Genomic DNA, 70,979 nt, shown 5'->3' on the forward strand with positions numbered 1-70,979 from the left:
TCTACATATAGCTGTCCAGTTTTCCCAGCACCATTTATTGATCTGGCACCTTTCTTTATCTCTTCCAAGAGTCAGAGCAGAAATGACCATATCCAAAGCTCTGTCTCCAAACAGAGAGATCAGTCTGATCTTCACTGAGCTTTTCAGGCCACACTGTCTCTGTTTTTGTCCATGCTGCTAAAACCCGCAGTGTCCTAGGGTGTGTGCCACACTGCAGTACTCACAGCCTTCACTTCCATTCTGGGCACGTCTCTGCCCTTTGTGCTAAAACCACAAGCTGCCCCCAGTTCACACACACACTTCGAAAGCTCCAGGTTTCAGTCTAAGGGGCTTCCCTAAAGTCCTTTCTCTGCTGCTACTGGGGTCTGCGAATCTGTGCACGGTCCCCAGTGTGGGAGGCTTTTGTGAGTTCCTGTGTTATTTCACCTTCCCGGCTCAGGCACTTATGGCAGCTCCCTCCCTTCCATTTATCTTCTGATATCTGCCCACGGAGTCACGGCTCCCCCCTTTATAGTTCAAGACCAACCACTGGAGATAATTATGTTTGTGGAGATCCAGATATATCTTCTTATATCTCAGGCTGATTTTGTGGGTGTTCAGAAAGGTCTGGTAGATACCTAGCTCAATTTAGGGTACCGGTTGAAATGGAGTCCCCTACTCCTCCGCCATCTTTTTCCTCTCCTCTCACAACCCATCTTCTCGATTTTTTAAAAAAAAATCTAAAAGGCACCTGCACGAGTCATAAGTGCATAGCTCAATAAAAGTTCAGAAAGATATCACCTTTCTGTTCTCAGTACCTAGTTCATTAAACAGAATATTGTCAAACCCCTTAAAGTTTTTTGGGTCATGACTGCCCTGGTATGGAACATCATAGGTCACTTTAGCCTGTTTTGCATTTTTTTAATTGTGTTATGTTAGTCACCATACAGTACATCACTAGTTTTTTTTTTAAGATTTTATTTATTTATTTGACAGAGATCACAAGCAGGCAGAGAGGCAGGCAGAGAGAGTGAGGAGGAAGCAGGCTCCCTGTCAAGCAGAGAGCCAGATGCGGGACTCAATCCCAGGACCTCAAGATCATGACCTGAGTCGAAGGCAGAGGCTTAACCCACTGAGCCACCCAAGCACCCACATCACTGGTTTTTGATGTAATATTCCATGATTCATTGTGTGTAACACCCAGTGCTCCATGCAATCCATGCCCTCCTTAATACCCATCACCAGGTTCACCCATTCCCCACCCCTCTCCCTTCTAAAACCCACAGTTTGTTTCAAGAGTCCATAGTCTCTCATGGTTCATCTCCCACTCCAATTTCTCCCCCTTCATTTTTTCCTTCTCCTAATGTCCTCCATGCTATTCCTTATGTTCCACAAATAAGTGAAACCATATGATAATTGGCTTTATCTGCTTGACTTATTTCACTTAGCATAATCTCCTCCAGTCCCACCCATGTTGATGCAAAAGTTGGGTATTCATCCTTTCTGATGACTGAGTAATAGTCCATTGTATATATGGACCACATCTTCTTTATCCATTTGTCTGTTGAAGGGCATTTTGGCTCTTTCCCCGTTTTGGCTATCCTGGACATTGCTGCTATGAACGTTGGGGTGCATTTGGCCCTTCTTTTCATTGCATCTGTATATTTGGGGTAAATGCCCAGTAATGCAATTGCAGGGTCATAGGGAAGCTCTATTTCTAATTTTTTGAGGAAACTCCACACTGTTTTCCAAAGTGGCTGCACCAACTTGCATTCCCACCAACAGTGTGAGAGGGTTCCACTTTCTCCACATCCTCTCCAACACATGTTGTTTCCTGTCTTGCTAATCTTGGCCATTCCAACTGGTCTAAGGTGGCATCTCAATGTGGTTTTGATTTGAATTCCCCTGATGGCTAATGATGATGAACATTGCTTCATGTGACTGTTAGTCATTTGTATGTCTTCTTTGGAGAAGTGTCTGTTCATGTCTTCTGCCCATTTTTTCACTTATCTGGTTTTTTTTTTTTTTTTTTTTTTTTTTTTTTTTTTTTGGTGTTGAGTTTGAAAAGGAAGTAATGGAGCATTAACTCTTTCCTGTTTAGCTTTTGTCATTTCCTATGCTGTTTGTGAATTTATTGCTGCATGCAGATATTGATCATTCATTGGCAGTGGTATATAGGGTCTACGGTGCCACATAGATCAATGGAACAGAACAGAGAGCCCAGAAATAAACCCTTAGCTCTATGGTCAACTAATCTTTGACAAAGCAGGAAAGAATGTGCAATGGAAAAAAGTCTCTTCAACAAATGATGTTGGGAAAATTGGACAGACACTTGCAGAAGAATGAAACTGGACCATTTCCTTACACCACACACGAAAATAGACTCAAAATGGATGAAAGACCTCAATGTGAGACAGGTATCCATCAAAATCCTTGAGGAGAACACAGGCAGCAACCTCTTTGACCTCAGCCGCAGCAACTTCTTCCTAGAAACATCACCAAAGGCAAGGGAAGCAAGGGCAAAAATGAACTATTGGGACTTCATTAAGATCCAAAGCTTTTGCACAGTAAAGGAAACAGTCAACAAAACCAAAAGACAACTGACAGAATTGGAGAAGATATTCACAAATGACATATCAGATAAAGGCCTTGTATCAAAAATCTATAAAGAACTTATCAAACTCAACACCCAAAGAACAAATAATCCAGTCAAGAAATGGGCAGAAGACATGAACAGACATTTCTGCAAAGAAGACATCCAGATGGCCAACAGACACATGGAAAAGTGCTCCATATCACTTGGCATCAGGGAAATACAAACCAAAACCACAATCAGATGCCATCTCACAGTCAGAATGGCTAAAATTAACAAGTCAGGAAATGACAGATATTGGTGAGGATGTGGAGAAAGCAGAACCTTCCATGCTGTTGGTGGGAATGCAAGCTGGTGCAACCACTCTGGAAAACAGCATGGAGGTTCCTCAAAAAGTTGAAAATAGAGCTACCCTACAACCCAGCAATTGCACTGCTGGGTGTTTACCCTAAAGATACAAATGTAGTGATCCGAAGGGGCATGTGCACCTGAACGTTTATAGCAGCAATGTCCACAATAGCCAAACTATGGAAAGAACCTAGATGTCCATCAACAGATGAATGTTTAAAGAAGGTGTGGTATATATACTCTGTAGCCATCAAAAGAAATGAAATCTTGCCATTTGGAACAAGGAGGATGGAACTAGAAGATATTATGTTGAGTGAAATAAGTCGATCAGAGAAAGACAATTATCATATGATCTCTCTGATATAAGGAATTTGAGAGGTAGGGTGGGGCTCTGCGGGGTAGGGAGGGGAAAAATGAAACAAGATGGGATCAGGAGGGAAACAAACCATAAGAGACTCTTAATCTCACAAAGCAAACTGAGGGTTGCTGTGGGGAAGGGCTTAGGGAGAGGGTGGTTGGGTTATGGACATTGGGGAGGGTATGTGCTAGGGTGAGTGCTGTGAAATGTGTAAGCCTGATGATTCACAGAGTTGTACCCCTGGGGCAAATATTACAATATATGTTAATAAAATTAATTAATTAAAAAAGATTTTAAAAAAAAGAGTGCAGTGCCAAACAGGTCTGAAAAATGTTTGTAGGAAGTTTCATACCCACCAGTCATGTGGGAGATTTTCAGATTTTCCACATCTTTGCCAACAGGTTTGATTTTTTTAAAAGATTTTATTTATTTATTTAACCGACAGAGAGCACAAGTAGGCAGAGAGGCAGGCAGGGGGGTGGGGGGGAAGCAGGCTCCCTGCTGAAGCAGAGAGCCTGATGCAGGACTCAATCTCAGGATCCTGGGATCACAACCAGAGCTGAAGGCAGCGGCTTAACCCACTGAGCCACCCAGGCGCCCAACAGGTTTGATTTTATTTTTATTTTTGACTTCTGGTTGGTGTGTGATGGTACCAAGTCGTCATTTTATTTTCATTTCCTGAATTACTATGGAAGTTGAACATCCTTTCAGATATTTATTGGACATTGGGTGACCTTTTTTGAAATATATATTAGCTTAATTTGTCCATGTTTACTATTGCATTGTCTTTAGTGATTTGTAGTGATTGTGTATATGTGTTGGACATTTTTCTTTTGTTGATGTTTTTCATCCTCTCTGTGTGCCTGCCTTGTGCCTGTTCTGATGAGGAAAAAGGCTTAATATTAATACAACTATTCCCTCCTTTATACATAATGTTTATTATTCTGTCCAAGAAATACTTTCCTATTCTGAGGCTACAATGATATTCTTGTCCTTTGTTTTTTCTTTTTAAATCTTATTTTATTTTTTCAGTGCTCCAAGATTCATTGTTTATGCACCCCACCCAGTGTTCCATGCAATACATGCCCTTCTTAATACCCACCACCAGGCCCTCCAACCCCCCACACCCCTCCCCTCCAAAACCCTCAGTTTGTTTCTCAGAGTCCACAGTCTCTCGTGGTTTGTCTCCCCCTCTGACTTCCCCCAACTCACTTCTCCTCTCCGTTACCCAGTGTCCTCTATGTTATTCCTTATGCTCCACAAGTAAGTGAAACCATATGATAATTGACTCTCTCTGCTTGCTTACTTCACCCAGCATTATCTCCTCCAGTCCAGTCTATGTTGATACAAAAGTTGGGTATTCATCCTTTCTGATGGTGGCATAATACTCCATTGTATATATGGACCATATCTTCTTTATCCAAGGGAATTTTGGCTCTTTCCACAGTTTGGCGACTGTGGCCATTGCTGCTATGAACATCTGGGTGCATATGGCCCTTCTGTTTACTATGTCTGTATCTTTGGGGTAAATACCCAGTAGTGCAATTGCAGGGTCATAGGGTAGCTCTATTTTTAATTTCTTAAGGAATATCCACACTGTTCTTCAAAGTGGCTGCACCTACTTGCATTCCCACCAACAGTGTAAGAGGGTTCCCCTTCCTTCACATCCTCTCCAGCACACATTGTTTACTGTCTTGTTAATTTTGGCCATTGTAACTGGTGTAAGGTGGTATCTCAATGTGGTTTTGATTTGAATCTCCCTGATGACTAGTGATGATGAACATTTTTTCATGTGTCTGTTAGCCATTTGTATGTCTTCATTGGAGAAGTGTCTGCTCATGTCTTCTGCCTATTTTTTGACGTGTTTTTGTGTGTTGAGTTTGAGGAGTTCTTTATAGAACCTGGATATCAGCCCTTTGTCTGTAGTGTCATTTGCGAATATCTTCTCCCATTCTGTGGGTTGCCTCTTTGTTTTGTTGACTATTTCCTTTGCTGTGTAGAGGCTTTTGATCTTGATGAAGTCCCAAAAGTTCATTTTCACTTGTTTCCTTTGCCTTTGGAGACATGTCTTGAAAGAAGTTGCCGATGTCGAAGAGGTTACTGCCTATGTTTTCCTCTATGATTTTGATAGATTCCTGCCTCACATTGAGGTCTTTTATCCATTTCGAGTTTATCTTTGTGTATAGTGTAAGAGAATGGTCGAGTTTCATTCTTTGTTTTATTTTAAGAACATTATATCACTTTAAAATTTAGATCAGCGGTCTTTCCAGAATTGAATTGTTATATATGGATAGTGAATTTTTTTTCTGATAAGCTAACAAATTTAAATTCGTTCAGAATATGGGATGTTATATGTGGAACTGAAGGGAAGAGATGTGAACCAGAAGCTCTTGCTGCCTGCTGGGCATGAATAAGAATACCTTTTGTCTCTATCCCTGGAGTCTCATGTCTTCTCCCAGCATCCATGCAACTGATAGGCTAACTTACTGGTTTGTAAATGGGCTAACATCTTACACCCTTTACCTTTCTTGACAGTCTTGGCAGTGAGGGTGGGATAGCAATTGAACCTTGCAAGCACTGACCTTTGGGAGTTGCCATAGTAGCAGAGAGAAGCTAAGTTGATGTGGTCTTTGGGGCCTCCCTCAGGCTGTGTGGAGTGATATAAGAAAATTACATAGGCTGGGTAGCTTATACCCAAATTCATATCTCAGACTCACCCCACCCCACTAGTGGCAAATGAAAGACTCTGTGTCCCAGTAACACTTCTCTACCTGCACCTCCCCCTGACTGGGAAGATCCTGGCTGTCCTACAACTAAGGGAAGGAAAAACAAATAATTAACTTACAGAGATTACAGTCCTGCAAGACATGAGTCTCCCTCAGTTTACAAATGTCTTACATGAAATTTACAAGAAAAAAGCATTCTTACCAATAACCTAACTTCCAGAAGGCAGTGTCTTAATATTAGAGCTTTGCTAGAGGGAAAAAACAACCTTAATTTGACAAACAGCGAGTCCTCCAATATCTTATAGGTCCTCTTTAGTGTATGGAATTTCTCTTGAAAACCTCATGCTTTAATAAAATCACCTTTTTGCACCAATGATGTCTCAAGAATTCCTTCTTAGCCATCGGCTTCAGACCTCACCAACATTCAAAAACTACATCAACTGTCTGGCCTGATATTCCAAGTTTAGAATGAGTCAACATGGACTCAATTGTAACAGTGTAGGAAGGGCCCCCGAAGTCCTGTGTCCCATGGAAAGGCCATATTCAGGAACAAAGGCTGGTCTTTCTAGCAGCAGCTCAGCTTGACAGGAATAAGTGGTGCCTATCCCGTCACAGGAAATTTTAAGCTCCACGCTGTAGCCAAAGCCACTGGCACTAGGAACCCTCAGTCCTCTGAGAGTGCCCTAAATGCATGGCACTGACACTGATGGTTTAGGTCAGCTGAAACCTAATGGTGTCCCTGGAGCCACTGGGTCCAATTAGTCTCAGTGCCCGCTCTGCAGAACAGAAATCAGAAGCAGGTCCTTCCTTCATTGGTCACATCTCAGAGACGTGGGCTGCTGCCAAGGGCCTAGCTATTCATTATGTTATTTGAAAACTATAGACTGGCAGATTAAGGACCCCCTCCATCCACTTCCTTTTTGGGCGGTGAACTGTGGAAACCAATTGCAGTGCTGAAATACTTGTCTGGGTCACTTATTTAGACGCCTATAGTAAGGGTCTGTTCTTCAGGGATTACTAGAATCGAGCTGCTGATTGAGCCATTTTCTGACGCAGAGATTCTCTGCAGGGCACACTTGTGACACCCCACCGCCCTCCCCAGCATTATTGAGGTATACTTGAGAAATAAAATCGTATGATATTCAAAACGTACCCTTTTTTAAAAAATTTTTTATTTCTTTTCAGCGTAATAGTATTCATTGTTATTGCACCACACCCAGTGCTCCATGCAAACCGTGCCCTCCCTAATACCCACCACCTGGTTCCCCCAACCTCCCACCTCCCGCCCCATCAAAACCCTCAGGTTGTTTTTCAGAGTCCATAGTCTCTCATGGTTCACATCCCCTTCCAATTTCCCTCAACTCCCTTCTCCACTCCATCTCCCCCTGTCCTCCATGTTATTTGTTATGTTCCACAAATAAGTGAAACCATATGATAATTGACTCTCTCTGCTTGACTTATTTCACTCAGCATCATCTCTTCCAGTCCCGTCCATGTTGCTCCAAAGTTGGGTATTCGTCCTTTCTGATGGAGGCATAATACTCCATAGTGTATATGGACCACATCTTCCTTATCCATTCGTCCGTTGAAGGGCATCTTGGTTCTTTCCACAGTTTGGCGACTGTGGCCATGGCTGCTATGAACACTGGGGTACAGATGGCCCTTCTTTTCACTACATCTGTATCTTTGGGGTAAATACCCAGTAGTGCGATTGCAGGGTCATAGGGAAGCTCTATTTTTAATTTCTTGAGGAATCTCCACACTGTTCTCCAAAGTGGCTACACCAACTTGCATTCCCACCAACAGTGTGAGAGGGTTCCCCTTTTTCCACATCCTCTCCAACACACGTTGTTTCCTGTCTTGCTAATTTTGGCCATTCTAACTGTACCTTAGCTATGAAGACGCATAGTCTCAGTGAGCTGGTAGGGTGGTGGGGAGATCTTGGGCACATGGAGATCAAGAATTGAAATATGCAATGCCACCACCATCCTCTTTTTATGGGGAGCAGTTTCCTAAGTGGAGTGGGGAGGGGTGTTTAAAAAAGAAACATGGGTTTGAAGTTCAGACGTGTCCAGGAGTCCTAGCTCAGCCTTGCCTCTCAAGAGGTTTGATGAAGGGGGAAGAAGCACCCCAAGGCTTCCCTCCCCCATTCCCCAAATCGCTCTGTTAAGGTGGTTCTCAGAGGTTGGTGGGGGCTTTGATGAGTGAGGCGTGGAACATACATTAGTCAGAGGTAACACTGCTTCCGCTCTGTATGAGGAGACAGACTCCAACGCATGGTCACAGTGCCAGCCCTAGGGATGGACTTTCAGAGACAGAGACAGACAGACACGCAGGGTTGCGCTGTGGTGGTGGTCGTCGTTGTATGTGGTTCTGGGGGCTGGAGGACCAAGGCTGAAGAGAAGCAGTGAAGGGGAGACATTTTATGCAGAGATCTGAGCATTAAATAGAAACTGCCCTCCAAGTAAAGGGATGGTTTGGATAAATGCTGTTTGACGGGAAAACGCATGACGTCATGAGAGGGCGCTAATTTTCCAGGACCGCTGAAATGTAAAACGGGGAGTACAAGATGTGCTTAAAGCCGGCTTAGGAACCAGATCTACAGATCTACAGGGACCTTGAATATCATCAGCCTGAGGGGTTTGCGTTTCATCCAGAGAGTAAGGCAAGTCACCACTCTTCTTTAGGCTGCGGCATAATGAGGCAAAAACCAAAGACTCACTCGCGTCTCCTCCCTCACAAAGTGGCCCTTAACACGGCCGCCAACCACCAGAGCCACTAGCTTGGGAGCCAAAACTTGCAGGCCTTCGGGGTCCCCACATGACGTCATGCAAACCTGGCGACGCATGCGCAGAAACTTTGTGCCGGACTCGCCAGAGGACAGGTTTTGCCTCCTTTGAATCCCTCCACATATTGGCTAGGAACAACTGCTCGTCTCGCTCGTTGTTAGCGGCGACGTAGGCGGGCACAATCTTGGTCGCTAAGATACCGCATACTTCCGTTTCCTTCCGCTCTCTGCTGTACGGAAGCAGCCCGACCTCAGCGCCTTCGACCAATGGCAAATGGACATTGGGCGGGGCTTCGTTTGCCCGGACCAACGAAATGCGGGGTTGGCCCGGCGGAGCGCGGCCAATGACCGTGGGGCAGCCCCTGTAAAGTGGCTCGGGCGCCCCCACGCTCGTCTTTCGTCCTCCTCCCAGCCCTACCCCTCCCTGCCCCCGTTTCTGCACGGCGCCGGCCGCAGTCTGACAGGGACGGGACGGAGCCAAGATGGCGGCCGCCGACGGCGACGACTCGCTGTACCCCATTGCGGTGTTGATAGACGAGCTTCGCAACGAGGATGTTCAGGTCCGGAGGCCCCGGGGGTCTTGGGGAATACGGGAAGGGGTAATGGGGGCACGGACGGCCCTCGCGGAGAAGGCTCAGTGTTCGCTGGGAGTGGCGGAAGGGGGCGGCGGCCAATCAGCGCCCAGTTCTCACGTCTCCAGGTCCCAAGACTGGATGAGACGGCGCCCGGGATTGGGCATTAGCCCCCCGAGGGCGGGAGGCAGGCCACCCTGGAGGGGTCCCGGGCCTGCCTAGTGCGCGTGGCGGCCCGGGCCCTGGGAAGCGGCGACGGGGGAGGGGGTTCGGCCACTTGGGGCAGAGGAAAGGGCTCGGTGGTTGGCGGCGGCCCCGAATGGCCCCTTGGGGATGGGGGCGCGAGGCTCGCTCCGAGTGGGGGAGGGGCCCCGGGTTTGTCCTAGGAAGGTTTTCTCCTTCCTATGTTTCGGCGGCTGGGCCTCAGCACTATGGGGTGAACTTATAAATGGGGTCTGAGAGATGACGCTGCCTTTCCGATTCCTGCTCTCCCTCCCTCTTCAGTTTTGATGTAGATTCCCGAAGGGGAGGGGCGGCGAAAACACTCCGATTGCCAAGGGGGCAACTAGCCAAATTCAAGCGCAGATTTACGCGGAAATTCTCCCCCGCTTCTGATCCTGCCGAACGGCGGGTGGGCAGTTTATTCAACAGGTTAACACATTTCTGGTGAGTGGGATGGGGGCACGGCCAAGCCGTGCTGGCGAGTGATTGAGAAGACTAAGGACTCCCCGGTTTGCCCATCCCAGCTCCACCTCCCACCCGCCGTGCGACCTTGTGCAAATTACTTCACGGCTCTGGGCCTGTTTTCCCTGAAATGTGGGCTAATAATAGTTCAGGCCTCAGTGGGTGGTTGTGATGGGCTGGATGAGTTAGGACTACAAGTGAAATAGAGCGGTGCTTCGTTGTTGTTAAGGGCCCAGTAAATGTTAGCGGCAATTACTGGGAGTAGTAATTGAAGAGGCCCCATTCTCCCTTTATAGGGGCCTCAATTTTTGTTCATAAAATTGAGCGGATGGCGCTGGGCCCAGCCTCTGAAGTTCGAGGTACAGCACAAGTTGTGGAGTCAGGCTGCTGTTGTACTCCTGGCTCTTCCACTTCTTGCTAATTGACATGGGCAAGTCGGTTAACCTCCTTAGTCCTTGCTTTCGTCTTCTCTCAAATGGAGGTAATTATCTAGTTCATAGGGCTCTTGTGTGAATTCATTTGTTCAGTAAACACTTGCCACATATCATTTATGGTGCTGAGGATATAATGGTGACACCAGTTGTTATACAGGAAGCAGATGTGAAACAGCTGAATACATTATTAACAGGTGTGAGATGTGGGAAGGCAACAGCAGGGTATTGTGATGGTGAATCAGTGTTGGGTCTCAGCTCTGAGTAGGGCATTATTTTAGGCACAGGTATACAAGAGGGAACAAGGTGACAAAAACTAGTGGCCTCATGGAGCTTTATGTTATAGTGTGGGGAGACAGAGAAGAAGACAGTTGAAGCATGTACTATGTAAGATGGCAGTAAGTGCTTTGGAGAAAAATGAAGCAGGGATGTGGAGGACAGGGGAGAGTTACAAGTTTAGAGAGAATGTCTAGGCAAGGCCTTCAAGGGAACATTTGAGCAGAGATGCAAAATGAGGAGCAGGCCCTCATAGGTATCTGGTGAATAACATTCCAGGTAAAGGAAGCCAGTGCAAAGGTTCTGTGGCAGCACTGTGCAACACATGTCCTGCGAACTGCAGGAAGCCAGTATGACTAGAGCCAAAAGAATGAGCTGTCGGTGTTGGGAGATGAAGGTGAAGGGGGCTATGACTCAGAAGGATCTTGTGAGCAGTGACTTAAACCAGGGGTTGCCAGATCATCGAGCACGGTTCAAGAAAGAGTTCTTGAGGTGTTTACGATGCAGCTTAACAAGTTTATTTAAATAGCATGGGGACCTGTGGACAGAGGAAGCTGTACTTTTGCTCTATGAAGCCAGTGGTTTTATGCTTAGTGCTCAAGGAGCAGGGGATGTGCAGGGAATATTAGATCATAAATGTTTTTTTTCGAATTTCTACTCGTAAAACTACTTTCACAAGGTTTCTGTGGTGCTTATCATTTCGCTTGGTATTAACTATTGGTGAGATGTATAGGTAGTCATGAGACCCTTTAAGAACATAGCAAACAGCTAATTTCTGGTCCTTTTTGAAACTATGCAGGCTGTAGGTAAGCCTTCTGGGCTAAAGGTTAACATTTTCTGCTTCTTTCCCTCATCACAGGGATTGGCATATGGCCAGGGGTGGCCTTTGCCTTTCTGTTTTTTAGTAAAGTATTATTGAAAACACGACCCTTCAATTTACATATTATCCACGCTGCTTTTGTGACACAACAGCAGGGTAGAATTGAGTAGTTGCCACAGAGACAAATATTTGAGGCTTTTATTTTAAAGGCTAAAATATTTACTACCTAGTTCTTTACAGTAAGGAGAGTGTCCGCCTTAGACTTAAACACCTCTGTATTAAACCCCACCCTCTCTTCCCCAGCCTGCCCCCACCTGCTGCCCCTAGAGTAGCCCGTTACCAGGTCCGCAGAGACCTTGGCTGACATGTGCTCTTCAGTGTAGTAGCCACTCTGTGGCTCTTGAACACATCAGATGTGGCTGGATTGAGTTGAGATGTACTCGTAAGTAAATACATACCAGATTTCAGAGACATGCTATGGAGAGTGTTAAACATCACGGTGAAGCTTTTCGTCTTGATTACCCATTGAAATGATAAAAACTTTGGGTTAAATAAAATATATTAATTTTGTATGCTTAGTATTTTTTTTTAATGTTACCAGAAAATATAAACTTACCTGTATGGCTTGTATTTATTGTCTGCATTCTGTTTCTTTCCTTTTTGTCTGCATTATATATCTGTCGGTGTGTGCTGACTTTAGGTCATGCTGTATTCATATATAGAAAAAGAAAGCCAGTGGGTTTTTATTTTTTTAAACACTAAATATTTTGTTCTACAACTTGCACTTTTCCCTTAGTATTTCTTCCTTATCTTTTCATGCTGGTACATACAGATCTGTGTTTAAAAGGAGTTTGAACGTTTTCCCAAGAATCAGAGACAAAAATCTCAGAGACATCCATGCCCATGTGAATGGGCTTTCTGAGGGCCGGGCTCGGCTCTGAGCCTTGGCTCTGATTCATCTCTCAGGATTCAGCGGCTCAGTACAGGCCTCAGAATAGAGGAGTGCAGAAAGGATTGAATGAATAATGATAATGGTGGATATCTGTTGGGCGCTTGCTCTAAGCTAACTGCTACCAAGGGCAGTGCATTTATGACCTTCCTGAATTCTCATCGCCACCCTCTGAAGTAGGTCCCGTGTCTTCCTGAGCGGGAAACTGAAGCGCAGCCTAGTATGTAGCTTGGTCAAATTCATGCGGCTGAGAAGTGGAGGACCCAGGAAAGGGTCCCAAAGGACGTGTAAGACCTAAGGAGACAACGGAATTTGGGGTGGACAGAAACTTGCTGACTATGTTCATATGCCAGATATTTTCATTGGTCTTTAATGAGACAATCTAGGATACTAGAGTGAACATGGGATTGGGCACCCTCTAGTCTTGATTGATTTGCTCAGCAAATAATTGTTCAGCACCCCTATGCACCAGACTGTTTTAAGTGCTAGAATACAGCAGGGAGTAGAACAGCAAAGCTGCTCATTCATGGGGCTTGTCTAGTCGAGGAGGCAGACAGTAGATCGAGAGTGTGATGTCAGTGGCAGTAATTGCTTACTATAAAAATAAGGTAGGTTAATAAAAAATAATAATAAATAAGGCAGGCCCCAGGGTCTAGAGCAAGCCCAGGGCTGCTTTTTATTTTATTTATTTATTTATAGATTTTATTTATTTGAGGGAGCGGGAGAAGCAGACTCCCCTCCGAACCCGTTGTGGGGCTCAGTTCCAGGACCCTTAGATATGACCTGAGCCAAAGTCAGCTGCTTAACCAGCTGAGCCCCGCCAGACACTCCTCAGGGCTGCTTTTTAGATAGGGCAGTCAAGGAGGTGATAGTGGAGGAAGTGAGGGTCACTGGGGAAGTGATATTGAGCAAGGACTTGAATGAAATGAGGGAGAATTGTACCTAATTGGTACAAAGGCCCTGAGGTGGGCGCGTGCCGGTCGTGTTCAGAGAACAGCACGCAGGCCAGCGGGGCTGAAGCAGGAAGCACGGCAGAGTGGTGAGAGGTGAGGACTGGTCTGGAGGGAGATCAGGCGAAGGCCCGCGGACCAGGCCAAGGGCTTCTGTGAGTTTCGGTTGCTTTTGCAAGGCTTTGCAAGGAGGAATGACATGTTCTGGCTTAATTCTAAAGGATCCCCCCGGCCGTTGAGCAGGGGCCGGGCAGGAGCAGACGGACCGTTGGAGTGTCCCGGAGCTGGCACCCGGGCCCAGCGCCGGCATGGTTGTAAGGAATAGAGGTTCAACTCTGGGTATGTTGACAGGAGGGCAGTTGGGATTTGCTGGTGGGTGGGATGTAATGTGTTGGGTGGTGAAGTGGGGAGCCAAGGGTGACAGCTTTGAATCCCACTTCTGCTAGTTTGTCCCCTGTGTGTCCTTGGGCCAATTCCTTTTTCACACTGGGCTGGGATTCCTCGTCTGTGGAGTGGAATAATGATGAGGAAGAGGCATCGGCTGGGGAGATTGTGAAGATGGAGTGGAATTGGCAGATTAAGTCGCCGCCTGGAAGTAAGCGTTCAGTATGCGATGGCCTTGTTCCGTAGTGGAGCTTTTTGTGTTTTACACTTGGGAAAGTGATGTGCAGAGAGACGGCATCCCTTACCTCAGGCCTTCCCAGTCAGTCAGGCAGAGGCCGGACTGCAGCATCCAGTCTTTCAGGGCCCCGTGTTACTTACAGCGTGGTCTGCTGGGGGAGAGGCTACGCCTCTATTAGACTCTGTTTTCTCATCTATAAAATGGGAGTGGTTTTGTAACTTAGGAGTTTGTAAGGGGGTTGTGAGGATTAAATAGTACGGTACATGGGAAATGCTTAGAACGGTGCTTGACGTGTTGTGAACGTTCAGTAAGTGTCGGCCTGTAGTAGTCATGGTGGGGATGAGATCATGGGGGCTTTGTCAAGGCGAGGTGCCGGAGTATTTTTGAAGACTGTTCTGTTCTATTTATTTTTTTGAGAGCGTGTGCATGAGCCAGAGCAGGGAGAGGGAGAAGCCAACTCCCTGCTGAGCGCGGACCCTGATGTGGGGCTTGATCCCAGGACCTGGAGATCATGACCTGAGCTGACATCTGTAGGTGGACGCCCATCCGACTGCACCGCCCAGGTGCCCTTTAAAGACTGTTCTTTTCCTGATTCCTCTAGAGCAGTGGTTCTCAGCTCTGGCTGACTTTGTTTCCCCAGGAGACAAATGTCCGGAGGTATTTTTGGTGGTCAGGACTGGGGGGGGGGGGAGTGCGTCTGGGATCCCGCAGGGAGAGGCCAGTGATGCTGCCCAGTGTCTTACTGATACACAGGACGGCCCCCACCACGGAGGTGCTCCGGCTCCAGATGTCAGTCTTGGCGCGGTTTAGAGACCCTGCTGTGCACCCAGCAGCGCCCTGAGTACTTTGTGTTCCTTAAGTCCTCACAGACAACATCAGAGATGGGTGCTAAATTACTTTCCTCTGGAAGTTTTTTTAGTAGTTAAATATCTGATGTCAGAAATGGCCGCATGTTTTCACGTCTTTCTCACCCTCCCTCAGGTTTGTGGGGGGTTTGTTTGTTTTTAAGTGTTTTAAAAGTCAGTTCCAGCCTTCAGACATTTTCTCCCACATGCTTTTTGACGCATGTCTCACTCACACTGGACGTTTTTACAACTGCGCTGCTGTCATCTGCACCAGACCGGGCAGTTCCGATCCCTCAGGCTCCTCTAAACCTCAGATTTCCCCAAGTGCTTCCGAAGTCTCCTTTACATTGGGCTTGTTTAAATCAGTTTATGAATTTGACTGTGAGTCGTGGCATTTACGTAAGTAACGACACTAGGAAATAGCCGAGGGCAGTGTTCCCAGGGCAGCACTCAGTCCTCACCACCAGGCCGAGCCCCCCGTGCAGACAAAGTCTAGGACCGAAAGTAACACAGGGCGACAGTGCCGCGGGTGGAAGCAGACCCGGGTTTTGAGTCCTGCTCTTCTGGCCACTTCACAAGTTACTCAACCCTCCGGCCTTGATTTTCTCATTACGTGAGGAAAGGGCGGAAGACTCGCAGGCTGGGTGGTGTGGGGCCAGTGGGGCGGACCGTGTAAAGACCCTGCGGTCACTGGCCACTCTCCGAGGCCCTGCGACAGCTTGCCCCGCGTCCGTGTCTCCGGAGCACGGACCTAAAGCTCCGACTTCTTTTCATGGCGTGCGCGGGCAGCTGGTGAAGCGGAACTTAGCGCCAGGGTTGCTCTCTGGGCGGTTAAAGCGGAGGACGGCTGCGTAGGGAGGCCGTGCAGAAGCGGGCTGCCGCTGCGGCGCGCGCCCCGGCTCCTCTCTGCCCCGCCTGCCTGGCCGTGCAATGACCGTGGGGCTGGTGTGTGCCTCTGGCGCCGTGGTAGCAATTACAGGGGGACCGTGTGGGGGGCACCTAGCTGTGGTCCTGGCACATAAGTACTCTAAAGTGTAGTTGAGTGTTCAGAAACTGAAATCGTTTCTTTTTATGCTTTTTAGTGAGCCGGCCCTGTACTAGGTTCAGGAATCACCATTGCTAACAGTCCTGACCCTTGTCCCGGAGACAGGTCACCTTCCAGATAAGGGAAGCACAGGCACATCCATGAGTGGTTATCATGCCAGGCAAACTGCTGCGAGAAGTACTCGCTCCGGCGCGGTGGCTTCTGAGCGTGGAGCGCTTACTGCCCACTGCCTCACCCGCAAAACGTCAAATACGTGAGGAGCGATGGTGAAGAAGAGTGAACAGTGAGGCGCTTGCCGCCTGCGAGGCTCTGTCTCCAGGTTCTCCCTATTCGATTATTCCAGCAGTCCCATGAGGTCAGATCTGCTGTTAATTCCCATTTTACAGGGAGGAGACGGAAGCTCCAGGGTGCCCAGACTGGCCCGGGGACCCTTAGCTAGTAGGTAAAGCCAGAGTACATGCTCATTTATTATATATTTAAAAATTTTTTTTTCAAATAATGTAGAAATACAGGTTGTGATGGCCATTTTCACTCTTCAGCAATGCTAAATGATTACCAGGTGGGAGCTTGGTTTTTCACACCCACACACATTATGTGCATTTAAAAACGTGATCCTTTGTGGAACAAGGAAGAAAGATACATAGACTAGGACTTTGTAGGAGGTGGAGAGACTTCTGTCACTCACTGAGCGTTGCCCCTGGCCGGCCAAGGCTCCGTGTTAAGGTACACACCTTATGTTACAGACCCCAGTGCCCCGTTGCCGGCCACCACCTGTTCCAGACAGTAACAGTTTGGAGCATATTCCCCTAGACACTTTTATCTCTGCTTGTATTCACATCTGTAGTTCCTTTATTTTAAAAAAAAAAAAAAATCCTGCAGATATTGATTGGGCTCTAACTCCATGCCAGGTGTTGTCCTAGATTCTTGGGGCACGGGGAGAAGAAGACAGGGTCCCTGCTCTGTGAAGCTGGTGTTCTAGTGGGGAAGGACAAACTGAACAGAGAAGTCTGTGTCAGGAGTGCTGAGAGTGCTTACATGTGGGGAGAGATGGCATGCTGTTTCCCCCGGGTGCTCGCGTGTGAGGATCCAGCAGAGGCCTGAGTAAAGTGGGGGGAGCCCTGAGGTGACTGGAGGGAGAGTGTTTCAGGCTGAGGAAACGGTACATCAGCGAGTGCGAAGAGCTGGATGAGGGTGGTGTTGCGTTGCTGGTTTTACGGTCGAGGAAGCCGTTGTGACAGGATTTCCAGGGGTATGGGGGCGGTGGGCAGTGAGTGGGTGAGGAGGGGCTGGATTCTGTTGGGCCTCATAGGCCATAGCAAGGCCTTTGGATTTCACTCCAAAGGGAAGGCGGATTGCCTGTGGCTCACACCATACACATTTGTGACAGGGAAGCTCCCTGGGGTCACACTGTACGTGTGACCAACTTGGACCCAGTGGAAACATGGACCTTAAAAAGTGAGTAGTGCTTCTACAGGTGGATGCGGTGGCTGGAAAGGAGATGTTGTATGTGTGTCTCCATGTACTGGGCTGTGTGCTGAGGGCCGCTAGGCACAGAGGCAGCCCCAGCCCAGGGTGACAGGCTTTGGCAAAACCATGTATGTGGGACATCGTGGGTGCTTGACAGGGGGACAGTGCACAGGGTAGACTTCAGCACTGTGCCACGATCAAGGACAGCAAGGATTTCTTGTTGATGTTATTAATAACTGCTCCATCAGGAATATCATAGAGAACCCGACCAACAGTTGTTCCAGCAAGTTAAGGGCTCATTTTTTCCTTACATGACCAGTTCGGCAGCTCAAGGCTGTCACAGAATTGGGTCAGAGTATGCTGTTCCTTTGAGCTGCCTCGTGTGGCCACAAGATCGCTGCTCTATCTGTTGTCGTTAAGTCCTCACAAAACCACACTGGAAGCAGGGGCCGACCTCGGACAGGGAAGTTTTTTTTTCCTTGTCATCCTCCCTTTTTTCCCAAGGAGGAGAGTCTTTGTTGAAGGCTGACTTGCCCTTGTCTCTTTGTCCAGAACTAGGTCATGTGCTGAGTTCACTGGAATTCAGTTTGGCTATAAATAAGGGGAAAATTCTAAATGAGGCTTAAATAGCTTGAGGTTTATTTCTGACTTAGGACCAAAAAGTCTGAGGGCAGTGCGGGTGGTGTGGCACTCTTTCTCTCTTGGGTGTCAGGATCTCAGGCTCTTCCCCTTTGTACTCTGCTTGCATGTCACCCATCCTGCCCTCCCCACCTCCAGGTTCACCTCATGATCCCAAGGTGGCTGCTGAAGCCCAGACATCATAGCCCCATTCCATGCTGGAAAGAGGGAAGATGAGTGTGACCACAGATCTCCTTATGGACACTTCCTAGAAGTCACACACACCATTCCCACTGGGATTTCACTGGCCAGGTGTTAATTTCATGTTAGATGAAAAGGCGATTCAGAAATGTGTTTTCCTGGGGGTCATGTGCATAGCTGAAAACCAGGGGTTATGAGCGGCAGTATAACCCAGTGCAGGAGCTCTATTTTTTTTTTTTTAATTAACATATGTATTGTTTCAGGGTTACAGGTCTGTGATTCATCTGTCTTAGACAGTTGCTGCGCTCACCATAGCACATACCCTCCCCGGTGTCCATCACCCAGCCACCCCATCCCTCCCACTCACCTCCATGAGAGCAACCCTCAGTTTGTTCCCTGAGATTAAGAGTCCCTTACGGTTTGTCTCCCTCTCTGGTTTCGTCTTATTTCATTTTTCCCTCCCTTCCCCTATGATCCTCTGTCTTGTTTCTCATATTCCTCGTATCAGTGAGATCGTATGATGATTGTCTTTCTCTGATTGACTTATTTCCCTTAGCATAATACTCTCTAGTTCCATCCACATTGTTACAAATGGCAAGATTTCAGTTTTTGATGGCTGCATAATATTCCATTGTATGTAGATACCACATCTTCTTTATCCATTCATCTGTTGATGGACATCTCGGCTCATTCCACAGTTTGGCTCTTGTGGACATTGCTGCTATGAACACTGGGATGCACATGCCCCTTCGGATCACTACATTTGTATCTTTAGGGTAAATACCCAGTAGTGCCATTGCTGGGTCGTAGGGTAGCTCTATTTTCAACATTTTGAGGAACCTCCATGCTGTTTTCCAGAGTGGCTGCACCCACTTGCATTCCCATCAGCAGGGTAGGAGGGTTCCCCTTTCTCCACATCCTGTCGTTTCTCCGCCAACACCTGTCGTTTCCTGACTTGTTAATTTTAGCCATTCTGACTGGTGTGAGGTGGGATCTCACTGTGGTTTTGATTTGTATTTCCCTGATGCCGAGTGATGTGGAGCACTTTTTCATGTGTCCGCTGGCCATTTGACTGTCACCTTTGCAGAAATGTCCGTGCAGGAGCCCTTAACCTGGGGCCCATCTCAAATTCCAGCACAGGTCCATGAATTCGGGTGGGGAAAATAACACCTTTATTTTCAATAACCTGTAACTCCCATTTAACTTTCCTCCTATTATGAATTGTAGTATTACAGTAGCAAAGTATAAGAAGTGTCAGCCAAAGCCTCTGGGAATAATGACTGTTCACATCTCGTGGCAGCTGTTGCAGGTACTTCTAGTGTTGTCTGTGTTCTCCTCTGTTTAAAATTATGGTTCTTAGACCTGCTATGGGCACACACACCCCCAAGTTAAGAACACAGAAATACAAATCGATGCAGCTGGTTAGCAGCCAGGTGATTGGGGTTCATCCTGGCTCTGCCACCTATAAGCTGTGTGAGGTTCCTTAACTTCCCTGTGCCTTTGTTTCCTTGGCCACGTAATGGGTGATCCTGAACCTTCCTGCGGTTATCTCAGGGATCACATGAGTTAAGACATGAAGGCTCCTAGAACAGTGCCTGGCACACAGTATGCACCATGGAGTATTTGCTGTTATTTTTCTTTTACCGGGAGAGAAAGGAGAGGAGACCCCGGGGGGACAGCTGGCCTGCTGCCATGCCTGCCCTTCTTGAGATGCCTGAACAAAGTCAGGGTGCTGTCGACAGGGTGAGGTCAAGGCTGTCATTATTGTGTTTGCTAGTCGAAGGGTGTTCCCAGGTTTATGTCACTTGGTACTCAGAGTAACCTTTTGAGGATGGGTGATACTCAATCCCCATTTCACAGGTGAGGAAGTTGAGACCCAGAAAGGTACAGAGCGGCCCAAGATCCCATAGCTAATATGTAAAGGTGCTTAGCCTTGAACCCAGACCGTCTGGCCCCAGAGCGCCTCCCTGCCTTTCTTGAGTGTTCCTGGTGCTGTCTGTGCTGAGAAAGGCAAGCAGACACTCTCAGGGACACCAAGACCAGCGTCTCCGGGGACAGCAGGAGGAAGGGGGGCTCTCTAGCGTGGGCAGAGATGGCCTGACTTATGCACCCGCCCCTTGGGCACCTTTCTTAAGTACAGAGATGTTGAGATGAAGAGTCTGGGTGCCTGGCTTCCGGCCTGGGCTCTTGCTGCGTTTCTGGCAAATGACAGCTTCTCTGTGCGTGAGCATCCTCACCCTTAGAACAGCACCTACCTCCGAGCTCACTTCTAAGGATCAGATGTGTTTCTTCTCCACGTCACGCACTTGGGTGCTGTCAGGCACGTAGCAGGCGGTCAGATGTTAGCAGCTGTTGTTGGCATTACGCTTACTCTCATCCCCTGCTAGTGTCGTGTCCTCAAGGCTGCTGCTCAGCTGTCAGGGCGGCGGCCCTTGGATGCATTTCCCCGTTGCCCAGCTGAGAGAGGAACCCAGAGCTCTAACTGGGAGGCGACAGAGAGGAGGGAAACAGGCATCTAAGTCAATATGCCCCCAATATTTTATTATGGAGAACTTCAGACCTGCAGAACATTGCGAGGCGGACAAAGGCCAGCAGACTATGATCTGTGGACCGAATTCAGCCCGTGGGCTGCCTTTGCAAGTGCAGTTTGCCTGTTGGGTTCCATATTGTCTGGCTGTTTTTGTGTCAGTGCACTGTTGGGTAGTTAGGACAGAGACTCTGTGGCCCAAGATGCTGAAAATACATACTTGCTGGCAATTTACAGGAAGGGTTTGTATTTACCACCTATAGTCATTCACCATTAGTGCTCATCATGTTTTGTTAGGTTTTTGTTGGTCTGTCTCTATAAGTGATTTATTTTTTGGCTAAATAAGATGCAGTCCTCATAATACTTCATTTCTAGGTTCATTGGTGCTGGAGAGCTGAGTGTTTGGACTGCGTTAAACCCAAATACCCAGTGACTGTATGAGAAATGTGAACTAATTTTTCTGAAGAGAGAGGCCACCATGGCATTTCCTTGGAGTGACAGTATTGTCTGTGATCTTCGAGATTTTTAAACCCCGGGACCAGGGAACTGATGTAGGATCCCAGTCACTCACAGACCTCTCTGGGAAAAGAACTGGCTGAGGGGGCCCCGTCCCTTCTTGTTGTGCTTCCCCTTCCAGGAAGAGGATGCCTTCTCCGTGCCCAGCAATGCCTGACTCACTCTCCAGGGTGTTTCCCTCCACCCGCACACGCATGACCTCACTTCTTTCTGCCACAGCCCTGTGAGCCAGGAGGAGAGGCCACACTACTGTGCTGGAGAAACAAGGGTTTCCATTCCCGGTGGGCTGTGCCATCAGGGGTCCCAGCTCTCTCTCGGCGCGGGCTTCGGCACGTGTCTGCCTCTCTCAGGTCCCTGTGTTCACAGTCGTGAAAGGGGGTGTTGGTTACCAACCTCCCTAGGAGTGAGAGGATCGAGAGAGGTCCTAACACCTAAGTGCTCCATGTGAGACCTGTCCTGTGTTAGCCAAACGCGTTAGAGTCCTCGGTGCCACCACAAAGCACCACTCATTTGGTGGCTTAATGCAACAAAAATTATTCTCACAGTTCTGGAGGCCAAAAATTTGAAATTTTGCTTCCTTCTGGAGACTCTGAAGATTCCTTTCCTATGTGCGGGCTTGTGGTGGCTGATGGCAGTTCGTGATGCTCCGCAGCTTGTGGATACATCCCCTCGATCTCGCCCTCCATCCTCGTGTGGCCTTCCGCTCCGTGTGTCTCCATGTCTGCTCCTTTTCTGTTTCCAGATTTTCATTTATTTGAGAGAGGGGGAGAGAATGAGCTGGAGGAGAGGCAGACTCCCCACCGAGCTGAGAGCCCGATGTGGGGCTCGATCCCAGAACCCTGGGATCATGACCTGAACCAAAGGCAGATGCTTAGCCGACTGGCTTGACCACCCAGGTTCCCCCTTTTCTGTTTCATCAGGACACAGTCGTTGGCTGTGTAGAGAAAACTTGCTCTTTTGTGTGTCTCCTGGACTCTCCCGTCCCTACCACACTCCACACTCCTGATACCGTGTGTGAGGTTTTTCCCAGGCCATGCAGTTCTCTGCAGTGCCAGCTAGATGTCTTACAGCTCATTTCAGTTGTAATGCTAACCGGAAGCAGTGCTGACCCCGCAGGTGAAGGGCTCTGTCCCTCGAAACCGCCCCCACTTCAGGTGCCTGTCTCAAGTAATAGGTCCCCACGTTACCCACAACTTGTCAGCCTTGCCTACACATTGGAGGTTCCCATGACCCTTGGATTTGATGCTTTTCCAGAACAGCTCACAGAACTCATTAACTCATTAACATTTATCATTTATCATGTTAACATTTATCATTTAACATTAACATTTAACATTTATCAGCTTCTTTCGAAACCGCCCCCACTTCAGGTGCCTGTCTCAAGTAATAGGTCCCCACGTTACCCACAACTTGTCAGCCTTGCCTACACATTGGAGGTTCCCATGACCCTTGGATTTGATGCTTTTCCAGAACAGCTCACAGAACTCATTAACTCATTAACATTTATCATTTAACATTAACATTTAACATTTATCAGCTTCTTTCTTTTTTTTTTTTTTAAGATTTTATTTATTAATTTGACAGACAGAGATCACAAGTAGGCAGAGAGGCAGGCAGAGAGAGAGGAGGAAGCAGGCTCCCTGCGAAGCAGAGAGCCCGATGTGGGGCTCGATCCCAGGACTCTGGGATCATAACCTGATTCAAAGGCAGAGGCTTTAACCCACTGAGCCACACAGGCATCCCTATCAGCTTATTTCTAATAAAAGATACAATAAAAGATTCAGATGAACACGCACATGAAGAGCGACGCAGGGTGAGATCGGGACGGGTCCTGCACGCAGGGGCTTCTGTTCCTCTGGAGTTGAGGTGTGCCGCCCTCTTGGTACCTGGATGTTGTCACAAACCTAGAAGCTCCCCAAGCCCTGTACTTTGAGGATTTTTATGAAAGGCTCATCACGTAGGCATGATTGATCATTAAGTCCATCTCCAACCACTTTCCCAGTGTTGAGGGTAGCACTGAAAGTTCCAAGCTTCTGATGATGGCTTGGTCTTTCTGGTGACCAGTCCCCATCCAGGAGCCCACCAAGATACGCTTCATTGGAACGAAAGACAGTGCTGTCGCTCAGGAAATTCCAAGGGCTTTAGGAGCTCTCGGCAGGAACCAGGGGCAGAGACCATTAAATGTATTTTCTGTTTCACTGTTTCACGGGCCTCCCCCCCTAAGTTGGGGGTGATTTCATCTTGAGATGCTGACTTAATTACATCTGCAAAGTCCTTATTTTCACATTCTTGAGTACAGGAGGTTAGGACCAGACCATATCTTCTGGGGACCACTCTTCAACCCGTTATGCTGGTGCTGTTACTACTGCTAACAGTGCTCCTGCTTATGTAGCAGTGTTGTTACCTTGTTTGTTCTGTCGTCATCGCTGCTCGCTGGTGGTCCTGGGTTTCAGTCCCTGCCCCACAGCATCTGAACTGAGTGGCCCTTAAAAGGGACTTTTGCTCCCTAAGCCTGTTTCCTCCTATGCAGAATGGGGCTTATAACACATCGGACCTCTGGGTTGTTGCGAGAGCCCGTACGTGTGAGTGCCCAGCCTAGGACCTGGCACAGAGTAAACGTGCCGGAATGTGGCCGCCCCTGTTGGAGCATGTCAGGTGATGCTGAGTGCGGGGGGCACGAAGCAGAGGAGGGGGACCAGCCGTGTGGGGACGCAGTGTGCAGTTGTAGAGAGCGGTCTTGGAAACACCACTGCGGGGGTGTCTGCTCAGTAGGCCTCAGTGGGTGCTTTCGCTGAGGCCGCTGCTAACACTGTAATTTAGTGACTCAGTCACTCGGTAGGTGGGTGCCGAGTTACCGCGCCACATTCGGCTTACAGAGGCTGCCTGGGTCCGGAGCTGGCACACACCCCTAAGTCCGGGCGGGCTGACATTCTCCCCTGCTCTTCTCGTTCTCTCACCAGCTTCGTCTCAACAGCATCAAGAAACTGTCCACCATCGCCCTGGCCCTGGGCGTGGAAAGGACCCGCAGCGAGCTCCTGCCCTTCCTGACAGGTAAAGAGGTGGACTCCTGGGGTCCAGGTGGAGTGGGGACTGTCGGGGGTTGCTTCTTGTTAGGCGACAGAGGGCTCGTTAGGGATCTAACATACCACAGCGCCTGCCCTGTGCCAGGCACGGCATAGTGGGGCACGGCACGGCGGGGTGGGGGCCGGGATGGGTCAGCGGGGTCTGGAGGCAGCTGGGGGCAGCTCTGAATCAGCACCGACAGCTAACAGCCGGTATCGTGAGGTGAGTCGCTTAACCTAACCGTTCTTTGGAGTTTTTACGTACCAAGTACAGGTAAGCACACATGCGCTGTGGCATTGATACGAGCGTGGACTAACAGTACGAGTGGTTGCTGACATGTGTCCTCTGTCTGCCACGTGCCGGGCAGTGCTCCAGACCCTCTCTCGTGAGCGTTGGGTTAGTTCAGGGTCCTCAGAATGGGGGCCTGTGCTCAGTAAGGACACATCGGTGGTAGTCCCCATTGTTAATCTCACAGCAGCGCCTTGAGGTGGGGAGTCCTGCTGCCCTGCCCCCGTTTTATAGGTGAGGACCCTGAGGATGAAGAGGTGAAGGAGTGCATTCGCCTGAGATCCTGCGGCGATAGGAGGTGACTCAGCAGGGCTTGTCTGTCTGGTCATGCTGGCTGAAGACTTGACCGCCCTGGTTAATGACTCGGGGTCCTGATGACCTGGGTTCAAATCCAGGCCCCACCACTTAATAGCTGTGTGGCCTGGGGCAGGGTATTTCCCATCTGCCTGCCTCTGTTTCTTCGTGTGTGAGATGGGCCTAATTGTGTAAGCGGATACGAAGATTAAATAAGATGCCGTGTGACGCGCTCATGCGGTTCACGCTCAGCACATGGCAAGAACTGCTAAGTGTTAGTGGTTCGGCCGCCCCACTCACCCCTCTCTGAAGATGCACACAGAGCACTCGGCACGGTGTCCGATGCACACCGGACCAGCAGTTGGAGGTAAATCCTCTGTCCCACTGTTCTCACTACTACTTTATACTAATTGAAATGGCAGCTGAAGGCTCAGAGTCACTAGTGAAACTCTTATGTGATCCTGTAATTTGGGCTCAGTGGTGATGCCGGGGCGGAGGGGAGCGGAGATGGTTATTCCTTCTCTTGACACATGGGGACATGAAGGCCTACAGAGGTACAGGGATTGCCCATGGTGACAACGGCTAATGACTGCGGAGCAGATTTATCTGCCTGGGCACGCCAGGTATCTGTGTGACACTGAGCAGGTGACCTGAACCGAGCGGCTTCCGTTGGTGAACTGTGGGCAGGACTTGGAAGCTCTGAGTGCTGAGACGGGGCAGCTGGGTGCAGGGAGTGTGATGTGTGGCACGGTGGTGTAACCGCGGTAAAGCGGTGCCGGGTGGCTCAGTCGGTGAAGTGTCTGCCTTTGGCTCGGGTCATGACCCCGGGATCCTGGGATTGAGCCCCACCTTGAGCTCCCTGCTCAGCGGGAAGCCTGCTTCTCCTTCTGTCATCCGTCCCTGTCCCATCCCCCCCACCCCCTGCTCACGTGTACTCTCACTCTCGAGTAAATAAAAGGTTAAAAAAAAATCAAGTGGGTAAAGAAGTTGGTGGGACCTGGGTTTGAGGCCAGCTGTGCCACCAGCCTGCTGGCAAGCCTGGGTAAGCCATTCTGTTTCCCCTGGCCTCAGCTCCCTTATCTGTCCGAGGGTGGGAGGAAGACCTAACCCACAGGGCTGTTGAGGATGAAGTGCTCCACGCAGAGCTGAGTGTGTAGAAAACGCTCGGTACGTGCTGCTGGCCCCTCTGTAGTGAGGTAGTGGGGAAGGCCGCTGGGGAGGGGATCGGCAGGAGTAAACAGCACATGGAGGCAGGATTGACTGTGGTGATGGGATGCAGGGAGAGGCACAGGGGCAGGTGGGTGGTAGGGGGCTGGGTTTGCCGGTTCCGAGGGCCAGGCGGCAGTCTGCGATTAATCCTGTAGGTGAAGGCAGGCAGCCGTTGGAGATAGCTGCCGGAGGGTGGGCGGATGACATATAGAAAATAAACCTCCTGCTCTCTCTCTGCCTGCCTCTCTCCTTACTTGTGATCTCTATCTGTCAAATAAATAAATTAAAAAAAAAAAAGAAAGAAAAAGAGTGCAAGTTACCCTTGCCTTCTAATTTAAAAAAAAAAAAAGAAAAGAAAGAAAATAAACCTCCTGTGCACACAGCATTTTATTGAAGGGTGGGGGGGGTGGAAAACAGCAGAGGCAGTTGACTTGGGGCCAGTGGCTAAGAGTAGAGACCCTGGGGTTGGGCCGCCTGGTTCAGTCCCAGCTAGGACATGCTTCATTTCCTCTGTAAAACGGAAATCATCATCTAATACGTGGGCCATTGTTAAGATTCAGTGAATTTTTTAAAGATTTATTTATCTGACAGAGGTGGGGGAAGGGAAAATGCACGAGAGAGCGAGCACAAGCATGGGGCAAGGGAGGGTGGCAGGTGGAGGGAGAAGCAGGCTCCCCGCTGAACAGGGAGCCTGATGCGGGACTCAATCCCAAGACCCTAGGATCATGACCTGAGCTGAAGGCAGACGCTTAACCAGCTGAGCCACCTGGGAGCCCCAAGATTCAGTAAATCTAACATACGTGTCATCTTTATGGGCTGCTTTCGTTAAGTGGTGGCAGATTTTCTGTCCTTTGGGCTTCACCCACTGCAAAATGTTCAAAACAGCAAATGGTAGATACCACTGCGTCTTTCAGGAAAGGTGCTACTGTTTCAGAACAGGCTGAAAGCCCTCTCTGAGCTCAAACCTACAGAACATTCACAGTCGGTGTTATGAGGGGGAAGTCACCATGTGATGCCGCGCTGGGTTAGAAACAGTTGTTGGTAGTTTTTCGGCCATAGTGAGATGTGGATGGGTTCCAAGGTGAGTCAAGTCACCTGTGTGTGCCCGTGGCTGAAAAGTCACCTGCCATTTGAAGACTTGTACCCAGGCAAACATCAGTGAAAAGTGTCCTCAGAAATCCCAGATTTGCCTTAAACACACCGTGTGGTTTTGTTGGGAAGGTGTACGAATGGAGGTTCCCTGAGGCGGAGGAGAGTGGCTTGATACTGCCTTTCGTCGTGGCCGTGGCATTTCTTCAAGTTCAGGAAAGAGTGTTTTCTGTTTAAAAGATCTGGGTTCATTTAAGCCGTTACACAGCACAGTTAGAAAATACTTGGAAGGCAGCTGTTTGTAGGCATGTTTCATAAACATCTGATGCGCACTGTGTGCTGTGAGGAGAACAGGTCGAAGTTCTGTCTTCACGGAGCTTCTGTTCCAGTCGGGGAGTAAGTAGTGCTGAGGCGGAGAGAGACACAAGGTGGAAGTAAGGTTAAGCGATATTCCAGTGGTGGTCAGGGCAGGTCTTCCTGGGGGTTTGACCTGAATGGCACCTACCCTGTAGAACTTTGGGGGAAGAATGTTCCAGCTGCGGGAAGAGGCAGGCATGGGATGGGCACAGTGTTGGTGGGAAGATGTGAGTTGGAGGTTGGTACAGTGGCCACATCACGTGGGCTCATGGTTTATGGAGTCTAGAGTTTAATTCATGGTTTTTAGAAACCATTGGGAGATTGAAGTAGGGGAGTGTCATGATTTAAAGGATCACTCAGTGTTCTGGAAGGAGGCTGGGTAGTTTGGGGGCCAGGGCAGAAGCAGGAAAACCAGTTAGAGAGCAGTTGTAGTCACCAGGCAAGAGATGGTGGTCATCAGATGACAGTGAGGTGGAAGGTGGACAGGTCTGCGTCAGAGAGGTGGGGAGGAGGCAGCCCTAAGCCTTTGAGGAGGAGGCTGGGGAGGCTGCGAAGGCGGTTCTGTAGGGGTGGGGACCGTGAAAATAGGTGCTGGCAGATTCCACACATTTGGCTTTCAGGAACACGGCTTGGCCAAGGAGTCTGAACTGAGGGCTGAGTTGAATACAAGTGAGGCCATCCACAAGTTGAGGTCTCTGGGAGCTTGAGAAAATGGGTAGGGTGTACAGGGAAGGCCAGGGAAACTGAGGCTGGGAAGGACCCAAAGGCCTGGTGGGCCCGGAGCCACACTGGCCTGCGTTCTCTGAAGCACAGACTTGGGCCAGGCCCCACACTGAGCTCCTCACAGAAGACATCACTTTGGTCTCACACAGTTCTCTCGGGATGTGGGGTGAGAAAACAGACTCAGAGGTGAAGTGAATGGCCTCACACCCAGCCAGCAGTAGAGCAGAGAGCCCCCCACGGGGTAAGGAGGAGGAGGACAGCCTCCTGAGCAGAGAGCGTGGTGGCGAAGTGACCCAGAGCCTGCACCTACCACTTCTCAACCCCACTGGCCAGAGCAGGGCCCCATGGCGTGCCAGCCGCAAGGGAGCCTGGAGGCGTCTGGCTGGGCTGCCGTATGCTTGGCTTAACCTCAGAGTGGAAATGCCAGCGTAGATGCCAGGATGTTAGCATCTTCTGCCACAGAGGCCCGCAGTTCGTGCCGGAAGCGTCTTCTGCCGTACTGGTCGGGTGTTGAGAAAGGTCTTTGGTTTGAGCATTAGGACCCAGCAGCTCTGGCTTTCCACAGTCATCCGCTCTTCCAGCACCTGGACTGAGCTCCTGTTGTGCTCATTTCTGGTAGAAACGGGGGCACAGAAAGGAGCCAGTCCTGGACTCCTAAGGTAAGGACGCTGGTAAAGGTAGATTGGGGTTGAGGGGAGCGTAGAGAAGGGACTTGCTCTGGTCTGGTCTGGTCTGGTCTGGTCAGGAAACCTGAACTGAGTGTTGAAGGATGGAGAAAAATTTCTCAGGCTGAAGAGAAAGATTAGTTCTTGGCAGAGAAGGTGGTGCTGAGGGTAGAGGCTGGACCACAGAGAAGAGCCCCCGTTGACCAGCTCTGTGCTCGTATGTGTGGTCTGGATTGCCCCTCACTCTCCCTCCCCTGAGAGGGACATGAGCACCATTCTCCAGGCACAGAGGTGGGTTTGCAGACTGGTCTCACTCCCCCAGTGTCCCTCACCTAGTGAAGGGCAGAAGAGGGGCTTCGGTGCTGTCCTCTGAGCCAGGCCTGCACCCTGATCTCTGCACCAGCCCGGGCCAGGGGTGGGGAGCCTGAGGGCTACGGTTGGAGGAAGCCGAATGGAGCCTGCTCGTTCCCACCTTGGGTCACCCGGGGGCTGGGGTCACACTTGGGGTGGGACTGTAACAGAGTCTGTCTTGGTTCCGCAGACACCATCTACGATGAGGATGAGGTGCTCTTGGCCCTGGCGGAACAGCTGGGAACCTTCACCACACTGGTGGGAGGCCCAGAGTACGTGCACTGCCTGCTGGTGAGTCTGGGAGGCGGGCGGGGTCCCCTCTCCCCTTTCCCGGCAGGTCAGACCCATGGCCCTACTAGGAGAAGGGCAGGAAGAACGCAAGAGAAGCTGGGGGGGTCACGTTCTTGGACCAGGCAAGCCCAGAGATTCCCTGAATCCAGCAGATCGGTAGTGGCGTTTCGTGTAGCAGTACGCAAAGTGTACTTGTTTTCCTTCCAGTTCGCTGAACATTGGCCTGACCGGTGCCAAGCCCTGCCTTGCACTGTGCATAAAGGGCTTTGGGCTTGGAGGCATTCTGAGTTCTGTCACTTTTTTGCTGTGTGACTTGTAAGAGTCACTTAACCTCTGTGTTACACTTTCCTCATCTGTAAAATGGGAGTCATTAAAATGTATCTTTTTAGTTGATTTAAGCCCTTGGCATGGCACTCGGTACATGGTAAGGACTATGAGGTGTTAGCCACCAGGATCATTATGCCATACGTTACGAGGTTATGTCCACCCTCTGGGGTAGGGATATTTCCCTTTTGTAGATGAGCCACTGGGCGCACTTGAGAGGTTAAGCATCTTGGCCGAGGCCTCACAGATAATAAGTAGCAGAGCTGCGATTCCAGGTGCCTGCCTGTGCGCCCATGTGCTTGGTGACTCTAGGGACACAGAAATGGGTCGGATACTAATAGTAACTGCTCTTCGTGAGAAGAGCAAGGAGGACTCCGTTGTCACCAGGGCAAGACTCCTGTGCTGCCGTCCGGGAACGGGGAGCCGCGGGTTCCCGAGTGCCTTGGTTTTTGTTGTTCCTCAGAGCCCCAGGTCCCCAGTAACCCCTGTGTCATGCTTTCTAAAGACACAGTTTTATATTTGGCATTTGCGCTTAATGATGTCTTAACAATTTTTGTTAGCAGCCGCCTTCTTTTAGTGGTATATAAAATCACGGCACTTCTTAAAATTGGGGGATTTGGGGGTTTGAAAAGATACGGTAACTTTTCTTTTAAGCAGTGTTATTTCTGAAGAAATGGGATAATTGTCATTAAATTTTGGTCTGTCAGCTTTCATCTGTGTGTACGTATATAATTTATGTGTATGTACATGCAGACAGTGGTATGCAAATGAGACAATTTCTTATATTTACACAGATTAGGGTTGCTTAACACGAGGAACATGATGAGGTCTGGGGGCCAGCCTGAAAAAGGGGTCCCTTGAGCCTCATGGAACTTTCTGCAAGCCCTGGAATTTCTCAGTTTTACTGACGAGCAAATTTGTAGTTTTCAGCAGCATCTCAGAGGACTTCGGAGCAGAAAAACACAGATGCTGTAGCTTCAGCAAGGGGTTCCAGGGCCCTCAGATGGTGTAGGACTCAGGCTTGGCGGGGAGCAGGACAGAAACCCTGGAATCCTTCCCTTACCCGGTCAGGATTATCCCACACTTATTTGGGAGGGAAGTCACGTGTTGTCTGGGACCGATACTCATGATGGTCACATGAGCTGGCACACACATTCTAAGGGCCCTGGGTAAGGGAGTGCTGGAAACCCGGAAGCCGGTCAGGTCTGAATGCTGGTGCTCCTTGGTGCCTGCAGGTGCCTTCTGCACAGTCACCTGTCGTGTCCCCTAGCCCCAGTTCACAGATGAGGATTGAGGCTCGAGGTCTGGATTAGGTGAATTGCCTGAATTGGGAAGAGACAGAGTCAGGATTCGAACCCAGGCCCCTGCCTCTTAACCACTGCCACTCCTCTCTCCTGTCCTGCCAAGGGCTCTTAGTTGCTCTACCGGCTGATTGGAGCTGGACAAGAGGGAAGCTGGAGGACATTAGAACCTGGAGAAGGCACCTAACCTGTTTCAGGTGGAAAGGGGGAGCTGGCAACGAAGGCCTCTTGGAGGAGGTGGCAGTGGATCTGGATTTTGACAAAGAGAAATGGAAGATGGCTGTTGGGCAGCTTGTTCATTTCGCCCACATGAGTACCAGCCAAGGGCCTTGGGAACCCAGGGGTGTATCAGAGCCAATCCCAGCCCTCCCTCTCTGTAGAGATGAAATGGAATTAATTTCACGGGGACCTGTAGGATTGCACAAGGATCGATTCTGTATCCGCAGCTCTTAACCCTTTTGGAGTCCTGGATCCCTTTGGAAATGTGCTGCAAACTCTAGAGCCTCTCCTGAAAGTATAGTGACTTTTGGAGGTTTGCACGTCTCCCCTCCCCCACATGTTCTCTGGTATTAGGAACTCCGCCCTCGCTCCTTCTTAGAGGCCCCACAGCACGGCTTTCCACTGCAGGAAAGCGTCCCTTGGAGCTTCCTAAACCTGCCCTTCCCAGGCCCCACCCGGAAGAGTCTGATTCTGTGCTCTGTGCTGAGCTAGGCCTCCCAGGGGATCACAGACGTCACTGTGCGAGGCCCTGCAGCAGGGCACCATGGCGTGACGTTAAGTGCTGCGTGGCCTTGTTCCCCAGGTCTTTGTTAGGACTGATTACTCTGAATGGAGCAGGTAAATGGCGAGTACCGATCGCGTACCCACCTCCCACCTGCCAGCGTGGAAAGCAGGAAGACCAGGAACAAAGAGGAAAACGGTCCCTGTTGTAGCCCAGTGACACCACCTTCAGCCACACTCCGTGAGCTGGTCCAGAACCAGAAACCCTGCGATGGCATGGCTTTAGGGCAGAGGCCACACACGAGCGACCCCTGGGCTGGCACAGTGTCACATTTTCCTCTTGAATCATTGTCAGTCTTTTGCAGATGAAATTTTTTATTTTCATTGTGGTTAAATATACAACCATTTTTAAGTTAATGCCGCAGTTCTGTAGCATTAAGTCTGTTGACATTGCGGTGCAGCCACCACCACCATCTGTCATCGTCCCAGACGGAAATTGTCACCATTAACCAGTAACTGCCCATAGCCGGTGCTCCCCTGCCCCTGGGGCCCGCCATTCTGCTCTCTGCATCTTTGTATTTCGTTACTCTGGGATCTTCATATAAAGGAATCCTACAACATGTGGCCTTTTCTGACTGCCTTATTTCACTCAGCATAATATCCTCAGCGTTCATCCATGGTGTGGCGTGTGTTCAGTGAGATTCACCCCTGGCCTCTTTGGCTGCTTTTGGAAAACTGATCGCTTCTACCAGCTCTGTTTTCCTGTGGTGGCAGTTGACGGAGCTAGAAAGCTGCTGTCCTTCCTAGGCTACGTGCCACAGTCGCTGCCTCTTTCCATTGTCCCCACCCACCACCTTGGCTCCTTGCTCCATTCTGCTGGGGCCCTGGAGGCATTTCCATGTAGGGTTTCTTCCTGCCTCCCACACCTGTCAGGCCACACTGGACTTCGGACTGCAGGTCTCCACACCTTTATTTGAACAGACGAGAATCACGTTAGCCTCCCCTTATTCAGTCAGTAATTGCTGAGTTTCCACCCTGTCTGAGATGTTCTGCTGGGCTCTGGGGACATTGTGATGAGCGAGTCAGATGTCCCTAAAGGAGCACGACCCATCCAGGCCTTGCAGTCCCAAGCCACAGGTTTGCCAGTCACGTGCCATGAGCTCCTGGGGCAGTCGCCTGTCAGAAAGCACAGCCATGTCCTTTTGCAAGCTCAGGCACCAGGTGGCCTGGTTTGGATCCTGTCTAGCACTAGCTAGCACTAGTGCGGCCAAGTTATTTGACTTGTCTCCCTCGGTTTCCTCTTCTGTAATATGAAGACCGTCACGGGACCTGCTTCGTAGCATCAGCATTGTCCCCTGTTCCTCGCTTCCCCCCGCCCTCCAGTCCCAAGTTGTGTGACACAGTGACCCTGCTTAGGACACCCACCGAATAGATGTTCCAGTCAACACCCACGATTTTCCATGCACTGTGAGGCGCTGGTGACAGCTGTGGCCCTCTGCTAGAAAGTGATACGTAGGACTGTGAGCTCCTTCAAGGGCGTCTGTGTGAGGTTCTGTGTTCGGACTCTTCAGGAAGGTCTGCTGGGCCCGGATGGGGAGGTCAAGGAAGGTTTCTCCGGAGATGAGTCACGAGGGGCACGGGGTGGGGCTCGAGGCTGGGGCGGTGGGGAGGTGACCTGCGGTGACCTTGTGCTCTGTGCCTCAGCCGCCCCTGGAGTCGCTGGCCACGGTGGAGGAGACGGTTGTGCGGGATAAGGCGGTGGAGTCCTTGCGGGCCATCTCGCACGAGCACTCACCCTCAGACCTCGAGGCCCACTTCGTGCCACTGGTGAAGCGGTTGGCGGGCGGCGACTGGTTCACCTCCCGCACCTCGGCCTGCGGCCTCTTCTCTGTCTGCTACCCCCGCGTGTCCAGCGCCGTCAAGGCAGAACTTCGGCAGTGAGTCCCAGCCTCCCCGCCGCTTGGACCCCTTCTCTCAGGCTCAGCCCCCACTTCTCCCCACCCCCTCCGGCCCCCGAGGGAGCGGCGTCCCGGGCCTGGTCCAGACACGACCTCTTGCTCATTTAGGAAATGGAGAAACGATCGCTCCTTCCTCCCATTGGGCATCATGAGGATTTACAAGAGTGAGCGCACACAGAGCTCTCAGAACAGATCTGGCTCGTAAAAGCACTCGACCCGTGAGGGCTGGTGCCAGCTCAGGCCTGCCCCCGGGCCAGAAACCTCACAGATATGCTGGCTCAGTTTGGCCGCCTCCGCCCCCCTCCTCCCCCTGGGCTTGCTGCCCCAAAGAATTCCTTGTATGTCAGACTCCTCTCCAGGAACAGGGAATGGAAATGCTTCTAACTGGGTTAAAATTTCCCAGTAGTACGTGTTTCTTCCCTTCCCTCTGGACTTGGTTCGCTCACCAGCTCCCGGGACTGTTGAGCAGCAAGCCTGGGCCCTGAGCTCGAGCACATGACGGAATACTGGTGCTCAGCTGCCCACGTGTGCTTAGAGGTCTGTGTGCACACGTGGGTGCCCCACGCTCCTGAAAAGTAAAACCTTTGAGGGGCCCCGAGCAGCATCTTAGCTCAGCCACTTGATACGATCAGACTGATAGAGTCCGCAATCTGCCATTCACTAGGGCTCACTATGTGCGGACCGGCTGCTCTGCTTTCACACACCGTATCTCATTTAAACCTCATCAGGACCCTGTGTGGTGGGAACGATCACTATCAGCTCCATTTTATAGGCCTGGGAAGGCTCAGAGGGCTCATGGCTTGTGCGGGGTCACTCAGGCAAAGCCAGAACTGGCGTGACTGCGAAGTCAGTGCTTTCTCCTCTCTGCCTCTGCATGCTGCTGTGGGCTCCTAGGCCTTCCTCCTCCTGAGTCCCACTTCCAACCCCCAGGTACTTCCGGAACCTGTGCTCAGATGACACCCCCATGGTGCGGCGGGCCGCAGCCTCCAAGCTGGGGGAGTTCGCCAAGGTGCTGGAGCTGGACAATGTCAAGAGTGAGATCATCCCCATGTTCTCCAACCTGGCCTCTGACGAGCAGGTGGGTTCTGCTCTCCAAACCCCAAGCCCCTCCTCCATCCCCTTCCCCTGGCAGACCCTGTGTCTCAGAGGGAATCCCATGCTGCCCTCATTCTGCTCTGATCGTCTCCCCAGGACTCGGTGCGGCTGTTGGCAGTGGAGGCATGTGTGAACATCGCCCAGCTACTGCCCCAGGAGGATCTGGAGGCCCTGGTGATGCCCACCCTGCGCCAGGCTGCTGAGGACAAGTCCTGGCGCGTCCGATACATGGTGGCGGACAAGTTCACAGAGGTGGGGGCTGTTGATAACTCACAGAGCGGGAGACTGAGGCCCTCAGGGGCCACACGTAGAAACCGGGTTTTTTGGTTAAATCCAACAAATCATTGGGTGCTTGAGCAGTAAGCTCTCCGATCATCTGGCTGCGTCTCACTTCATAGTGGCAGCCCCGGTTGAGTAACTGTCACAACTGAGGTGCTGTGTTGGGAAGGGTTCTGAAGCCAAGTTCAGGGTCTGTGGAGAGTCCCAGAGCAGACAAGGCTGGTATGAGTGTGCTCTTGCCCTAATCAGACTCTCTCTTTTACAAAAGGGAGGGCATAGCCTTATTAGTTTTGGGGCTGCCATGACAAAGTGCCACAGCCTGGGGGTACTTCATTCCCTCACTGTTCTGGAGGTTGTTCCAAGACTTCTAATTTTTTTTAAGATTTTACTTACTTGTTTGTTGAGAGAGAGAGGAGGTTCCAAGATTTCTAATTTTTTTTAACATTTTACTTATTTGTTTGTTGAGAGAGAGAGGAGGTTCCAAGACTTCTAATTTTTTTTAAGATTTTACTTACTTGTTTGTTGAGAGAGAGGGGAGGTTCCAAGACTTCTAATTTTTTTTAACCTTTTACTTACTTATTTGTTTGTTGCGAGAGAGAGGAGGAGCAGAGGGAGAGGGACAAGTGGACTGCACTGAGCACAGAGTCCACCGGCGGGTTTGATCCCAGGACCCTGAGATCATGACCCGAGCCAAAGTCAAGAATCTTCCACTTAACTGACTGAGCCACGCAGGCGCCCCTCCGAGGCTTCTTTTCTTGGCTTGTGGTTGGTCTTTTCTCACATCTTCACATGGTCTCCCTTCTGTGCGTGCCTGTGCCCTAATCCCCTCCCGCCCCCGCAAAAGGATTCCCATCTTTTTGGATGAGGCCCACCTTAATGACCTCTTTTAAAACCCTGTCTTCAAATGCAGTCCCTCTCTGAGGTACTGAGGGGTTGGGTCTGCAACGTAGGAATTTTGGAGGCACAGTAGTTCAGCCTGTAGCACAGCTCAGAACTGGTCAGGGTGACACGGCCAGGCAGGCAGAACAGGGACAAGATCCTAGACGGTGCTCACTCAGAGACCACGTTGGCTTACCCCACCATCGTGTTTGTTGCGCACCTGCTCTTTCTGTGGGTGCTGGGGATCCAGCGAATTCAGCACATTCCCAGCCTGAACGGGAGGGTCCGCTGAGAGAGAGGGAAGCTGTCAGCATCAAAGCCGACAGACCTGCGTGGGGCGTTGAGAAGAGGAGGTGGGGCTGCCGCTGGTTCTAGAAGATGGGTAGCTGAGAGTGGGGATAGGACTGTGTTCCAGCAGAAGGACAGCATGTACACGGAGCTCTGGGAGTCCAGAGCCAGTGCGAGTGAGAACATTCCAGACTTGCCCTTGGGGCCCCATGTGAGAGAGCTGGAGAGAGGCACGGGGCTTGAGGCTTGGGTGCTCTTAAACCCCATGGCTCCCTGTTCCTGTGAGTGTGCTTATTTCCGTGGTGTTTGCTGGAAGGACTCGGAGCCTTGGGATAGCATTTCCCGGACCGTCCGTGTTCCCGGTGAGGATGTTAGCACAGCGCGGCCGCTCCCCGGAGGCTCGGCACCATGGTTGAAGACGGTTCTTCCGTCCTCGGCCTCTGGACAGCGTGAACTGGATCGATCACACTGGGTTTTAGATAAGAGCTCAGTGAAGGCAGGGATTTTAGATTCAAGCTGTGCTCCGTGCCCAGGAGACACTCCGGGGTCTGTCTGAGGGGCAGCGTTGGGCCCTTCAGAGTTTTTGTTTGTTGCCTTCTTAGTCACGAGCCATCCTGCTCCCTGCTCGGTCTTCAGGAGCCTTCCCCGGCATGCCGCCTCCCCCTCAGACGCCATGTGTTTAATTTCATTACGAGAGTAATACAGGGTCGGGTAACCAATTTGGAAAACACAGAAGACTATAAATGAGAAGGGAAGAGCCATATCACTAGAATGTTTTTGGATCAGATAACAAAACCCCTCCAAGTAGCCTGAGCAGTAAGGAGACCTGTTAGTGTCGTTAACGAAGACGACAGCACGACGCCGTAGGTACTCTCGTGGCCCTCATTTTGCTTTTGAGGAACCAGGCTCAGAGAGGTTTGGAGACTTGCCTGGGCTCACCCTGTGGTGCTGGGAGTAGATCTCAGCAGTGATCCCAAGGGCCACATTCTTCTTGCCCCAGTGCTGGTGCCTTTAACTTTGATTCTGCTCTCATTCACCCAGCGAGAGTACTGCCCAGCCCTCTCACTCACCCTGCCTTCTGTCTGCAGCTCCAGAAAGCAGTGGGGCCTGAGATCACCAAGACAGACCTGGTGCCCGCCTTCCAGAACCTGATGAAAGACTGTGAGGCCGAGGTGAGGGCCGCAGCCTCCCACAAGGTCAAAGGTTGGTGCTGGCGACCAGAACACAGCAAATGGGAGGGCGTCCGAGGGCCCAAGGCAGAACCAGGACATCGGGTCTCACTTTCCTCTCCCTCCTTCCCCCCTCCCACAGAATTCTGTGAAAATCTCTCTGCTGACTGTCGGGAGAATGTGATCATGACCCAGATCTTACCCTGCATCAAGGTAACAGGAGTTTGGTGGGAGGAATAGGGCAGATCTTGGCCTGCTGAAGAGCAGGGGTGGACATTGGGCTTTATAGACATTCAGAGGCAGACAGTCCCCAGTCTTCTAGGACCGGGCAGTCTTGGGTTGGGAAGCAGGTGGGGTCCTTGAGGGCAGGCAGAATCTGAGGTTTGGGCCTGAGCTTGGGGTGGGAGTACTTCCCCTCAGAAGTTCCAGAAGCTTTGGCCTAAGGGTGGGGGGCTTCCAGGAACAGGGCTCATGGAGCTCGAAGCAGGTGGGACAGGTAAGGAGCTGCCTTGTACCTTTGTACCCTAAACCGTCGCTGCTCCGTGCGGAGAAGGGCAAAAGCAGGCCAGGGCTCAGGCCTTGGAGGAGGTGCGCGTCTGCTCGGCTCCTTGCTGCTGCAGGGCTCATTCTGACCCTGTGGCTCCCCCTTCCTTCTCCCTCCCAGGAGCTGGTGTCAGATGCCAACCAACACGTGAAGTCGGCCCTGGCTTCAGTCATCATGGGCCTCTCCCCTATCCTGGGCAAAGACAACACCATTGAGCACCTCTTGCCCCTCTTCCTGGCTCAGCTGAAGGATGAGGTAAGAGTGTGTGAAGGCTCTGAGCTCCGGGTGGGCAGAGGGGACAGGTTGGGTCAGCTGCTTTCCCAGATTGGCCAGGAATCTCCTAGAATCTGAACAGACAACGCAGGCCCCGAAGGAGTTGAATACTGGTGGGCACCGCGGCCTGTGCGTTCACTCATTCACTTATTAGACAATCATTTTGCATGCCCTTGCTCTGTGCTGCTGCTTTTTCTGGGTGTCAGGGATACCAAACACCCCAAGACGGTTGCACTTCCTCAGAGACGTTCATAGACTGACAGTGGAGAGAGACAGATGGGCAGTTCCATGATTCCATGATCACATAGGTACTGTGATATGTTCATGTTTTTTAGGATTTAGGCAAAGATGCTGTAATCCCCAAAATACAGTGGCTCATATAGGTGTTTTTCTCACAGCGGTTCAGAGCTAGGTGGGCCTATACTGAGGGTTAGGCCTGCTGATCTCTCGCTCTCTGGGTCTGAGACAGCTGTTCTGATTTTACCACCCCCAGCCAACACCGAGGCAGAAGGTATTAGACAGCAGGAAGTGTGGTCCTCGTAAGGGCAAGATGCAAAAGAGAGCACCCATCACCCTGTTCCCATCCCACACACCCTATTGGCCGGAGCCTGTCATGTGGCCATTCCTTGCTGTTCAGTTGGCCTGGAGTACAGATGAGCCTGTGCTGGGTGAAGGCTGGACGGGTCATGGGGTGACAGCCAAGGGAGGAGTCTGGACTTGAACAGTGGGGAGCTGGAGGCCCTGGAACAGATCTGGGTCAGGAACCCTGAGGGTACTGTCAAAGAAAGAAAGCAGTAAAGAGGCCAGAAGAGGTACAGGAAGACCAAACTGGTGGGAGAGGTGTGGCTGCAGAGATGTGGACAGGACCTTGTGCGGTAGGGGTGGTTTGCAGGCTCCTGGTTTGTGTCATGGTGGCGACCAGGCAGGTGAGGAGACAGTTTGCTGGTCTGTAACTTCCATGCTGCCAAAGGCCTCAGCCTCCTTGCCTCCCTGCTCTCCCCACCCCCCCACTCCCCACCCCCTGCCCCGCCTAGCACATCTAGTGCTAGGAAATCACGTCAGCTTTGAGTCCTCTGCCGCTGCCCCCAAAATGTCATGTTTTTAAATTCTGCTATGAAGGGATGATCTCTCAGCCCCAGAATTACAGACTAGGGTTTCTTATGTTGAAGATAGTGTGCCTTTTATTTATTTGTTTTTTTTTTAATTTATTATTTTATTTATTTATTTGACAGATCACAAGTAGGCAGAGAGGCTGGCAGAGAGAGGAGGAAGCAGGCTCCCTGCTGAGCAGAGAGCCTGACGCAGTGCTTGATCCCAGGACCCTGGGATCATGACCTGAGCTGAAAGCAGGGGCTTTAACCCACTGAGCCACCCAGACACCCCAATAGTGTGCCTTTTAAAGAAAAGCTTAGTAATCTTAGTTTTGGTCATTTATTTGTATCAGTTTTGTTGTTGTTACAGTTTAAACCATAATTAACTTTCATAATGACTTAAATTTTATGACCCAAGTAAAGTGCTTCACGCGTGTTTTCTTTAATAAGCATGCTTTTTGTAGCTGTAATTTGTATTCATTTCTGATGTTTAAATGGGGACAGCTTGGCTGGTGAGAGACCCTCGAATTGGCTTTCGTGTCCTTTTAACCCATCATCAGGGTCTGGGAGAGCATTTTGCTTTCTGGCATCAAGGAGAGATCCACACTGAGCTCAAGTATGAAGGTGCGGCCACATGTGCTAGAACAGTGTGGGAGCCAGAGCCGGTTTTGGCGCCGGTTACACTGTTAGCAAGTGCTGTGTGGCAGTCATACTCCTGCAGCCATGGTCTGTCCCAGCGCAGCTTCTCTAGCAAAGAAGAAAAGAAAAAAATCACAGTTTTCTTGGTGTGAGTTAGTCATCTGGCTTGTATTTGAGATTTCAGGTTTAAATCTGTAAACTTCATTTTTTTCTATCTATTAAGGTTTATACACTTACCCAAATAAAAAGGCCTTTTTCTGGGTACGCCTGAAGTTACATGGTACAAGGCGCTGACTTGTGCTTTCTTTTCTCATGTGTTCAGGGCACTGTGCCTTTTGCACCAGGGCCTCAGAGGTGACCTCCCAGGAGCTCTAGCCCTGTCATTGAAAAGCGTAGGTTTCGGACAGTCTAGGCCTGCTGAGTTAACCCTTCATTACACACCCTTGCTCACTTGGTTTATTGGCTTATTTCAGTGTTTCGTCGTTGTTTTAGGAACAGAATAGTTTCAACAAGGAAATAGTTTTCTGCCCTTTCCGAGGATAAGTGGTGGTTTGTGGGAAAGCCCTCATTTGACAAAGGCTTCTCCTCTGGTCTCTGGCCGACATGGAGTCTCACAATTAGCCTGACCTTTCCGATGCGCCAGCAAGGGTTGCCCTTCGGCTGTGGTCCAGAGCTCCTCCTCTGGGCCTTCTGAGATGGGCTTTCTGATGCTCCGCACCAGGGAGTGACCTGGCAGCTGCGGGAGGTGAGCCCGTTGACACAGGAGGCTTGCTTTGGCTCCTGGGCGGCTGCAGAGCCCATACTCAGTCCGGTGGTGCTTTGTCGGGTGCCCGTTTCTTCCTGTCTCCAGAGGGGAGACTCCCGTGTGAGTACGTGTAGTAGTTTCCACCTTGAGGATTCTGGTGGAATCTGTCTGGCTAACCTTCAGGGAAGGGAAAGAAGCTCCTTCACCGTCAGGACATTTCCACTCACAGCCCTGGACAGGTGCTGACTCCCTTAATTCTTCCTCGTATTTGAAAATAGGCCAGACACAGCACGTGGGTCTTCACACAGTCCAGAAAACCCATCGCGGTGGTTTTATGTGCATTTCAAATGTTTTTTATTCGAATGAGACCTCAATCCGGTTAATTTTCAGTTTATTCAAAAAAGAAATTTCCCTCTTTATGTTGGGTGTTGCAGATGCCTTCATTCCAAGTGAGCGATAAGGCAAGGCTCTCTCCTCACCCTTGCCAGCCCGGACTCTGACCGCATCTTGGCCCGCCGAGTTGACTTGGATTGTCTTCATTACATTCTCTTGGAGTCGATTCTGACACACGTTAGGGTGGCAGGTGGGGCTGTTCCCACTCCAGAAATCTTTCTTAGGAAAAGAAGGAATAGGTACAGATTCTTAACATTGTGACAGTTCGGGCTTTTATAAACATTGGGCACAATGTCCCTTTAAGAAAAGCAATGCTGAGGGGTACCTGAGTGGCTCGACTGGTTAAGCATCTGACTCTTGATTTTGGCTTAGGTCAGAATGGCTTAGGTCATGATCTCAGGTTGTGAGATCAAGCCCTAAGCCCCACATCAGGCTCCACGCAGAGTGTGGAGCCTGCCTAAGGTTCTCTCCCTCCTTCGGCCTCCTCCACCAACCCCCCACACTCTGTCTCTTAAAAGAGAGAAAGAAAAGTTGACTTAATGTTCAGTCATTTACATGAGTTGATTTAATTTATGTAATCAGTGTTTCACAAATGCTGAAATGCACTCTGTAAGATTTAAAGCAACTGTAAGATTTAAAGCAACTGTCACAGGAAAAGGAAACCAGCAGGGTGGTCAGTACTGGGAGAGTTCCTCCCTCCCTCAGTATCCTTGGCTCTGGAAAGAAATTGATACCATGTAGGGAGGGAAATGGTGTTGGTTCTCAAGGTTCTTCTTCAGCCATTGGACTATAGCAAGCGGTTGTCTGTCTTCTGTTCCTAAATGAAAGTCTTACTGTGTTTGCTGAAGGAAAGAGGCACTCGTCGTCGGGACTCTGGGGATTTTGCTAGAGCAGTGCCAGCCGAGCCCCTCCTGTCCTCTCTGCAGTTGCCTTTCTCTTTGCTGCTTTCTGCGTCTGCGTCCCCACCTCTGTGCTCAGGTTCAGTGACGTGCCAGAACAGCCTTCTCGGGAAAGCTGTTATACGTGGGGTTGCTGTTGGTCACAGTGAAAGGACAGATTAAAGTCAGTGAGGGAAAGGTACACAGGGGAGACTCGGGGTGAGCTTCCAGGTGTCCTTTCCCGGGCAGTCCCGTGGATGACGTGTGACAGCACCCACAGAGTATTGCCAGCCGTGCCTTGGTTTCCAGGGATTTTACGGGGGGTTGGTTACACACCCATGGACTGGAGCCGCCTGCATGGCTGACGTCAGTTAGACTGTCTGCCCGCCCTCCAGAGGTCAGGCTGATAGCTCGGTTCTTACGGTTCTTCCGTAAGTCGTAAGTCACGTAAGTCACGTTGTTAGCGAAGTGTCTGGCACAGCCCAAGTCTCCCAGGTAACCACAAAGATACGGTCATCAGACAGGATATACCAGGGGCTTAGAGATCTCCTGGAAGCTGGAGAAGCCCAGCCCTTGTTTGGAATGTGCCTGGTTTGAGCAGCCTGGACCTGCTGAGTTAACCCTTTATTGCAAAGTACTTTGTTTACTTGGTTCAGCGATTGGTTTCTCACTTTGTTAAAGCTAGAACTACTTGTGATGTCTGCCATCTAGGAGCATGTCATTTAAGACAAGGATCTAGTAGGGCTTCTGTTATGATTAACAAGAACTAATTATGTTTATGTACCTTTTCTTACAAGTTCACATGCTTTATGGAAGTAGGTGTACGTATGTGTGTACATGTGTAAACATGTATAGTAACATACATGTATGTGTATACATGACAGTAAGTCAGTGCTCATGATACTGGTAGTCAGCTGGCAACTCAGAAATACTCCCTTATTCCTTTGTGCATTCTTTCAGCAGAAATGTGTTGACGGGGCACCTGGGTGGCTCAAGCAGGCGTTAAGCATCTGCCTTCGGCTCAGGTCATGATCCTAGGGTCCCGGGATCCAGCCCCACATCGGGCTCCCTGCTCAGCGGGAGGCCTGCTTCTCCCTCTCCCGCTCCCTCTGCTTGGGTTCCCTCCCTTGCTGTGTCTCTCTCTGCCAAATAAATAAAATATTTTTAAAAAGAAGAGGAAGAGGAAATGCTGAGCACCTGCTGTGGGCCAGATACTGTCGCAGGTACGGGGGACATGAGGATGAGTGACACGTGCTCCTTAAAGAGCCCAGAGACTAGCAGGGAGAAGAGAGATCACGGACGTGGTGCTAACGGGCTCCCACACATCAGACCTCCTGGGGCTCAGACACCAGCAGGCACTTTAATGACCTCAGCCACCCTTGAGGCTGGATGGGCGCTTCCCTGTCACCGGTGAATGGCCAGGGGTGTGCTGTCCCTTGCCGACGGGCTCCCAGCTGGCACGCAGCAGAGCGGGAGTGTTACCACGTGTCTTTTTTCCAGAGCGCCGTGTTTCTGCAGTGATTCCTGCAGGTTCTTCGGAATGACTGAACATGTCTGTGCTCTGGGGAGATGTGAAGAGCTGCCTCCCCTAATAACCCACGTTGCTTGCTCCGGCGGAGTAGCAGGCCCTCCGGAAGTGCGGCTCCTGCGGAGTTGATGCAGTGCGACTCTCTCAGCCCTCTTTTGGGCCAGGTGCATCTTCTCAGACCCCTGTCTTCTCCTCAGTGCCCGGAGGTGCGGCTGAACATCATCTCCAACCTGGACTGCGTGAATGAGGTGATCGGCATCCGGCAGCTGTCCCAGTCCCTGCTGCCGGCCATTGTGGAGCTGGCCGAAGACGCCAAGTGGCGAGTGCGGCTGGCCATCATTGAGTACATGCCCCTGCTGGCCGGACAGCTGGTGAGCGTGGTGGCGGGGAGTCAGGCCTCGTGGGCAGCACATCCAGGGCTCTGACAGTGTCACTGGGGCCTGTCCGGCTCTCTGGGGAGTAGGAGGAAGGGGCATGGGCCTATAAAGGTGAGTAGACTTTAATTAGAAAAGAGAAGGGAGAGGAGCCGGGCAGGTGAAGCTGAGAAGTATCCGGTGTGTTTGGGTGGGTGTGTTTCCCTGGAGTGTCGCTGCTTAACCTTCTTTTCTCCTGCAGGGGGTAGAGTTCTTTGATGAGAAGCTCAACTCCTTGTGCATGGCCTGGCTTGTGGATCATGGTGAGTCTCTCCAACAGGATGGGGGAGGATGTTGGTGCTCTAGGAAGGATAGATGGACATTGGCCCGGGCCGGGAGGGGTGTGGAGTCACTCTCCAAGGCCAGCTGCTGCTTATGTGGACCAACTCCTCTGCTTTTTAGAATCCTGGAGAGGTACAGGATGGGTGGCGGCCAGAGCAGATCACATAGGGGTGGAGAGAGTGTGAGTACCGTGGAGAGAGTGTGAGGGCCACCGGGCAGATGACCTGGGCCGGAATCCTGCCCCCTGGCTGTGGAGGCTCAGGCACATTCCTTTCTCCTTTCTGAGATAGGGGGCTTCTCAATCTTTCAGGGCCATTGTGAGAACTACTCACTGCTTTCACTGATGGGTAAAAATTAAAGTTAACATTTGTCTGTACCGTGCCATCCCAAGTATTAATTACTGAATGATTTGCTTGGGCACATCGCTTCTGGGAGCTGCATTGTGCCCATCTATAAAAGGAGACCAATCGTGAAACCTGTGTCTTGGAGCCGTTGGGAAGGTAGCCTGCCCGTAGCACATAGTGGACCATCTGGTTCACCTGCAGCCTAGTGCCCGGGTCTGCGAGTGACTGCTAGTCCCTGCCTGCTCAGCGCTCCGCCTCCTGAATCCCTGCCCTTTTGCAGTCTATGCCATCCGTGAGGCGGCCACCAGCAACCTGAAGAAGCTGGTCGAGAAATTTGGGAAGGAGTGGGCCCATGCCACTATCATCCCCAAGGTCTTGGCCATGTCTGGGGACCCCAACTACCTGCACCGCATGACAACACTCTTCTGCATCAATGTGAGCACCCCCGCCTGCCCGCTGGCCCGAGCAGGGAACTGGAGTACCTGGGAGAGGAGGGATGGGAGGGGGTCCTGAGGAAGACGTCTGGCTTGGGAGTGGGGACATGGTGAGGTTTGAGCGGGGGAGAGAGGAGTCCCTGGGGAACTCCAGGCCCACAGGGTGGGGGCCTACATGGTAGGTGGGAACCCCAGGACTAGGGAGGCTTGACCTTGCTGGGCAGTGACTACCAGACCTTTCCGAGCCTCCCTTTCCTCCACAAAGTGTATGTGTGTATTTGTTTGTGATAGTTGGTTTTGTGTGCAGGCTCTAGAGTCAGACTTTCTCTTTAATTCTAGCTCTAACGTGTATTAGTCAGGGACCTTAGGACATTTCCTAACTGCTCAGTGCTTTAGTTGTCTTAACCAGTAGAGCACTCATGCTGGTAACCACAGTACCTTACTCAGGAGGTGGGGAAGAGTAATCTGGCCATGCATGCAAAGGGCTTAGAGCAGTTATCTTATACAGAGCAAGGGCTCCTTTCTATTCATTTAAGTAAACCATACACGGAACAGGAAAGTAAAAGATAGAATTTAAAAACATAGAGATAGAACTGAGTGTTCTGATGATGTCTTCCCACACCGCCCCTTTGGAGACCATCACACTAAGAAAGGCATCCCAAGGGTTGGGATTCAAGCGCATCTCCAGAAGATAAAGAGAATTCTGAGGGTGGGGAAATGGGACCAGGATGGTCTGGGCTGGGGGTTTCTAGGACAGGGAGATAGTGGTATTAGGGCATTAGGAGGGTGATGGAGATGGTCGTTCAGGAGAATCAGCTGACCCCGGGGTGGTCATGTGACCTTGGGCTTAGACTCCTACATATTGCTCAGTGTCACCTCCAGGCCTAGTCATCTCTGAGGAGGCCTGGTCAGAGGAAGGGGGAAGTGGGAGTTAGCCATGAACTTTGTATAATCACCCCTCTGTCACACACCGCCCCCAGGTGCTGTCTGAGGTCTGTGGGCAGGACATCACCACCAAGCACATGCTGCCTACAGTCCTGCGTATGGCTGGGGACCCTGTCGCCAATGTCCGCTTCAATGTGGCCAAGTCCCTACAGAAGATAGGGCCTATTTTGGACAACAGGTGAGGCCTGGATCCTTCCTCACACACTGGTGGGGCTGATTCTAGGCATCTTAATCTTTGACCTTTGAAGTTGGAGTCTAGGGTTTGAGACCCAGTGTGGCTCTTCGCTTGCTGTGTGAGCTTGGCCTGTCTCTTCACCTTCCCAAAGTCTTAGTTTCCTCAAATGTGGACTGAGAACTCTCAAGTCCTGTCTCATAGTAGGAGGGGAGAGTGAGGGGCAGTTCTGTATACTGGTAGCAACACGTTAGAAAATGAAATTAACAGGAGCGCCTGGACGGCTCAGTTGTCTGCCTTCAGCTCAGGTTATGATCCCAGGGTCCTGGGAACAAGCCCCACATTGGGCTCCCTGCTCAGTGGGGAGCCTGCTTCTCCCTCTCACACTCGCCCTGCTTGTGTTCCCTCTCTCACTGTCTCTCTCCATGTCAAATAAATAAAATCTTTCAAAAAAGAAAGAAAATAAAATTAAGAAATAGAAATTATTTTTGTATATATGTGTACATAATTTGTTACTGCACCAGAATCGTCAAATACTGAGGAATAAATTTAATGAAAGATGTATAACATCTTTAGTGAAAACTATGAAACATTGCTTTGAGAAATTAAAGATCTACTTAACATTTATGGATGGGATGTTCCCCAAATGTAAGTATGGATTCAGTCTAATCTCAGTCAGTCTCAGCAGATTCTTTATTGAAAAATTGACAGCTTGACTCCAAAATGAACACGGAAATGAAAAGATCTGGAGTAGGAAACGTGGTCCTAAGAAAGAAAAAAGTTGGAAGACTTCTACTACCAGATACCAAGACTTAATGACACCGCAGTAATTAAAAAGTAAGGTGTTGGCACAGTAATATAGCCCAATAAAACAGAGTCAAGGACACAGAAACAGACCCGTGTGTACGTAACAGTAGGGCCAGTAGGTGCTGCTGCAGCTCAGAAGGAAAGTGTAGGTATTTTCATAGACGGCTGGGTCAGGTAGCTGTGCTTGTGGGGTGTGACTGGGAACCTCTCACTTCCGTGTCCAGGTGAATTAGAGATAACAGCCAGAATCAGAAAAATAAAAAAAGATTCTGGAAGAAAACAGGACAACCTCTTGAGACTTGCAAAGATTTGTTTAATTGCTCAGATCTGTTAAATAGCTCCCCAGGGGAAAGGCTGATGAGTTCACCTTGAGTGAAAGAACTTCATCGATAGAGAACATTATGAGAGTAAAATGGTGAGACACTGGTGGGGAGGACGTATTTGTAATCTGTGTTTCTGACAAAGGACTAACTCATCCAGAGTACTTTCCCACTGGTCAGTAAGACAAATGCCCAAAAAAAGATGGGCAGAACCCAGCGGCAACAGGCACTTCCAAAAGATCTCCTGTAGCCAATATGCACATGGCACGATGCTCGGCGTCATCAGCCATTGGGACGTTGTAAATGAAAAGATACCCCGTTGGGCACCCGGGTGGCTCAGTCGTTTAAGCGTCTGCCTTGTGCTCAGGTCGTGATCCTGGAGTCTTGGGATTGAGAGCCTCGGCAGAGAGACTGCTTCTCTCTCTCCCTGCCACCCCCCCCCCTTGCACTCTCCCTCACTCTCTCTGTCTCAGATCTTTAAAAGAGAAAAGGATACCCCAGAATGGCTAACCTTAAAAAACTCAGGGTCGGGACGCCTGGGTGGCTCAGTTGGTTAAGCAGCTGCCTTCGGCTCAGGTCATGATCCCAGCGTCCTGGGATCGAATCCCACATTGGGCTCCTTGCTTGGCAGGAAGCCTGCTTCTCCCTCTGCCTATGTTCGCTCACTCTCTCTCCCACTCTCTCTCTGACAAATAAATAAATAAAATTAAAAAAAAAAAAAACAAAAAAAAACTCAGGGTCATTTGGTGTTGGTAGAATGTCTGGAGTTCTCATACACAGCAGGTGGGGCTCCAGGTGGGAAATGGGCGCCGTCACTCTGAAAACTGGTAGAATCTAGAGACGCTGAGGGTATGTATGCTGTGAGCCGGCACAACACGTCCATTCCCGGGCGTATATCCAGGGGAAGTGAGTGCTTATTTCTAGCAAAATTATTTCCAGGACGGTTGTGGTAGCTTTCATATTAGCCGTGAACTAGAGACAGCCCAAGTGCCTGTCCACAGTGCAGTGGATACACTGGTTTGTTCCTGCAGTGGGAGACTGTTCAGTGATGAAGACTTGCTCTGCTTCTCAACAACAGATGATTCTCACCAACCTCGTGTTCGGTGCGAAGCCAGACCCAAGAAAGCAGGGTCCGTGATTCCATTTATATCAAGCTCAGAAACAGGCATAACAGATCTAGATGGTAAAAGTTAAGAATGGTAGTTGTGTGGGGCAGAGGAACAAATTGTTAACTGGAAGGGGACGTGCCTTCATTTCCCCCTACGGCTGACTTTCAGTGCGGATAGATTTCCTAGGGCCCCTTCCTTAAGAGCAGATAACCCCCTTGGCTCCCTTCAGGCCAGGCACTTCTCCTCTGGCCCTTGAGACTTCTCTGTCACTTAGGGTCAGTTTGGTCTGTGTCTTCCTCCTAGCCCAAGCTCTCCGTGAGCAAGAATCAGGTGTTGGGTTTGCCACTCTACTCATACCCAGTGCAGAGTAGGCCTCAGTAATCACGATAAGTAAAGACACCTTTTTGCTGAGCCTCAGAGACTTTGGGGTTCTCTTTTTCTGTACCGCATTCTCCCAGACTGGCTGACCTCCCTTTGCCTATTCTATTCTGTTTCCAGCCTGCAAAGTAACTTCATCTCTGGGCTCACATGCCGTCTGTGTATGTGAACCCCTCCTTGCCCAGGAGCCCTCTGCCTGCCTCGTGTGCACCTCCCAGCCTGGCTCATCCCTTTCTCTGCCTTCCCTTTCTCCTTCCAGCACACTGCAGAGCGAAGTCAAGCCCATCCTAGAGAAGCTGACCCAGGACCAGGACGTGGATGTCAAATACTTTGCCCAGGAAGCTCTGACTGGTAAGGCGTGAACTCGGAGACCCCACTGGGAGGGTGGTCTGCAAGGATCGGCCTAGGCCTGAGAACAGCAGCTCCTGGGAGGGGGATGTGCAGGAGCAGTTGCGGGCGGGGGGCTGCCTGTGGTTCTGACTCCCGCCTGTTCCTGTTCCCCCAGTTCTGTCTCTCGCCTGATGCTGGAAGAGGAGCCAACGCCGGCCTCTGGTGTCCACCCACCCTCCTCCCCCACCCAGATCCCTTCCTCAGGGAGACAGTGGGGGGACTTCGGCTGTCACTCCCTGTGCATGGTCTGACCCCAGGCCCCTTCCCTCAGCACGGTTCTTCCTCTCCCCAGCCTGGGAATCCGACTTCTCACTGTCCACCTCCCGAGAGGCTTGGGGGAGCACGAGGTGGGACAGGGCAGTGACCCTGGGAGGAAGGGGCCACTCTTTTCCGCAGGGGAGAGATGTGAGCATCCCAGGTCACTGGCTCCCGCTGCTGTAATGGGGACCCCCTACCCCATCTACTTCTCCACCTCCTTTCTCCCTTCCTCCCTCCTCTCTCCCTCCCCCTCAGTGGTTTTTTTGTGTGTGTCAACTGTGCCGTTTTTATTTTATTCCTGTTTTCCCTTTTCACAGAGAAATAAAGGTCTAGAAATAGCTGGTCCTCTGGTTTTAGTCAATAGCGTGGAGGAGGGGTGCCGTACCAGGAGTGCGGCTGGCCTCCAGGAGAGCGGGTCCGCGCAGTTTCCGGCCAGGGGAGTCCTGTGGTGCAGCTTAGTTTCACAGACATCAGTCGAGTCTGTGGTGGTTCAGGGCAGGTGCCTTCGAGCCAGGCTGCCGGGATCCAGATCCTCGTTCTGTTAGTTAATGGCTGTGTGGCCTTGAGTAGGTTACCCGGTTTCTCTGACTCTGTTTTGTACTTCATCACATGGAGATAATGGTAGAATCTAAATCGCAACGTGAAGACTAAATGTTAAAACATGCAGAGTGCGTAACTGTGCTTCATGGCACGCGAGAAGCAGTTGGGGTCAGCTGTAACTTGCTGGAGAACTCCCTGTAGGTCAGGCTATGTCCCAGAGGAAGTCCCAGGAAAATCAGGGCTGTAACAGGGAACGGGAGGGGGGACTGGCAAGATGGAACCCATTGTCCCTCAACATGTGTTCTCCTGTTTCTTCACTAACTAATAGAGACACTGCAGTGTGTAGCTAGGCACATGTCGGCCTGGCTTCAAGGCATTTTCCCAGGTCTCTTGACATCTGGTGTGGTGCTCTAACTAAATTCTGGCCAATAGTATGTGAACAAAAGTGGTGTGTGCTGCTTCTAGGAAGTGTTCCTAAGGGAGGAGATATACGCCCCCTGTTTTTCCTCCGTCTTACACTCTGCACAGTAGGTAGACCAGATGGCTGGAGTGGGAGCAGCCATCTTGGGCCAGGAAGTAGTCTTAGGAGCATAGGCCCAGCAAGGTGGCAGAACAAGATAAGAGGAGCCTGGGTCCCTGATGCTGTGAAAACCCACACCAATGTTGGTTGCCTGGGAGAGTTAAACTGTTTGAGTGACTGTTCATTTGGGGTTTCATCACTTGCAGGTCACCCGAATTCTAACTGATGCAGGGGCCAAAGAGCCCCGGAGAGAGAAGCAGGAGACTTAGTGGATGGTGGTACGTGTAAGGTTTCACAAAGGACGTGATACTGAGTACAGTTTTGCTCAGCAGGGTGGAGGGGAAATTGGTACTGGGTGGCAAGGTGATTTAACCAGCTCAGCCCTCACGTTACTGAGTTCCTACTGATTGTTACGCCCAGCTGAGTCCTGGGGGATGAGGGTGAAGGAGATCCTGTCCCTCCCATTATTGGCTTATGTTCGTTTCATAAGAGAAGACCTGTGGTTTAAGTTCGGTCCCCCACCCTGCACCCAACACAAATGTACCGTACTTTCCTAGGATACAGATATTTGAAGGACTCACTGAGTGAAGAATTGATGAGGTTGGGGGTGGGGCAGTATGGTCACTTTCAGCTTGATGAATGTTGAAGTTCAGTTGGCAGTCGACCACTAATTGGCTGAAAGAACATTGAATTAATGACCCATTGTGTTTCACTTACATTTTACTGCATAACAACCCACCCCCCAAAATTAGTGATTATAGCAATGAAAATGTATTATTCCTCATAATTCTGCAGTCTGGGCTCAGCTCAGTTGGAAGATTCCTCTGCTCCATACGGTATCTACTGGGGCTGGAACGTTCAAGATGACTTCTTTACCCCCATGTCTGGGGGTACCACCTCAGCTGAGGCCTGGTGCAGCATCTCTCACTGTGGCCTCTCCAGTGTGGCTGGATCTCTGTCTGATAGCTCAGGGTTCCAAAGCAGTTTCCAGCAGAGCAAGGCCCGGTTTATGAGAGCTTGCACCACAAGCTGAGACGAGTCCCGTGGCTCCCTGGGGAGTGCCAGTGTGACGGTCAGCTGTACGTGGGCCAGAGAGAAACTTCGGGTTCCATCTTAGCTCTGCTACAGACAGGTGGGGCATCAACAGCTTACGGAGTTGAGGCTGATTACAGAGCGTATAGAGCATTTGGAGCAAGCTGAAGTTGTAAACTTTATCCTGAAGCCAGAGCAGCCACAGGGGTTTTTGGTAAAGGACTGACAGTATCAGAATTGAAGGGGGAGACCTGAGGCCAGGAGACCTGGGAGGATATGGTCTCAGCAAGAGAGGAATTTTGAGCTGGAGGCAGGTACCGTGGAGTTGGGGAGGTCATAGGTAAAAAGGGGAAACAAAGCGTCCCAAGAAGACAGGTTGGGACTGGGTGACACCTGGATAGGGGAGTAAAGGGAAGGATGCAGTCATCTTGGCAACCAGGACTCAAGTCTTCTGAGACTCACCACCTGCTTCTCCCTGGGAAAGGAGGGTTCCTATAAACCCGCATGTGCTTCAACATCTCCAGCCTTTCACATGAACATCTACCTGGAAAGCTTTCTCTCCTCACTTCTTGGGAAACCGAAGTAATCCAGTATGGAGAGTAAGGAAAGAGGCGGAGTGGCATAGGTAAGCATGGAGAAGTATGTAGGGGCCAGATCTTGAAGAGCCTCCAGATACCTCGAAAGGATTGAATGTGACCCTGAGGGACAAGATCGAGTAAGACTTGGTGGCGGGGGATAGGGATGGAGATTCTTCCAGGGTCAGACAAGGTCAGGGTGCTGGGGAGGAGGCTGGGATGATCGTCTTAGGGGGCAGGGGCAGGGCCTCAGCTGGGTCTGGGGCTGAGGAGAATAGGCAGAGAGATTGAGGAGGTGGACTTGAGGCCACTTCTGTTTTTCAAACCCATGGGAAGTTACGAAAGAAGCAGCTGGAAGGAAGGCCCTGTTGCTCTCCTAGTCTCAGATTAATCAAAACATGAAGTATTAACACATGCCTTGTTATCAGCCCTCCTGTCTCGAGGAAATCCCCCCTGTAGCCATTCCCTTTTAGTTCTTCCCTGTCCAAACTTTTTCAGATGAGAACACAGACCCACAGTGTTTTGGGTGTCTAATGCGGTTTCTTATGGGCTTACCAGATCAGAACTCAACAATCTCTTCAGAAGAAAAAAAAAATGCCTTAGTTTTCTCTTAAGGAAATTCTGCTTAAGATCCTTTTAGGGCCCAACCAAGGACGGGAAGCTGGCCCTACAAGCTGGAAGAGAAGAAGCAGGGCGTGGCTGGCCCTACAGAAAATAGGAGTCCTAATCTCTTAACTATGATGCAAAATGTAGAAATCCATGGTAGGCTTTGTAATGAGTCACTGGGGGCAAAATCTGATCTGACCTGAACTATTATAGTAGCAAAACCCAACTTAAGACTTCAGAGTTTTTAATCTTTCTTGCATGGAATACACATCACAGTCAGAAATATCTGTGTCTTAGGAACATATGGAATGTATTCAATTAGTCATCGAAACACTGCCCACAAAAGTCTGAGCCCAGATGGCTTCAGTGGATTTTCTACCAAAACATCAAAAGAATACCAATCTTTCATAAACTCTTTCCAAAAGTAGAAGAGAACACTTCCAACTCGTTCTAAGGCTAGCATTAGTGTAATACACCTCATTAGTAGATGACAACATGATCATCTCTATTGATGCTAAAAAGTCGCATTTACCAAAACCCACACTTTCACGATAAAAACACTCAGTAAACTAGAAATAGAAAGGAATTTCCTTAACCTGATAAAAGGTTATCTACAGAAACCCACAGACACTATAATAATGGTGAAAGATTGGGTACTCAACATATAAAATAAATAAGACAAAAATACCCACTCCTGCCACTATTCAACATCGTAGTAGTAGTTCAGGGTAATGAGGCAAGAAAAATAAAAAAAGAAAAGGCATGCAGATTGGAAAGGAAGAAGTAGAACTATATTTGCAGATGACATGATCATGTATATAGGGAATCCTAAGGAATCCACTAAAAAAAAAAAAAAAGTTCAGTAAGATTGCAGGACACAAATATAAAAAAGTAATTATGTCCATACATTGGCAGATAACAAGTGTTGGTAAGGATGTGGAGATACTGGAATCCTCATATATTGCCAGTGGAAATGGAAAATGGTGTGTTCACTTTGGAAAACAATGTGGCAGTTACCCTTTGCCTACCCATTGTACTCCTAAGTATATACCCAAGAGAATTGAAAACCTATGTCCCTATAAGAAATACACACAAATACACAGCGTTCTTCACAATAGCGAAAATGTGGAAACTGCCCAAGTATCCAACTGATGAAATGTGGAGGAGTATCCATGTAATGGATATTAGCCATAAAAATGAATGAAGGGGGGCACCTGGGTGGCTCTGGATTAAAGCCTCTGCCTTCGGCTCAGGTCATGGTTCCAGGGTCCTGGGATCGAGCCCCGCATTGGGCTCCCTGCTCAGTGGGGAGCCTGTCCTCCTCTCTCTCTCTCTGCCTGCCTCTCTGCCTACTTGTAATCTGTCTGTCAAACAAATAAATAAATTAAAAAAAAAATGAATGAAGGGTTGGGGCACCTCGATGGCTCAGTTGGTTGAGCGTCTGACTCGATTTTGACTCAGATCATGATCTTGGGGTCATGAGATCGAGCCCTGTGTAGGGCTCCCTGCTCAGCAGAGAGTCTGCTTGAGATTCTTTCCCTCTGCTCCTCCTCCTATTCAGGCTCTCTCTCACAAAATAAATACATAAATCTTTTTTTTAAATGAAGTATTGGGGCTCCTGGGTTTTTCAGTGGGTTAAAGCCTCTGCCTTCGGCTCAGGTCATGGTCCCAGGGTCTTGGCATTGAGCCCCGCATTGGGCTTTCCGCTCAGCAGAGAGCCTGCTTCCCCCCCACCCCCTCTGCCTGCCTCTCTGCCTACTTGTGATCTTTCTCTGTCAAATGAATAAATAAAATCTTTAAAAAAAAATCATTTGATCATAAAGACCAGTACCACACTACTTTGATTACAGTGGCTTTGTTTTGAAATCAGGAAAGTGAGTTCAGTACAGTAGCTTTGTTCTTTTTCAAGATTGTTTTGGTTATTGGGGGTCCCTTAAGATTCCATATGAAGATTAGGATGGGTTTTTCTATTTCTGCAAAAGATATCGTTGGGGTCTTGATAGGGATTCCGTTGAATCTGTAGGTTGCTTTGCTTTGAGTGGTAGTGACATTTTAGGAGTAGTAAGTGTTCCCATCCATTTACATGGGATGCATTTCCTTTTATTTTTATGTTAAATTCTTTCAGAAATGTTTAGTAGTTTTCTTTGTAGAAGTCTCTTACCTCTGGCTAATTGCTTATTCTTGTTTTTATAATTTCCTTTTCAGATTGTTCATTGCTAGCATGTAAAAATGCACCTGGTTTTTCTGTTGACTTCATTTTGCTAGTTTGGTGAATTCATTTATTCTAACAGTTTTATTCTGGAATTTTTAGGCTTTTCTACATAAAAGATCATATCATCTGCAAACAGATAATTTTACTTTTTCCTTTCCAATTTGGATGCCTTTTTTTTTTTTTAGTTACAGATTTACTCTTTTTAAGACTTCCAGTACTGTGTTGAAGAGAAGTGGTAAGAGTTGGGACCATTGTTTTTAATCTCGGAGGAAAAGCTTTTTATATCATAAATATTTATTACTATAAACTTTCTCTTAGAACTGCTTTTTTTTTTTTTTTTGGAACTCTTGAGTATGTGATAATTGGCTGTGGGCTTTTCATATATGGCCTCTGTTTTGTTGAGGTACATTCCTTCTATACTCAGGTTGTTGAGAGTTTTTATTATGAAAGGATATTGAAGTTTGTAAAGTGCTCTCAACAGTTACTGAGATTACTGTATAATTTTTATCCTTAGTTCTGTTAATGTGGTCTGTCACATTTGTTGATTTGCATATATTGAACCATCCTTACATCCCAAGGATAAATCTTACTTGAGTATGGTGTGCTTTTTATGTGCTTTTGAATTGGGTTTGCTAATATTGCACTTTTTATGTGCTTTTGAATTGGGTTTGCTAATATTTTGTTGAGGATTTTTGCATCAATATTCATCAGATAAATTGACATGTAGTTTTGTTTCCTTAGAGTGTTCTTATCTAGCTTTGGTATCAGGGTCATGCTGACCTTGTGAAATGAGTTTGGGGGTGTTCCTCTTCTTCATTTTTTGGAGGATTTTTAGAAGAACTGGTGTCAGTTCTTTAAATGTTTGGTAGAATTCATGGGTGAAACTATCTGGACCTGGGATTTTCTTTGTTGGGTTTTTGATTCCTTATTCAGTCTCCTTAGTCGTTATTGGTCTGTTCTGGTTTTCTGTTTTTTCGTTATCCAATTTTGGTAGACTGTATGTATCTAAGAATTTATTTCTTCTAGATTGCCTGGTTTGTTAGCATATTATTTTTCATAGTTTTTTTAATGATCTTTTGTATTTCTGTGGAATCAGTTATAATGTTTTCTCTTTCATTTATAAATTTTTTGCATCCCCCTCCCTTCTCTCTATCTCTGTTTTTTGTTTTGTTTTGTTTTGTCTAGCTAACAATTTGTTATTTTCTTTAAAAAAAAAAAAAACCTTAGTTTCAGGCTTTTTTTTTTTTCCTGTTGTATTTCTTGTCTCTATTACATTTATTTCTCTTTATTTTTTCCTCCCTTCTACTAAGGTTTGTTTCTTTCATTTTAGTTTGAGACATAATGTTAATTGCTTATATGAGACTTTTTTTTATTAATATAGATATTTATTACTATAAACTTTCTCTTAGAACTGCTTTTGCTGCATCCTGTAACTTTTGGTATATTGTATTTCCATTTTCATTTGTTTCGGTATACTTTCTGATTTCCCCTTTTGACTTTTTTTTTTTTCCTTGTTGGTTCAGAAGTGTGTTATTTTCACATATTTGTGAATTTTCCAGTTTTCCTCCTTGTATTGATTTCTAGTTTCATGCCATGTGTTTCAGAAAAAATACATGATATGATTTCAGTCTTCTTAAATTTGTTAAGACTTGCTTTATAGCACAGCATGCAATATACCTTATAAAATGCTCCATGTATGCTTGAAAAGATATTATTCTAGTGCTATTGGATGGAATGTTCTATATATGTCTGTTAGGTCCATTTGGTCTATAGTGTTGTTCAAGTTGGCTGTTTCCTTGATGATTTTCTGTCTGGATGATGCATCAGTGTTGAAATGGGGTATTGAAGTCCCCAACTATCATTGTGTTACTGTCCATTTTTCCCTTCGGGTCTGTCAATATTTGCTTTAAATACTGAGGTACTCTAGTACTGGATTATATGTATGTATATTTGCTGTATCCTCTTAATGAATTGACCCCTTTATCACTATATATTGATGTTCTTTTGTCTCTTATGACTGATGCTAACTGAAAGTCTGTCTTATCTGATGTAGGTATGACTGCTCTTAGTTTCTTTGGTTTCCCTTTTTATTTTTTTTAAAGATTTTATTTATTTATTTGACAGACAGAGATCACAAGTAAATAGAGAGGCAGGCAGAGAGAGAGGAGGAAGCAGGCTCCCCGCTGAGCAGAGAGCCCGATGCAGGGCTCGATCCTAGGACCCAGGGATCATGACCTGAGCCACAGGCAGAGGCTTTAACCCACTGAGCCACCCAGGCGCCCCTGGTTTCCCTTTTTATGGAATGTCTTTTTCTATTACTTCACTTTCAGCCTATGTGCATCCTTTCTTCTGCTCTAGACTGTTGTTCAACCCCCGTAGTAAGTTTTTCAGTTTCTTTGTTTTAATTCTTCAGCTCCAAGATTTCTGTTTGATACTTCTCTCTCTCTTTGTTGAAATTCTTACTTTGTTCATGCATTGTTTTCCTGCATTAAGTAACCTTATGATGGTCATTTTGAATTCTTTGTCAGGTAAATCAGATATTTACATTTCATTAGAGTCGTTTTCTGGAGATTTATCTATTCTTTTGTTTGAGACATGTTTCTGTGTTTCATCATTTTCCTTGACTCTGTGTTGACTATTAATTATTAACTGTTAATTATTAATGTGTTGTGCATTAGTAGAAAAAAAAAATTGCCACCTGTACCAGTCTTCAGGGACTGGGCGTGTAGATTTTGGGAGCCTCCCAAATCTTCACACTAGTCCAAACTACCATCTTTGTTGTAGTGGCCCCAGGCATCTAAAATATGTTGGGTCTTGTCAGTCTGAGACAGGTAAGACAGAAGCCAGTCTTTCAGGCATCCCCAGAGAAGTTGGGACTTTGGACATAAAGTCAGCCCTTTTATGCCCAGGGAGAATGTGGAATCTAAACTTTTTCTTCTGCTCACACTGCATTGAGCTGGAAGAGGAGTTTCATTGTCTGCTTACATGCTTGTTTAAACCTTACTTTACTCCTTTGGCCTCTAGGCATCTAGAGTATGCCAGGTTCCATCAGCCCTCTGAGACAGAAAACAACCCAGTCCCCTGGGCAGCCCTTGGAAAAGTTGGAACCTTGGATGTGTGAGATAGCTCTTTCTTCCCTCCAGAAGCTGGGAGCTCTGCTAAGGGTAGGGATTATGACAAGAGTGTCTCAAATTTTCCTACCGGTCTCAGTGTGACTGGTTTGATGCTCACCCAGGGTGCAGGAACCTCTCAACTAGTTTATGGATTTCAAACAAAAGAAAGGCATCTGTTACCGTTGTTGAATCACTGTGTCTGCTGGGGAAAGGAGGGTTTTGGGCCTCCCATTCTGCTATTCTCCTGGCCCCACCCTCACAGGCACATTTCCTTTTTGTTTCCAGCAACCTTCGGCTGTTCACTGGTAAGAGACATGAAGGTTTAATGCTTTTCATTCACCCAGTTCCCTATCAGCCTTGATAAGTCCTCAGTTATCCTGCCAGAAGGAGGGTATTTAAATGACAAACGAGTGAAGCTGCTTGTTTCAGGCCTGCCTCTCACCGCCTGGTTTAGCGTCATACACCAACCACAAGACTAAGGGGAAAATGATAAAAATTACTAAGCATGGATAAAGTTGTGTATAAACCAGGTGTGTCATACACTGTTGACAGGTATGAAATTTGTACAAACATTTCGGAAAGCTGGCGGTTGTCTCCAAAAGCTGAGTAGATGTAAACCTGTGGCCCAAAAGTTCCTCTATCATATGTGTACCCAGCAGACATTCATACATGTACCACCAAACCAGTTTCTAGAATTTACATACCAGTACTGTTTATTCACGATAGCCCCGAAATGAAACTCACACATACGCATGGACAGAAGAATGATTAAATTGATTGACTGATAGAAAGAAAATTGATGTTCACACAGTGGAATTCTATCACAAACAGCATGAAAAAATACAGATAAATTAACAAACATGGAATTTTTAAAAAAGATTTATTTATCTGAGAGAGTGGGCATGCATGCAAGTAGGGGGAGGGACAGAGGAAGAGGAAGAGAGAATCCTAAGCAGACTCCCCACTGAACATAGAGCCTGACATGGGGCTCAGTTCCACAGCCCGTGAGATATGACTTAAGCTGAAATCATGAGTTGGACACAGTGGACTGAGCCACTCACGTGCCCCCAAACATAAGGAATTTTAAAAGCCAAATATAAAGGAGTTCATGCAGTAGGATTCCATTCATTTGAATTACAAAGAAGTAAAATTGATGTATGCAGTTAGATGTCACAATAGTGGTTTCTCTTGGGGATAGTAACTGGGAGGGCATGAGGAAACAAACATCTTTTAAGGTTGTCAGTGTTTTCTTTTAACCTCAGATCTATATACATGTGTGTTCAGTTTGTGAAATTTGAGCAGTGTACTCATAAGCTATGCATAAAAAAATTTCAGTACATATCAGCAGCTAAAAAAGTTAGTTATAAGAAGGTAGATAGGTTAGTATTCAGTGACCTTGTATTGTCAAGGTGGAGGTTAACTGTATTAAATAACTATATTGTGATTAGTATTTACAAGTGTTGTGCAAATTCTGGGTTGAAGTCTAAGATACTAAATCTACATCACCTCAAAAGCAGAACACAGACGTCAACACAGAAAAAAATAGAACAGGTATCATGAAGCACCCATAATAAGTTGGTAAATGCTTTCCAAGTTTGCCCATTATTAAACATGAAACACTAATCCTGTTAAAAGTCAAATGTTATTTATTTTATAAATATTACTCAGTTAGATTTTTTTTTTCAAGAGATACAACTAGGACATAAGAACTAAAGTAGGTAAATGAAAAATACCTTTCATGTATGTTAAGATCAGCTAGAAGGGTAGGATAAAGATAGGTATTTTAAATTAAGAACTTTACATTCTAATAGTTTTCCAATACTATTGCCTGATGGGTGATCATAATCAGATTGATAGGAACACACCATGAATGTGCGAACACACACATTCTATAATACACAAATACGTGCGAGTGTGTGTGTTTCCCACCACTCTTGTAATGTCACTGTTTCATACGATTCTAAGGGAGATGGGTGGATAAGTGACTGAACATTGGGTGAAAACACTCAGTTTACATTTTCCTTCAAGCTGAGGGACTGTGTACTATGTAGGCAAGGCAGAGCATAGATATACGGTGCGTGCTCATGGCTTACGAGCAGGCAGTTGAGAAGCAGTGATTACTGAATTGATGCTCAGGAAGATCCAGTTGGGATTATCAAAAACAGACAAAATGACTTGAAAGTTGGAGGAGAGGATATTAAAGTTGGCAAAGGTGCTCACCAGACAAAGGATGGTTTTGGTGGCTGTGGACCCAGATGATGTGGAGGAGACATTGGTCCTGTAAATATGTGGGACCTTCTGCTTGTGCCTGAACAGGATGAAAACCGTGCAGCTGCTGGCCCAGAGCATGAGCCCCAAACATAGCACGTCGGGGGATGGTAATGATTCTGCATACATCGAGTCTCTGGCTTTGTCATGACGAACTGAAGAACAGTATCCAAAATTAAATCCGTTTGTGATTTTTTTGTTGCTCCATTTCCTGGTGATATACATAAGAAAAATTGTGTTTACCAGCCTGGGCAGGATCCAGCACAGGGCTGTGGACGTGCTTATGTACTTCGGAGTTCACTTTAAGCCCCGTCTATCTGAAATTCTAGGACTGATCATGATAGCCTGGAAGACACACCAGAGGCTACTGCTACCCTTGGACACAACCCTGCCCACTCTGTGAACATGCAAAAAAAAGTTTGTCATTGAGGAAATGTCTCCATGCAAAGGTATCATTGTGTGGGGACTCCTTTAGGCAGAATGCCCAAGGAGTTGACTATAATCAACGCCTTGAGAATCAAATCGATGGACCTTGGCCCACACCTAGTAAAATAAAGAATGATGTAATGGTGAAGAAGAGAAAAATTGCCCAGGATTCCAACCATAGTATATGATGAAACCGCCCCCACCACCTGATCCCCGACAGTCATCTTGTCAGTTCCCAGTGACTGAGTGTATTTCTGAGTTAAAGGATCCTGAATGGGCCCTGGTGAGGTGTATCATGTCAACTGGGATCCATTATTCTCCACTTAAAACTATTAGTTCCACTAAGAAATGCTGACTTAATGTTTTTCTTTTACTAAGAGTTTTCCACAGGTTGAATGTGTAACTTTTTTAAAAGGGTCTTTGTAATGTAAAATCACTTCTGTGAAGGCACTCGTGGGAGAACGTCATGCTTCACGAAGCCATGAGGCTGGCACCATTGTCGTTGTAACTAAAAGATGTAGAGAACAGATACAGAGAGAGGTTAAGTATTTGTATTTGTCAAAATCTACTGCTTAGGGCAGAGCAGGGACTTAAAATGGGTTGTGCTGTGTCAAAATTGCAGAAATAGCAAAATTAAAACACCCTAGTCAACAAAGAGTAAGGATTTATCGTGCATATGAGAACTGTTGATGACCAGGGAGTTTTCAGATTTAAAACCTGTGAAGGTCAGAGGCATAATGTTCCAGGATCGCTTATAAAGTGATTACAGTGATTGGTTATTACAATGGGGCTTTCCAGATGACAAGGGATTGGTTAAAATTACTATCTTATGCCTTTTTTTAGGAAGATAAATTTTTACGATTATCAGAGGCATTCACAGGAAATAACCTACATTTTGCTTATTATGTTCATGAAATAAGCTAGATTTTAGTTTTGTTTTTTTTTTATGTGGCTTAAAGGGTTTTGTCTCCTCGGAATTTTTAAGTCCAGTGTCCATTTTATATTTAATTTCATTGCTGGTAACAAAGATAGTGCATTAAATTACCATCCTCTACTAAAAGCTAATTTGTACTCTTAGGTATTTACCCCAAAGATACAGATGTAGTAAAAAGAAGGAGCACATGCACCCCAGTGTTCATAGTAGCAGTGTCCCCGATAGCTAGTCTGGAAGGAGTCGAGCTGCCCTTCAACAGATGAATGGATAAAGAAGGTGTCCGTATATACAATGGAATATTAATCAGCCATTGAAAAGGATGAATACCCACCATTTGCATCCACACAGATGGAACTGGAGAGGATTATGCTGAGTGAAATAAGTAGAGAAAGATAATTTATCATATGATTTCATTCATATGTAGGACTTAAGAAACAACGCAGAGGACCACAGGAGAGGGGAGGGAAAACTGAATGGGAAGAAATCAGAGAGGGAGACAAACCAAGAGAGAGTCTGGACTCTGGGAAACAAACTGAGGGTTACAGAAGGAAAGGGGGTGGGCGATGGGGTAGCTGGGTGATGGGTGATGGGTGTCAAGGGGGGCATCTGTGGTGATGAGCCCCGGGTGTTATATGCAACTAATGAACCCTTGTGTTCATCACATAATCCAGGTCTGTATTTCGTTTTGATTTTACACTTTGTCATTTGACTTTGGATTTTTGTTATTGTAGTGCTGGATGTAACAAGTTTCCACTTATTTGTAAAGAAGTATAGGCCAATATCAGTTATGAATAAGGCTTTAGCTATCTTAATAAATGTAGATGCACTGCTGGCAGTAGAATACGGTAGGAACCTGCTCCATCACAAGGTGTGTGTAATGGGCGTAAGACTGGCTTCATGTTAGGGTGCAGCAAAAAGACTCATTTGCTTTTATATCAAGAACATAAGTATAAAGGTAACTATCACAGAAAGTGTTGAATAATCACATCATACCTTATATTGGGAGACATCAAACATTAATATATGATAAAATACTGTAGGCTAGAAATGAAATTATTGTTAATTTTAGATCACATATTTACCTACTAATACCTGAATTATGTAAAATTACTTGCAACAATGCAATATTCATAAATGATATGACATACAAAGTGGCACATGTAAGGCACAAAATTTTGTGATTTTATAAGTTGATATAGTAGATTTTTGGATTGCTATGAGAATATAAATAATACTTTATTTTTTACATCAGTTTTAGGTTCACAGCAAAATTGAGTGGAGGGTACAGCAATTTCCCGTATCCTCCCTGACTGTCAAAATGTACCAGAATGGTACATAAGAAAAGGTACCAGAATGGTACCTTTGTTACAGTCGATGAAAATATTATCACAGGTGAAAACAAGCTGATATGAGCCAGACAATTGTGTGAAACACATAATTATTATGTTAGTCCTTCCTTTGATGTTCCTCCCCTAAATTTAAGAGGGAAAATAGCCTTACTGTAATCAATAGACTGTAGTGTTTTCTTTTATTTATTTATTTGACAGAGAGAGAGATCACAAGCAGGCGGGGGTGGGGGAAGCAGACTCCCCTCCAAGCAGAGAGGCCGATGTCGGGTTCGATCATGACCCAAGCCGGAGGCAGAGGCTTAACCCGCTGAGCCACCCAGGCACCCCAACACTGTAGTGTTTTCAAGAGACAATTATGGTCTCCATTAATGTCTCCAGATTAGAGAAAATTTTTTCATTCAAGCCGTTACTGTTTGGATACACTTTCTGGACAGGATCAGATGATTCCGATAAATTAATCTCACTCATTATTGTGAGCTCTAGTAGATGTACCTCTAGTAATCCTGAAGTTCGGTCTTTGATTCCTATAAATGGGGCTGAACAGCAAATTGATTTTACCGCTACAACCATGAGCACCTTAAAAATCAGGTTTTATTATTCCTTACATTAAACGTCAACTTCAACACTCACCGGGTGATGAGTATTGAGGGCACGTGTTGTGATGAGCACTGGGTGTTACATGCAAGTAATAAATCGTTGAACACTACATCAGAAACTAATGGTGTACTAGATGTTGGCTAACAGAACATAATAGAGAAAAATCACTGTCCGACAGGATTGTATCACATTGCTTTAGGTGCCATCAGTAGGGTCTAGGACTCCCACCTCTCTTTACTAGCTCACCCTGTTCCTCAGGAATTAGTTCTTCCTGCGTGCTTTTTCACTGGACCAGATTCAGAATGAGGGAATGCCTTTTTCTGATACGATCACTTATGCAGAATCCTAATATGCCTCCTTCCATTACAGACTGTGCCTCTCCAACTGAAATAGAAAATATGTACTCGACTCTTTCCTGCTGCCAGGATGGTGGGCTCAGTGTGGTGGTCGCTACGGGCAGAGCATAGGTAGACAGACCCTGACATAGGGGTTTGTGATTCTGTGAGGTCATCTCCCTCAGAACCCCAATTACCATTTCATCTGTGTCTGCACGTCTGTGTCTGGGAGTGTAGGCTAGGGAGCTGACAATATTTCTGAAAACTTTTTCCTGTTGCTAATTACCAAAAACAATTATAAGTTCCTAGTTAGCACCTCCTAAGAGACTATTAGAGTAATTTTGAGAGGCTCTTTCTTTTCTATTATCCCTCGAGGCAAACAGGGTCTCACGTGGAGAGCAGCAGGAAACGCTGAGGTCTGCAGTGTGACAGACTGGCAGCGATTATGTGTGTCTCACTGGGCTCTGCTTCCCCCAGAAGTCTCCCCAATGCCTAGTTCTTTCCCAGTCCTCATCCCACTGAGCTGAGCCCTCATTTAAAGTGTTGGCAGAGAAATGGAATAAGTAAAATACTTATGAAGGGCTTGCAAAGAGATGCAAATAGATGGAAGAACATGACGCCAACAATTTACAATTAGAAATCATTGAACTCGGGACGCCTGGGTGGCTCAGTTGGTCGAGCGGCTGCCTTCGGCTCAGGTCATGATCCCAGCGTCCTGGGGTCGAGTCCCGCATCAGGCTCCTTGCTCAGCGGGGAGCCTGCTTCTCCCTCTGCCTCTGCCTGCCGCTCTGTCTGCCTGTGCTCACTCTCTCTGACAAATAAATAAATAAAATCTTTAAAAAAAAAATTGAACTCGCCCACGTCAAAGTCAACTATTTGGGGCTCATTTGCATAATCAGTGCCTATTATTAATGGAAATTTTATAGGAAATATACTTTATCATTGTTTGCCTCCCTCTAATGGTAGGAAGGAGACACAGAGCAGTATCTACAGAAGAAAGACGATTCTAAAAGAGCCCTTAACAGGTATAAGCGCTAGGATCAGAGGGTTTAACAGGTAGATGCTGCCATTCCCGAAACTATCAGATAAGCCACTGCTACTAACCTAATTCCAAAATAGCAAATGCTTACCAATTCTCCACACCTATTTTGGCTAAATTTGCTGCCTGAGCACTTGATGCTTTGGTAATTAAGAAAAGTAGAGAATTCAAGTTGGTTCTTTGATTTTTTTTGTACAAACAAATCCACAGTTTGATCCAGATTTACTATCCAGCCACCCCCAATGTTCAAGTCAGGCTTCAGAGCTACAATGTGGGCAATCCAGATGACTCACACACAAACTCATTTACACACTTAGGCAAAGACACACGTGCATGCACACGGTGAAATACTCATGCACTCACATATACGCATAGTTAATGTGACACCAGCCTAGTTCCACACTCATTCTGGAACACCACACACAAGTTTACTCTCATAAACACCAATAGTGACATTTACACAACTTCACAGTTACTCATTTTCTTAAAACCACAGTCACCAGGCATGTCTGGATCTCAATAGCACGTTCTTATACAGAAGAATATATCTTCATACTTCTGGATACCTGGGAAGGGGCCTTCTCTTTCCATCCTTTATAATCCTAATCCCGCAACAGCCTACAAAGGCAGTATTTATAATATGAAGCATTTAAAAAGTGCTGTAAGCGTTACCACCTTAGTTTGGGATGTGTGGTAAGAATATTGTGGTGCGTGGGGAAGTGGCAGTGCATAGGTGTATGGCAGAGCAGGTGAGCAAGAGGGCGTGGGGAAAGCAGGATATAGAGACAAGATAGATGGTGGTGCACAGGTCCTGGGATAAGGGGAGAAGAGAGTGCAGGAGAAGAAAAGGCAGAGAGATAAAAGACAAAATTGTGCTCAATGTCACAGGGAGCATTTCCACATTCGGGGGTACAAGGAGACAAAGTATGTAGGGAAGTGAAGGGGGAAATGGGGATGGGCACTTCGCAGGGAAGATATTCATAGTCTTTGGTTGGTGAAATTTACAGGAGACAAGGTCTTGGAGGGGTTAAAATCATGGTGGGAAAGGGTGGGGGAGGGTGTGTGCAGCAGGCAGACCTTGGAGGAAGACACCGTGGTCCAAGACAGACAACATCAGTAGAGGAGAGCGACCCTGGAGGAGACTGAGCGTGAAGAGAGAGGCGAAAGAGGCACAGGGGAGTGAGCTAAGGCTCCAGGAGAGAGGGTCAGGGGTGACCCGAGAAAGGTAGTGCATGTGGGTGCGGATTGGGTTTGTGCAGGAGTTGAGGCTGGGGCTGCAGAAGGTGTGGAGTGTAGAGGACCCAGGAAGCAGGGGGGAGATACTGGAATTAGGAGTGGATTTTCAGTGAGACAAAGGGAGCAGATGGTGTAGTTTGAGGGGGTGATGGAAGGTGAGTAGAGTTGCACTGGAGTCCCAGGAGTAGTGGTCATGTAGGGACAGACGTCAAAAAGGTGATGGGAAGAAGGTTGGAGAACAATTTTAATGGTAAAATATTTAAGTAATAGAATAAAAGTATTCATGAATTACCCATGATCTCCAGATGTTACTATTTTTATCACTGACGTGTATCCTTATGCAGTTCCAGAACGTATCTGAACTTGTATCAAAATCTCACTGCAGGAGCATATGGGTGGCTCAGTCCTTAAGCATCTGCCTTTGGCTCAGGTCATGAGCCCAGGGTCCTGAGATGGAGCCCTGCATCGGGGTCCCTGCTCAGTGGGGAGCCTGCCTGTCCCTCTCCATCTGCCTCTCCTCCAGCTCATGCTCTCTCGCTCTCTCTCTCTCTCTCTCAAATAAAATCTTTTTTAAAATCACACCACACGGGGCACCTGGGTGACTCAGTGAGTTAAAGCCTCTGCCTTCAGCTCAGGTCATGATCTCAGGGTCCTGGGATCGAGTCCCGCATCGGGCTCTCTGCTCAGCAGGGAGCCTGCTTCCCTTCCTCTCTCTCTGCCTGCCTCTCTGCCTACTTGTGATCTCTCTCTCTCTGTCAAATAAATAAATAAAATCTTTTAAAAAATCACACACCCCCCCCCACACACCATTCTGTTTGGCTCAGTACCTCCATTCCAGAGAAGTAGTGCTTTTTAAATTATATAAAAAGAGGTATGGCAGGGACACCTGGCTGGCTCGGTCATTAAGTGTCTGCCTTCAGCTCAGGTCATGAACCCAGAGTCTTGGGATCAAGCCCCACATCAGGCTCCCTCCTCGGTAAGGAGCCTGCCTCTCCCTCTCCCTCTGCCTGCCGCTCCCCCTGCTTGTGCTCTCTCTCTCTTTGACAAATAAATAAATTTTTGTTTAAAAGTATGGCGGGAGCGCCCGGCTGGCTCAGTGTCAAGAGTACATGAGTTTCAGTCTCAGGCTCATGAGTTCTAGCACCACATTGAGTGTAGTGTTTAAAAAATAAACAGAAAAGGTATGGCATTTTAGGAGAGAGAAAGAGCACAGCATCCACCCTGGGACTCAGCATTTACCTGAGAAAGCCACTCAGGTACCAGTTAGGACAGGGGCTGAGGTTAGGCTTGGTCAGCTGCTTATAAAAAGTGGCAAAAGAAGAGAAGGGAGTGGCTTTTCTGGTCAGGTACCAGACAACTAGGGACAACCCTTATGCTCTGGAACATCGGAGATTATTTAAATCAGCCAGTTCAAAGGGTTCCCTCTAACCCTAGCTAACCCCATCCCACTAGCCATGCAGAAGCTGTCCCTACAGCCTCAGCTTGCGGTTCCCCGGGGGCAGTCCCCTGTGTTGCCTGTCTGTCCTTCTCTCATGCAGAACCATAAGTAATAGAGTTTTGCCTTCCATTTGTGTGTGTGTGTGTGTGTGTTATTCTGTTGTACCCCACATTCAAAAGAGTCTTTAAATCTTAAAACACAGTCCCCTCCCTCCTTCCCCAGTGTTCTTTACCGCTATGGACCTGAACTTGCCTGTGCCTTTTGCCCGTCCCTGTCCTTCCTCTCTTCTGCCACTGTCCCTTTCCAAAGATTCCCTTTGTGCCCAAGACTGCTGTAGCCCTTGTCACAGGGGGCCCAGTATGACCTCCACCTTTCCCTGCTTTGCATGCTTACCCTCTGTGTGTCCTCGGATGCCTCTGCACTCTAAACACACAGCACCTCTGAGCCCCTGTATGCTCTCACCCTCTGTACTCTCTCCTTCCGCACCCCAGAGCCCCCAAACCCTATGCTCATGAACCCCCGCCATCTGACCCGTATGTCCCTGACCCTGTTTTCTCTCTGTCACCGCCATACTCAGTCATACCCACACTCCCCACCTTCACCTCATGTGGCAGAGCTCATAGAACTTTTCCCCCTAATTTTTAAAATGATGGTAAATCTAAATGTAACAAATTTACCATCTTAGCTGCTTTAAGCGTACAGTTCAGTGGTTAATTATATTCATATTTTTGTGCAACCTTATCACCCCGTCCATCCCCAGACCTCTTTTCATCTTGCACTTCTGAAACTCTCTACCCATTAAACACCAACTCCCCATCTCTCCTCCCCCAAGATCCTCGCACCCACCATCCTACTTTCTCTGTGATTTTCTACTATAAGCCCCTCCTATAAGTGGGATCAGACAGGATGTGTCTTTTTTCTTTTTAAGATTTTATTTATTTATTTGACAGACAGAGATCACAAGTAGGCAGAGAGGCAGGCAGAGAGAGAGAGGAAGGGAAGCAGGCCCCCCGCTGAGCAGAGAGCCCGATGCGGGGCTCGATCCCAGAACCCTGGGATCATGACCTGAGCCAAAGGCAGAGGCTTTAACCCACAGAGCCACCCAGGTGGCCCGGGATGTGTCTTTTTTGGACTGGCTCATTTCACTTATCGTAGTGTCCTCAGGGTTCATCCATGGCTTCACCTGTGACAGGATGTCCTTCCTTTTTAAGGCTGAACAATATTCCTCTGTTTGCTTTTCCGCTCTTCTGTTGGACAGTTGGGTGGCTTGCGTGTTTTAGCTATTGTGAACAATCCTGCTGCGAACAGGAGTCCACAAATGACCTCTTCAAGCCCCTGCTTCCAATCCTTCCCAATATACACCTGGAAGTAGGATTGCGGGAACCTGTGGTAATTCTATTTCTAATTTTTTATGGAATTGTCAAACTGTTTTCTACAGTGACTTATCTTTTTAATCACTGTTTTTTGAGAGAGAGTGTGAGTGGGGGGAGGGGCTGAGGGAGAGGGAGAGAATCCCAAGCAGACTCCCCACCCAGTGCAGAGGCCCCCGCAGGGCCTGATCTCAGCAGGGTCCTGAGATCCTGACCTGAACCAAAACCAAGAGTAAGACGCTTAACAGACTGCACCACCCAAACGGCACTAGTGGCTGTGATTTTCATTCCCACTGCCTGAGCTCAAGGGTTTCAATTTCTCCACATCCTTGCTGTCCTTGCTAATTTTTTTTTGTTTGGTTGTTTTATAGTAGTCATGCTGATGGATGTGAGGTGGTGTCGCATTGTGGTTTTGACTTGTGTTTTCCCTAACGAATTGTGAGGTTTCATGTACTTATTGGCTGTCTGTATATCTTTTTTGGAGAAATGTCTGTTCAAGTCCTTTTACCAATTACCAAACTTTTTCTCTTTCTTTCTTTGTTACTGACGAGTCTTAAGAGTTCTCTGTATATTCTGTGTACGACCCCTTAACAGATAAATGAGCTACAAATATTATCTCCCATTTTGTTGGGCCTTTTCACTCCATTGATGGTGACTTCTGGTGCACAAAAGTTTTACATTTTCATGTAGTCCAGTTTTTCCATATTTTCTTTTGTCACCTGTACCTTTGGTGTCACACCCAAGAAATCATTGTGAAATCTAGTATCATGAAGATTCCAACTGATGTCATCTTCTAAGAATTTTATTGTTTTAGGTCTTACATTTAGGCCTTTGATCCATTTTGAGTTAATTTTTGTATATGGTGTTAGGTAAGCATCCGACTTCATGCTTTTTCCTGTGGACTCAGTCCTTCCTTCTTTTTCTGCCTTTATGGTTCATGAAAAAATAAGAGCCTCTCCCAAACACTACAATGGTCTCTTGGAGATACTCAGAAGAAACTTGTAATTGTTTTAAGTAATTCGCAACTGGGAAAAAGTTTTACAGAAACGTTCCCAGGTCCCCAAGCCTGTGCTGTCATTACACCTACAGGAGAAACGATAATTGCGGTTCTGAGAGGAGGTGAGATCACAAATTCACAAACCTTTCTCTGAGTTTAGCTGCCTACCCCCCCCACATGTACTGGCTGTCCTGACCTTTGCACCAACCCAACTGTCCTGACAGCAGGAAGGGTTCCAGTGAGTACTTTTATTTATTTTATTAAAAAATTTTTTTAAAAATTTTATTTATTAATCTGACAAAGAGAGCAAGCACAAGCAGGGGGAGCGACAGGCAGAGAGGGAGGGGGAAGCAGGCTTTCCACTAAGCAGAGAGCCCGACGTGGGCCTTGATCCCAAGACCGTGGGACCATGACCTGTGCTGAAGGCAGACACTTAGCTGCCTGAGCCACCCAGGCGCCCCTCCAGTGAGTATTTTTAATTTCAGCCGGAGGCAGAATCTGCAAGGAAGGAAGTCTGAGTAAGTGCTCATGTCTGGAGGAGAAAGAGACATAGTGGCAAGGCCAGACAGAGAGGTGGAATAAATCCTCAGTGAAGCGTTGAGCGAGTAATGAGGATGGGGGTCCTAAACCCTGATGGCTCCTAGTGCAACGTAGTACAATTGTCACTGAAGACAGTTGTTGACAAACTGTTGATAAACTCAGTGATAAACTAAATCTGACTTTTAAGGTGCTTTAATGTTATAGTTATGAAATAAATAGACTGCTCACATTTCCTTCCAAGAATCATATAT

At 48.1% G+C, this 70,979-nt stretch overlaps 1 protein-coding gene across 1 annotated transcript; it reads left to right on the top strand.

Annotated features, from left to right (window-relative positions):
- The first annotated feature begins 9,068 nt into the window (after nt 1–9,068).
- On the top strand, nt 9,069–49,945 carry PPP2R1A (protein phosphatase 2 scaffold subunit Aalpha). Its single transcript, XM_080828318.1, has 15 exons — nt 9,069–9,352; nt 24,276–24,366; nt 29,545–29,645; nt 33,695–33,927; nt 34,879–35,026; nt 35,140–35,295; nt 37,578–37,692; nt 37,801–37,871; nt 38,323–38,457; nt 43,947–44,120; nt 44,365–44,425; nt 45,069–45,223; nt 46,203–46,345; nt 49,213–49,304; nt 49,459–49,945. Exons 1-15 carry the CDS (start codon nt 9,275–9,277, stop codon nt 49,473–49,475), a joined length of 1,770 nt encoding a protein of 589 aa, XP_080684444.1. The 5' UTR covers nt 9,069–9,274; the 3' UTR covers nt 49,476–49,945.
- Nucleotides 49,946–70,979: the final 21,034 nt, after the last annotated feature.

Source organism: Martes martes (assembly GCF_963455335.1).
Source record: "Martes martes genome assembly, chromosome: 17".
Lineage (NCBI taxonomy): Eukaryota > Metazoa > Chordata > Mammalia > Carnivora > Mustelidae > Martes > Martes martes.

What these genes read in the sequence shown, in the direction of transcription:
- PPP2R1A (XM_080828318.1), top strand. Translation starts at nt 9,275, where the DNA reads ATGGCGGCCGCCGACGGCGACGACTCGCTGTACCCCATTGCGGTGTTG. An exon ending in TGGCGGACAAGTTCACAGAG is followed by an intron (nt 35,296 to 37,577) that starts GTGGGGGCTGTT and finishes TTCTGTCTGCAG; the next exon opens with CTCCAGAAAGCAGTGGGGCC. An exon ending in AGATCTTACCCTGCATCAAG is followed by an intron (nt 37,872 to 38,322) that starts GTAACAGGAGTT and finishes TCTCCCTCCCAG; the next exon opens with GAGCTGGTGTCAGATGCCAA.